The following is a 72089-nucleotide window of genomic DNA, read 5'->3' as shown; positions in this document are numbered from 1 at the left end:
CGTCAAAGGAAATATGCAGACCAATACAGAAAGGATATGGAATTCGAAGAAGGAGATTTAGTGTTACTGAAAGTGTCACCGTGGAAAGAATTATCGAGATTCGGAAAGAAAGGAAATTTGAGTCCTAGATACGTTGGACCCTTTGAAATTTTGAAACGTGTCGGCAAGGTAGCATACGAGTTGGCGTTATCCCCACACATGGAGCACATTCATAATGTTTTTCACGTATCGATGCTTAAGAGATACATTCAGTTGTTTACTTAGGAGATTCTGAGGACAGAATCCTTTTAGGGGGGAGGATGTAATATCAGGGATATGACATGTAATTATTTTTATCAATAAATGATTATTATGTGATTTTTATGTAATTTTGATGAATTATCTGATGACTGGTGTTGATATGTTGATGTTCACATGTGGTAAAGTCTAGGTATGTTAATTTTATTATGTCCAGGATAAAATATAGATAATTAAGGTATTTTTCTAGTAATTTTTGGAGTGTTATATGATTTTATATTGATTTATGAATTTATTAATTATTTTATGAATAATTACAAAACTATTTTATGAAGCCGGAAATCGTCCAACCTCAACCGTTTTTACGTTTTTATAACCCGAAACTCTTCCGAAAAATCCTTCCTAACCTAATCTGGTAATTCCGAACATTTTCCATGTTTTGACTTTTTCGATCCGGATTACGGTTTGACCCGGGCCGCGCAAAATTTTCGATACGATAACCATTTCAATAGCATTATCTTTATACAAAGCGTTTTATAAAAAGCCTCGTCTTTATAGTTATCCAAAACTTTTGATGCTTATCCAAAATAGCATAATTTTTATCCAAAACGTTATCCGATTGGATCATTTTTGCAGTTAGTTAGCAGCTAAGCAACTTATTTATCGATCCAAAACGTACTAATATTCCATAAATATAAATAACCCTTTTCTTATTTCATTTTACTCGTATATTCATAATCAGACGGTAAAATCCAGGAAAATACAGAGAAAACCCTAATTAAACGCCGCGTTCTTCATAATCAAACACACAAACGAAGGCGTTACTGAACTCCAATTCGAGCGTGCTATATATCAAATCGATACTCTCGAAATGTTCTTTCTGAATCAATCAACCATTTTTGTGCAGAAATCAAGGTGATTCTCTTATTTAATTATTTTAATTTGAATTATTTAGTAATTAAAATATGAATTTTTGTTCTTGATGTTGTATGTGTGATTTGATACTAGAATCATGTAGATCTTTTCTTTCTGGTCATTTTGGTATATTATATGACTAATTTGGAGTTCAATAACATGTTCAAAGTGTTATTTGATTCTCGGAATTAAAAATTAGGGTTTATGTGTTTAAATGTTCTTAATTGAAAATAAGGCGTTTCTTTGTTAGGGGTAAATAGATGAAATTGATTACATGGTTATGTAGATCGTGGAAAGACAAATCGATTGGTATATTTGAAATTAACAAACGATTCCTGGAGAGTTCCAATCGAGCCTCGCCGAAAAATTGACTTAGGCGGCGACGTGACTTTCCGGTTAATTTTCCGGCTGATGTACTAATGTTTTGACAGATTGGTTGACATATTCGAGCTCCTGACACTGCAGAGATCATACACTGTTATTCCCGTGTGTTTCTGGTTGGTTTTACGGGTCACCGCAAAAACTCATGGCCGGCGTCCATTGTTTCCCGGCAACAGTGGGGGAAAGACTATAAATTTATAGTTTAGCCCCCAAGCTTTTGCATAACTTGCATTTTTAATACTTCAGTTTTAAAACTATTCAAAAACCGGATTTCTGTTTAATTATTTTCAGAAAATGTATTTTCCTTTTATAATATTTTCAGAAATTGATTTTATTTATTTTTAAAAATTCAAAAATTTATTTATTTAATTTCTGAAAATTATTTTTAATTTCAAAATAAATCTTAATTGTTTAATTAATTAATTTTAGTTGATAATTAATTATTTAATTATTCAGTAAATTTAAATTGTAATTGATTAATTAATTTATTTAGTTATTAATTAATTTTAATTAATTATTTAATTAGATTTAATTATTTATTCTTGATTTAAAAATTTTGATAAATAGTTTTGAGCTTTAAAATATTATTTTAAAATTATTTTCAAAGCTCGATAATTAGTATTAAAATATTTTAAAGTCAGATTCGGGTGTTCGAACTCTATTATTTAATTATAAAATGATTCTGAGTTCCGTTTTAATTCTGAAATATGTTCAAAAATTCGTATTAAGTACCTGGTAAATCATTTTAACCCCGAATCTTCTTTGAAAACTTATTTGGATTAAATATCTTACGTGCTATGTGCTATATGTGATCCGATTGTTGTATAATATGACTGTACGTGCATTGTTTGATTGTTTTTGCTGTAACTTTCAATCTGTACGTCGGATTTGGGTGAAACGAAGGGTAGCTAGAAGGTTGTATCGAATATAATGAGATGAGAAGTAGTGTCGATAAGTATATGTGATGTCTAACAGAGGAAGGGAGATGTAGAATGGGAAAGCAAGTGGTCAGTGAGTGGGAACCAATTGACAAGTGTTAGTAAAGTGAAAGCGAATTGATAAGGCAAGTGTCCCTGAACTTTCTTGTAGTATAATTACAAGTGCTTCTGATCTTTCTTGTAATTTATTACAAATACCTATGAATTCTCTTCATTATGTTGCAATTATTCTAGTTAGTTCTCATTCTATATTGCAACTACTTTGAAGTACTTAACCCTAAACCCTGACTCTTATTGATCTTGAGCCGCAAGCCTGATTTATTGTAAACCACTGATTGTTAAATTCTTGAATACGAAGCACACATATTCGATACAACTCCACAAATACATATCTACCACATACTGATTCTTGATATGAGGTTGCTTAACCTACAAACCTTTATTTCTTGTATAACGGAAGACCATTCCTTATAACCTCTGAACCCTTGGTCTTCTACACTCTGATTATTTCCCTGGATTGAAAGTCAATCTTCCTGTTTACCTTGTTATACCTTCATAGTGTTGTGAATCACCTTATGCTTCAAGATAAATATTTTTTATGATTTGGTTTATTGAATTACATTGTTTATCATGTTATTATTATAGAATTGGATTGTTTTTAAATATGGACCAGATTCGTGGTCGGACCAGATTCGTCATAATAGGCCAATGCGTGCCTTCGATCCAGTATATAGAGCAAAGCTGGGAGCCTTGCTCGGGGTTAGTGCATGACTGATCAGCAGCCTAATCTTGATTTTTTTTTAAAAATGAAAGTGAATATCCAATTCTAATCATTGCTTATCAGGAAACTTGATTCTCTATATCATTTCAATTGATCATTATTTAATCTCAGTGTGGTCATTGTGACTTGCTGAGCTAGTTAGCTCACTCTTGCGAATCTTTTTATGTTCTTTTCCGGTTAAGAAGGAAACCGGTGGCGGCGTGGACCCCCAGTCGAGTGCGCAAGCTAGGTTTTCAGGTTGATGTTGAATAAGCTATCAGAAGATGTACGGCTAGTGTGTGTTAGAAGTTTGTAATAAAGTGTTACTCCAGTTGTAAGATAAATAAATTTGGGATTTGGTATGTTTGTAATAAATAAGATTGTGTCTTGTGGAGATACTTCGAATTGTTACGATCCGTGGATATGGTAAGTAGGTTCTTTGCATATATTGTTATTATATAAACAGATTTATATATGGTGTATGTGTGTGTGTGTATTGTGGACCCCAAACTTCTGACCCGGGTTTGGCTGGGCATGAATACTATTGTCTTTTGGATGGCTATTCGGGTTATAATCAGATTTGCATTGCTCCAGAAGATCAGGAAAAAACTACTTTCACATGTCCATTTGGTACTTTTGCCTTCAGAAGAGTTTCTTTTGGTTTATATGGAGCACCTGCCATATTTCAGAGATGCATGATGGCTATCTTCACTGACATGATTGGTCAAAATGTGGAGGTGTTCATGGATGATTTCTCTGTGTTCGGTGATTCTTTTGACGAGTGCTTGCAAAATCTTGGCGTCGTCCTTAAAAGGTGCAACAGGGCATCATTCTTAGGCACAAGGTCTCTAGTAAGGGTCTCGAGGTGGATAAATCCAAGGTGGGGGTAACTGAAAACCTTCCTCCACCAATTTCTGTTAAGAGATTCCACGGCTTTCTTGGCCATGCGGGTTTCTATCGACATTTCATCAAGGACTTTTCTAAAATCTCTAAACCCTCGTACAATCTTCTAGAGAAAGATGTCCCGTTCAAGTTTGATGACAAGTGCCTAGATGCTTTTGGGAGCTTAAAGAAGAATTTGATAACAACATCAGTCATAATTACACCTAATTGGGATAAACCTTTTGAAATGATGTGCGATGCAAATGACTATGTAGTTGAAACAGTTCTTAGGCGGAGGAAGAACAATATATTTCATGTGGTCTTCTATGCTAGTAAGACCCTCAATCGTGCTCAACTGAACAATACTATTACTGAGAAAGAGCTATTGGCTATAGTCTATGATTTTGAGAAGTTTCAATCTTATTTGCTTGGGACGAAGGTGACAGTTTTCACTGATCACACTGCGATTCGCTATCTTATCTCGAAGAAGGACTTGAAGCCTATATTGATTCGATGGGTTCTTTTACTTCATGAATTTGAGTTAGAGATCAAGGACTTGAAAGGTACTGAGAATCAAGTCGCTAATCATCTCTCTCATTTAGAAGATCCAAGTGCAACTTCACAGGATAAGACATTGATTAATGAGTCTTTTCCCGATGAGCAGTTGTTTAGGGTGCAAGAGGAAGAACCGTGGTTCGAAGACATTGTGAACTACCTTGTGAGTAATATTATGCCTCCAGATTTGTCTTCTGCTCAAAGGAAGAAGTTTCTTCATGAGGTGAAGTGGTACATGTGGGATGAGCCATTCTTGTTTAGGCAAGGAGCTGACCAAATCATCAGGAGATGTATTCCATACAGCGAAATGGGGGGGGGCATCTTGCGAGATTATCATTCGACTGTTTATGGAGGTCACTATGGTGGAGAAAAGACAGCAGCTCGTATCCTTCAAGCATGATTTTTAACCTACATTGTTTAAGGATACACATCAGTTTGTTTTGAAGTGTGATCGATGCCAGCGTGTTGGTAATATGTCCAAGAGGGATGAGATGCCTCTTAATGTGCTTCTCGAGGTTGAAGTCTTTGATGTTTGGGGAATTGACTTCATGGGGCCATTTATCTTATCTTGCAATAATTAGTATATCTTTTGGCGGTTGATTATATCTCGAAATGGGTTGAAGTCAAGGCTTTGCCGACAAATGATGCAAAGGTAGTGCTTAATTTTCTTTATAAGCAGATATTCACAAGATTTGGAACTCCAAGAGTCATAATCAGTGACGAGGAATTGCATTTCTGCAATCACAAGTTCACTGCCATGATGCAAAGATATAATGTGAATCATCGTATTGCTACAGCCTACCATCCTCAGAAAAATGGTCAAGCTGAGGTATCTAACAGCCAGATCAAGCATATTCTAGAGAAAGTTGTATGTCCATCAAGGAAGGATTGGTCTTTGAAGCTGGATGAAGCTGTTTGGGCATATCGAATAGCATATAAGACTCTGCTAGGCATGTCGCCGTTTTAGTTGGTTTATGGTAAGGGTTGTCATTTTCCTGTGGAGCTCGAGCATAAAGCATATTGGACTTTAAAGAAGTTGAACCTTGATATGGATACAGCTGGAAAGAAAAGAATGCTTCAATTGAATGAACTCGATGAGTTTCGGCTTCAAGCGTATGAGAACAACAAAATGTATAAGGAGAAAGTCAAGAGGTGGCATGATAAGGGTCTAGTGCTCAAATCATTTGTGTCGGGGCAACAAGTTCTTTTGTTTAACTCTCGTCTCCGTCTTTTTCCTAGGAAATTGAAGTCAAGGTGTAATATCCCTAATTTTCAGATATTATTATTATTATTTGAAGTTGTTTATGTAATTTTTATGTGAATTTTAGTGAATTATATGATAATTGGAGTTGATGTTTTGGATGTTATATATGATATTCTTTTAGTATACTAATTTTTATATGTCCAGAATAAAATATAGATAATTGTGATATTTTTCTGGTAATTTTTGGGCTATTATGAATTTACAATGATTTATGGATTTATAAATTATTTTCAGAGTAATTATAAAACTATTTTATAAATCCGGGAATCGTCCAACTTCATCTGTTTTTGCATTTTTACAACCCGAAACTCTTCAGAAAAATCCTTCCTAACCTAATTTTATTATTCTGAACATTTTCCGTGTTTTGAATTTTTCAATCTGGAGTACGGTTTGATCCGTACGAGTCCCGACGTAAAATTTTCGATACGATAGTCATTTTAATAGATCTGTAAAACCTGTATTCTCAATAGACGGGATATTTTACATTATTTTCTCATAGGGTGTTTTATAAGAAGCTCAGTTTTGATAATTATTCAAATCTGATATTAAATATATCGATTTATAGTTACTTAGCGGCTAAGTAATCTATTTTCGGATCCGATATGATCCAATAGAATATTTGTTACGTGTTTAAGATGTATTTATATGAATTGATCCATAATTTGGACGCATGTTTATTTGCGTCTTTATCAAGTTAATCATTTTATCTCATTTTAGGTGCATTTGAATGTATTTTATGTGTTTTCGGGATTTTCTGTTAATTTAGGAATCGTTTCGGTTTTTCAAAAATCAATGGATCAGGCCCTAACGGGACGTCAAAGTCCACGAAAATCATATTTTTATTTTTATAAAATTTTGGGACTATCAAATATCCAATATCTTTGCATTTGTGGATTATTCATAATTTTGAGGAATTTTTTATATAAATTTTATATTTATTCGATTAAAAATTATTCTCCATAAATATTATTTTTGGGCCTAATTATTTTAATTAAGAGATAAAACACCCTTAATTGATTTTGGGGTATTTAATTTTCCAAAAATATAAATTTCTGGAATATTATTTTTTATATATATATTTTTCATATAATTACAAAATATTAGAAAAACCAGTTAAGGTGATTTTGGGGGTGAAAATTCGTTCTTGAACTTATCTTGCGATTCCGGGAGATTGAATCATCTGTTTTTGACGTTCTACATATTAAATCGAAGCTCTCATCGAGACCGTTCTTTTGATACTAGATTCATCAACTAAGGTTGAGTATTTCTCAAAAAATGATTTTGTTCATTTTGGACGAATTTGGGTTCAGTATTTCTGATGATTTTTGGTTGTTGTTGATATTATAGTTAGCTTTAACACGATGATTGGAGTCGATATGTGCTATTAAATCATGTGTTGTAGTTCGGGATTGTTTAAGTAGAGTTTTTGGTTTTGTTAGTATCATTTTTTTGATTTTTGGGTTTGTATGATAAGTTGTGAATGATTATGATGATAGGGATAGATTATACATGATTTTAGCTTTGTTTTGATATATAAATTGCAAGATTTGGTGGAGTTTTGAGTGATTTCGAGTTTTGGCCAGAGTTACTCATCGGAGTTCTTGTGATTTGGCCGGAATCATTGTTGTTTTCGTTGTTTGTTGTTGTTGTGTTATTCGAATTGTTGGGTTAAATTGTGACATGAATATGTCAAAACCCATTCGAACTCGTGATGTTTTGAGTACTTAAGAGCTTCGCCAGAGGGTTGCCGGATTCCGGTCAAGTCGCCGGAGAAGATGACCGGAATATGGGCACCATTGTTGTGTTCTTCAAGCATTCATGCTCAAGTACAGTGTTTGATCTGAATTTTTGACTTGGTCAAAGTGAAAAGCGTTTCTGGTGATTTATTCTTAAAATTAAATCAGAAATCTTATTCAATTCCAAAAATTATTTTAAATTCCAAGATAATTATTTTCTTTTATAATTTTCAAAAATCCGAAATTTTATTCATTTATTATTTATTTAAATTGATTAATTATTTTGATAATTAATCAGTTTATTTAGATAATTTGTATTAATCTATTTTAATTCCAAAAATTGTGGAAAAAATCATTTTTAATTCTGATTTTTCCTAAATATTGATTTAAAAATTATTTTTAGCTTTTAAAAATATATTTAAGTATTTAAAAATCAATTAATATCATTATAATTGATTTATTCTTATTTTATTCGTAATAAATAAACCGTTCATCCGTTTAATACGAAACAAATGCGTCTAAACTCAGAAAAATATTTCGCTTTCATTAAAAATACTTTTAAGACCAAATTCTTTTGTTTCGAAAGGTCTCTTGTTTTACGAGTCATTCTGAGTCGATTATTGAGCGATAAGTCATATTTTTGACCCGATTTCAGTTTTAAACGTACCGAGTCAAATGTTTTGATAAGACAAGTCCTTTATTATATGAATTATGTGATACGTGAGTTATGTGCTTACGTGTTATGTGAATTATGTACGGACGTGGGTCAAGAGTCTTGTATTTGACTGTTTCCTTTGTGTGTGGGCTATCATATGGGTAGACGATAGGGTTTTGACGCGCAGTGTAGCGAGTAATTATCGTTTAGACGATTAAAGTTATATCTTTTAATTATAGATGTGGATCGCTCGAGTTGATTAGGACCAGACATGGGGGAGAATGAGATGGAATGGTGTTAGATATATGGCTTCTAGCAATCGCACGAGCAACACATCAGTGAATTGTCAAAAGGAAAGACAGTGATGCCATGAGATGTCAGAATGAGGGATTGTGTTTTTGTGAGTGTGACTAACTGCTAAAAATCCAAAGGCAAGTATCGTTATCATCACTTATTGTTCAAGTGATATTTATTTTGAATCCCATTATGCAAGTATTGCTTTCCCTATTCTCAGTTTAGAATCGATAAATGATTTACATATTGCTGAATTAAATACTTATTATGCAAGTACTCTATGCTATTCTATGTTCAGAAAAATGTTTTGGCTTTTGAGAAAAATGATTTGATTTGGATTGTGTTTTGGCGTTACAGGTTGGTATCAGAGCTGAGGTTATAGTAAACTAGAAACGAGAGAGTGTAGGAGTGTATATAGCTATGTGAGAAGGTTTGAGCTCATATCGAGTTCGTGTTGGACCATCAGATATAGTACCAATGATTAAGTTAAGATAGGGCATATTTAGTTGAGTTGGTTGTGTTAAGCTGGACAAAACTCCTGGCACTTGCAAACTTCTATTGTGGAATCTTTCGAGGCTACTACGATTTGATGATGATGAAGATTATTGATATCCTTAGAACATGAAAAAATGTCTAGAATCGGATGACGAGTCAATAGAAGAGTTCAAATAGAAGATAAGTATTAAGATCTTGGAAATACCTTCTCTTTCTATGAATTCTTTTGACCTATCTCAAAAAGCGGTATTTGTTAGAGGATATATTCCCTAAAACCCGTTTAGTCATTTTATGCCAGAATCTTGTTTTCTAGATTTCTCCAGAAATATCAGCTTTAAAATCAGCCCGAGAGACAGCCTGAGCAGGAGGATTGGAATGCGAAGACCGGTGAGGATTTTGACTTGGATTTGATAGTTGCTACGTTATGTGTGCTAGAGACTCACTGGAAGTTCAAGAAGGGCATGAACGAGTATGCCACTTTCCCTGCCTCGTGCATGAACATGTTTGCACGTGCATGGAATTCTTTTATTTGTGCTAACACCATGACATCTTCTCACATGCATGATGTTACTGTGGAGCGTGCACGGTTATTGTGGGGGATTCTTCAAGGAGATTATGTGGATCTCGGGATGGTGATTTATCGGGGTATATTGAGGTTTCTGCGAGGTAGTACTATGGGTTCTATTCCCTATGCGTCCATTGTAATGAAGTTGTGTGTGGCGGTTGGAGTTCATTGGCCCACGCACGAGCAGCTGTAGCTTCCGAATGCCCCGATTGACAGTTCGACGTTGTTGAGTATGCAGGAGTGGTACGGTGGTAAGCCTGATCTGAAGGGGCTTGGTTATTCTTATGACCACTTGCTAGGTGGACGTCCAGCACCTCAGGGATACGCTGGTGGCACGACTCAGGTGAGCAGAGCAGCTTGGAGAGCTGAGTTGGGTGAGGCCGGTCCTTCACGGTCACAGCAGCAGCAGGAAGCACAAGATAGTGTTGGTTTGGGTTCAGCACAGTATAGGTGCTTGATGAGGAGGATGGATGTGATGCATAACATCCATAGTAGGTTTGCACATGATCTCATCCAGGCGTTGGGGACTGCTTTCAGAGCCACAAGATTTTATATACAGTGGCCAGTATTCAGTGAGGACTCTGTGTACCTGCCTCCAAACACTCCTGACACTCCACCCCTTGAGGATGATGACCCTGATTCCGAGTAGGTATGCCTGATTCCTAATTATTACCTTCACTAGGGATAATGAATATTTTAAGTTTAGAGGTGATAGTTAAGAAACATATGTTTATGTGTGTCCATATAGTTTGCATATTCATGTTAGTATAGTTCATATAGTTGCATATTTGTCATATAGTTTTTTTTGTTTTTTTTATTTTGCATATAGTTTATGCATTTGTATTATAATATGATCCCTTAAGTTTACTTTTCCGACTGATTTGTGATATTGATGCTAGTGTGGTGATGTCGTGTATAGTGATGTTAAGTCATATTGAGTTGAATTGCATGCTAGAGGCAATAAAAATTTCACTAAGACTTATAGGTTGCTTGAGTGCTAGATCATGGTCATGTTTTGTTGTTTTTTGAGGTTTAAACACTTGTTTATATTTAGAATTTAGGATATTCTCTTAATGACAACATAACATGGATATTTAAAAATTGGAGAATTTTTTTTGGATTTCATTGCTAGTTGTTGTGGCTAGGTGTCAAATGGCTAGTAGCCGGCTCATTTTATATGAGTAATCTAGGGTTGAGCGAGATGGAGCGAAACACACTCGTTCAGAAATCATGTGAAAAGAAAAAAAATAAAAAAAAAGAGAAAAAAGATATGTGTTATGAATAATTGATTACGAGTGGGCTATTTAATACTCGAGTTATTAAGTTTTTAGGGGACTTTAGGCCTAGTGACCTAAGGCTTTTATAGTCTGGGATCCACTAACCTAACACTCGCTACATGGGTATTATTGCATAAGTCTTTTATAGACCTCACTCATTGCACGGTCAAATAAGCATATTTGTGATTGTTTATGTGTTGTGAATAAAAGCATGAATCCATATAATGACTCCGATATAAAAATTGAAGTGTTATAAGTCATTTTGAGTTTAGCTTTTATTTTATCTATAACCTTGTGATTGCCTTGATGAGTAGTGAGTCAGGATTATTGATCTAGTTGTGATAGTATATCTTTTAAGCATATGTACACACGCACGTTTCTAGTTTGTAAGTTGATTTGTGGGATTTTATTAATCTTTGTGCGAACAACTGCATTTGTTGAGATGTTGCTTATTAGTTGGTTTAGTTATCCTAAGGGGATCGTTGCATTCATGTAGCTTGCATTCATGCATTTTTATTTCTTGTTCTTTCAGTCTATTTATGCTTGAGGACAAGCATTGGTTAAAGTTTGGGGGTGTATTAAATGGCATTTATGTCCACTTAGAATGCTCTATAAAGACTTGGATTGATGTTTTGTACTCAAGTTATTTGTGTTTTTGATCTATTTTGTAGTGTTTTTGCACTTCAGGCATATATCAGGGATCGAGTTGATTTAGCATTGCTTTGATGTTAAAATGGTGTTAGGAAGGTGTCATGAAGATTGCTCGTGCAAAGCCGTCAAGAACCAGCTGAATAAAAACAAGCAGAAGAATTTTTTCCAGAAGGTCAGCGCGCCAGCGCTATGCTTGCGCACGCCCACGCCATAGAAGCAGAATGTCAGCGCACCCACGCCAGGTCAGGATTCCAGATTCCTGTTTCAATTAGAAGACTATTTTTCTGGACTTTTGGATTAATTGGGTTGCTATATAATGACAACTTAAAGACGTATTTCATAACAGGGCTTAAGGAGAAGACCGCAAGAAGACCTATAGCACAAATTCAACCAAGGCAAAAAAGATCTAGTTTATTCTTGTGATTCTTTGTTTTAAGTTGTAATCTTGGATGCTCATTTCTTGTTTTTTGAACCTAATACTCTTGTTTAATGTACTTTGATTATTATTCATTTTATAAAGACCTAGTTTATTATACCATGTTTTCATCAGAACCCACGGTGATGATGAGTTCAGTTATGGGCTAATCGTTATCGTGGGGTTCTAACGGATTTACTTATGGATTTCAATAATTAATATATTTTGATACCTTAGTGTGTGGTGATTGTATGATGTCCTAGTATTGGTTGTGCTTATTCATCTTATGAGCGTCGTGAACTTATAAGATAGCGTGTTAATCTCTAATGAAGCGACAGTGAATTTAGAGGTTTAGAACTTACCATGCTAGCATAGGTTCATGTAGTTGATATGCATGATTCATAGGTAATTTTAACCATCTTACTTGACTTATGTAATCACGATAGATAACTTGCATATTAAATCATTATGTTGTCAAATTCTATAGACATATAGGGTCTCAATATAATTGATGTCTATTCAGCTTCTATCTATTTTGTGGATGTCTTGTAGTAGGGTATTCGTGCAACGAAAGTTGGCATTTACTAGTTTCATGTTATCTGATTAGTGTCATCACCATTGCATGCTAAGGTTAAGAACAAAAAGAGCTATTGAATAAAGTAGTAATGAAGTTAGAATCCCATATCTGTGTTATATAAGAAAATCAATCTTTTACTCTCTTAGTTAATTGCATATTATTTAATAATCTTAGTTATAAACAAAACCAAATTGTTATCATCTTAGCATTAAATAATAACCATACCATTGTTGCATAAGTACATTGATTGAAATTAACCTAAAAGAGTCTGTGTGGGAATGAACTAGAATTAATTCTATATTTCTTGCGAACGCGTATACTTGCGTGAATATTAGCGCGTGTTTTCATCCTAACATTTGGCCAAAATGGGGCTTTAGTCATGTATTTTTTTAGCAGCCCAAAGGCCTCTTAGCTCTCAACTATCCACTCAGAGTACTTCACCTTCTTCAAGGTTTTGAAAAAGGGCATATATTTGTCTCCAGACTTGGAGATAAACCTCCCTAGAGCCGCAATTCTTCCATTCAGCTTTTGGACGTCCTTTATGGAGTGTGGTGGCTCCAAATCTAGGATGAATTTGATATTATCAGAGTTGACCTTGATTTCTCTTTTCGAGACTATGTGAACCAAAAATTTACTAGACCACACGCCGAAAATGCACTTAGCAGGGTTTAACATTATTTTGCGGTGCCTCAGCACTTCGAATGCCTCTCTGAGGTGATTAATATGATCGGCCTTGGCTAGGCTTTTGACCAACATGTCATCAACATAGACCTCCACGATCTTTCCAATTAGATGGGGGAATATCTAATTCACCAATCTTTGATAAGTGGCTCCTGCATTATTAAGTCCAAATCCATCACAAGATAGCAAAAAACACCAAAGTCAATTATGAATGATACATTGCGAGTGTCATCTTTGTGCATTTTAATAGTAACCATTGAAGCCATCCATGAAATTCAGCATCTCGTGCCCAGCTGTAGGATCGATCAAGGTATTAATCCTAGGTATGGATAGCAGTCCTTTGTACATGCATCATATAGATCAGTAAAGTTGATGCAGATCCTCCATGACATGAATCATTTAGATCAGTAAAGTTGATACACATCCTCCACTTCTCATTAGCTTTTTTGACCATTACGGGGTTAGCCAACCACTCGAGGAATTGCTCTATCTCAATAAATCCAGCTTCTAGGAGCTTTTTGACCTCCTTTTTAATGGCTTCCATCCTATCAGGGGCATAACTTCTTTTCTTCTGCTTGACAACCTTTCGAGTTGGATCGATATTCAACTTGTGAGTTATAAGGTCAGGGTTAATCCCAGGCATGTTAGCTGTTATCCAAGAAAATACATCATTTCTCTCTTGTAAGAACGTAGTCAGTTGGACCTTAAAGGGTTTACCTAAAGATGCTCCGATGTATGTGACCCTATCCGGGTCTAAAGGGTCCAAGGGGATCGATACCAAGTCCTCAACTGGCTTCCCCCAGAATTTTTCATTCTCGAGGACATCCATGTATTATATGGGAGAACCTGCCCCCCAATTCCATCGGGCCTAAGTGCTACAACATAGCAACTTCAGGCCATATTATGATCTCCTCTTTCCTTTTTTATACTATTTACGGTTGGGAACTTAAGCACCATGTGGTAGGTTGAGGACACGACCTTGAACACATGAATTCTCGTTCTTCCAAGAATAGCGTTATAGGTTGAGGCTGCCTTCACAACCTGAAAGTTCAACATTTGCGTGGCCTTTCTTGGCTCTTCCCCAATAGTCATGGGAAGTTGTATTGCTCCATCAACTTGACACTCTACTCCATTGAACCCGTAGATGGGTGCGTTTGAAGGGGCAGTTGAGAGTCTTGTACCTCATCCTCAAAAACGTGTGTCGTGGAACTAAATATCCACGGAGGCTCCAATGTCGAGTATGACTCTCTTGACTAGAAAATTCCTAATTATCGGTATGATAACCAGAGGATCATCTTGAGGAAACTTAAAACCCTCAAGGTCGGGGTCCCTGAATTCAAACGTCATCTCAGTCTCAGCATGCTTAGGTGCGTCTCTGACTATACTCCTCACCTCTCTTGCATAGGCCTTTCGGGAGTTCCTTGTTGTACCAACAGCTGTTGGCCCTCCTGAAATTATGTTGATTAGTGGCCCTCGGGGCTGTGGGTTACAATCTCTGTCGTTGCCCCTTTTATCATCGTCCTTTCGATCATTGTGTCTTTTCTGGCCTCCAACCTTTTTTCCCTTAGTGAAACGCCCGAAATTTCCTCTTCAGATTAGAAATTCGATCTCATCCTTGATTTTTTGCCAATTCGAGGATATTTGTCCTTGGCATCGTACTCTTGATCTATCTTCCACTTGTTGCCCACGAGTTCATTATTCACCACCGTCTTCTTCATGTTTTCCTCTATCTTGATATACTTTCCGGCCCTATCATGGAGCTGTAGCATGCTTTCAGGAGGGCATTTGGCCAAGGACATCTTAAAGAATTCATCTTTAGTTCCTTGATATAAGGCTATCATGGCCATCTTATCATCAAGATCCGGGACCTTCAAAGCCTCCTTTGTGAACGGATTCAGGTAGTCTCTAAGGGACTCCTTTGCTCCTTGCACAATACCCATGAGGGAACCTGAGCTTTTCTCATGCACTATACCACTAATAAATTTCTTGATGAAGGCCTGGTTCAGATCTTTGAAAGATCCAATCGAATTGGAGGGTAGACGGTTATACCATCTTTAAGCCATACCCGACAGGGTTCGAGGGAAGGCCCGACACCTGATAGCATCGCTCACGGGTTACAATAACAGGGCATTAGAGAATGTCCAGACATGATTGGTCGGGTCGCCAGTACCGTCATACGCCTTGATGGTAGGTATCTTAAACTTTTTTGAGATATGGGCGTTCATAATATCTAGAGTGAATGGGGGGTTTGGATTATCAGGATCCCCTGGGGATGCCCTTGGGATTTCAAGCCTTTTCCTTGACGTTGGACCTTCTAGGCCTATAATGGGAGGAAAATCTCTTGGTCTCACTGTTTGTTGAGGTCTCAGTGCTTGGTGCATCTTCATGTCACGCTTCAACCTTTGGATCTCGGCTTCATGAACCCTAATCATCTCATGGATGTCTTGGGGAATCGTCCATTGGGTGTTCCGGGGATGTTGATAATCCCATGGCATCATCACCTTGCTGGGGCATCTCCTCCTCGGGGCGGTCTCCTCTTATGATGAGTCAAAATCTCTAGCAGAGTAAGGCCCAGAGTATTCTCGACCTTCGAGGATGGGGGTCAAGCCACAAATATATTTGGGAGTCTGACCTTGTCCTTCACCTTGATTTGAGAGACCTCTTTCTCCAATCTCAGGGTATAGAGGCATCCCGTAAGGTGGGTTGGTAGTCCCTGGAATCACGATTGTTAAATACTCATATCCAACGGGTTGAGTGTTTATCGTTGCTTGTAGTTTTTGAAGTGGGAGATTCATCCTTTGAAAAGTTGCGGGATTGTTCCCTTGAAGAGTTGGGGGATTCGTCCCTTGGGCGGATCTTTTAATGGGGAATTCATCCCTTGGGTCTGGGCATCAGTAGTTACCGCTGAAACTCCTCCACCAAGTGTGGCGTATGTTGAGTGTGTTGGGATCTTAATGGAGGACGATAGTGTTCTTGTATTTAATGTATGGTTTGTGAGCTTCAAGATTTAATGGTTGTTCTCGCGTTCGTGGACTGGTTTTCCTCACAAGATGCATATGTATCTCTGTGTTGTAGAGAATCAAGCAAAAAATATAGTTCTAGGTTGAGGGGTAGATCCCTTTATATAGAGGTGAGTCTAAGGTTAAACCTGGGTTGGGTGACTTGGTGGACAAGTCTCCAACTTAGATGGAAAAAAGGACTCATGTAAAGCAGCGGATTCTAGATCCTTCTTTGTAGGAGTAAGTGCCCATGTTGAACGTCATGTCTCTAGTCTTCCAGCCGTATTGGGCCTTGTTCGCAAACGGCTTATATTTGTGGATCTTCAGGTCCTGGGTCGTTTTTAATTTGTGAAAGGCCTTGACAGGCCTGGTTTGTATTGGGCTTTAGCCATGAAGTCCAAGCGTAATTAATACGACATTTATTATGTCTTTAGGATATATTTTCTATCCATATCAACATGATTAAATTATTTTAATATAGTTTATAGGGCTGAGCATTAGAACGGTTCGGTCCAAAATCGGACCGTACTGAATAGACTGAAAAGTCGAATTATCATTTTTTCTTGGACCGAACCAGACTTAAGTTGTATTATGGACCAGACCAAACCGAACGAAAATAATTCAGTTTGGTCTGATTTTAAACCGAACGGACTGAAAAAAAATCAAAAAGAAAATCATACTAAAAATTAAATCAAGAATTATAAAATATAAAACATAATTATATTAATGTGATACATAGAGTTCTAAGAGTGTATAAATAATTAAAATTATGATAAAAAAAATTAAGATATATGTAAAATGTATATAATATAAAATTATAGTATTTATGATTTGGTCCGAAACGAAATATTTTTTAAAAGAACTGGACCGAGCCGATCAGGATCGAACAGAACCGAATTAGCACGATTCGGTTTTCGAGTTCAGTTCAATTTTGCTCGGCCATAATAGTTTATGTTTTTCTTAAATAATCTTGATACGAATTTTTAAAAAAATATTGTTATGGATAAAAAACTAAGGTTATTATTTGTTGTATTTATCACTAAGGTTCGGGAGCTCAAGGCCTTTAATGGCTGCTCTCATGTTTCGTAGCTTAACTCTGCCTTTACGAGATGCCTACGTATCTCTGTGAATTAGAGAATCAAGCCAAAAAATGTAGTTCTGATTTGTGGGGTGAGGCCCCTTATATAGATGTTGGTGGTCCTTGAATTGGACTTGGTATAGGAGACTTGGTAGCCAAGTCTCAGAATTAGAATGGACTTTGGAGTCCTAAATAGTAGGAAACTGTTTCCTTATCCTTCTAGGTCCCTTAGAGGCTAATCTGCAAGGATTTATGTCCTTATTGGGACTCTTCTCAATAGCTGATTTTTTCCTTATTAATTAATTACGAAATTAATTAATATTCAGGGTTTTTGGGCCTTCTTTGTTCCATCAGGCCTGATCTGGTCTATCAGGCCTGATCAATGTGTTACCCTTTTGGTCTGAATGTCATACATCTTCTTATTGGGCCTAGCAGCCCAAATCATGTATAATTAATGTAATATTTAATTACACAATCAGGATTTATTTATCCCTATCATTTGCCCCCAACTTTTGGGAAACCGTATAGGATTTTGCAAAAGTTAAGTTTGTTCATTCCCTTTCAGGGTATCGTTTAGCGCAAAGTGTGGAGCGACCTACACGTTTACAACGATACGCCTTGTACACGGCTTCAGGGTCGTTTAAAAATTTCCCTTTTTATTTTCTTACCTTCTCCCTATTCTTAGGAATCGAATCTAACCTTTTAAATTAATTCGGAGACAACGATCAGAGATCCTTAGCAGTTGCTCCTCAAGTGTGAAGCACTCCACCGGTATCCACCAAGAAAACGATGTTAAGGAGGAAGAAGGAGGTGGAGAGAATTGGGTTTTCCAAACTTTTTGGGTTTTCGGGTTTGATGTGGGTTCGAATAAAAATAGGGTCTATAATAGTGTATTTATAGGCAAAATTTTCAGCTGAAATTTTCCCATAAATATTATTATTATTATCCCATTTATTATTCTCATTAATAATTAAAACACCTTTTAATTATTAATCCTTTTTCTAAACACTTTAGAAATAATTCTCTCTCTTGATTTAATTTCCAAAAATTAAATCCTTTAATTAATAATATTAAGAACTTTTCTTAATTAATTTATAATCAATTAAATCTCATTTAATCAATTATTAAATTTGCCAATTAATTATTTATTTCATAAATAAATAATTATTTAGCCATTATTAATTAATTCCTCCACCATTAAATCATTCTCTTTTTATGGTGTGACCCTGTAGGTTCAATATTAAGCCGGTAGTAGAAATAAATAATAATAAAACTATTTTATCATTATTTATATAAATTCTCTAATTTATTAAATATGATTAATTAATTAATCACATTTATTCTACATCGTGAGGGATACTTCTCAGCATATCGCGACTATCCGGATAATATGAATTCACTGCTTAGAATACCAAGAACCTATTCAGTGAATAGTTACCGTACAATAAACTCCTTCTACCCTACAATGTCCCGATTAAATACAAGGCATGGATCTGGTGTCAAGCCTGTCTAATTCAATCACTTGCTTACCATTTACTATGCGTAGTTCTATGCAAATTAGAAACTCCTTTCTAATTTCATTCACTCTGGCCAGAGATTCCTGAACTAGCATAAGTGGATCAGCCTTAAACATTCGCTTCCTTCACTGGAAGGGGTAGATCCTTTATTGATCATACACTATCTTCGTGTACAAATTCCTATATCCAGAAGAGCCCTAATAATTATCCCTGGAGACTAAGAACTAAACCAAAGCATAGTTCAGTGTACACAAGATGACTATGATGACCTCAAGTCTAAGGATACTTGTACAACTATCACTATGTGAACAACTGCTGACACGTGAGTGAACTCCATCAGTTGTTCAGCTGTGCGAGTCATGTTCAGTGAACTTATTCTATAATAAGCACCTACATACTAGCTATAGTGTCACCACACAAATGTCTATGAGAACAGACATCCTTCATAATGAAGCAAGCATAGTATGTACCGATCTTTGCGGATTATTAATTACCAGTTAGTAATCCTATGACCAGGAACTATTTAAGTTTAGAGTTATCATCTTTTTAGGTCTCACTATTATGATCTCATCATAATCCATAAAAAGCTTTACTCTAAACTATGGTATATCTTATTTAAACACTTAAATAGATAGAGCCCGTAATAAAAACAAAACAAGTCTTTTATTAATATCAATGAAATCAAAACAGATTACATAAAGAGTTATTCCTAAATCCTAATACCTGATTGGACTTAGGAATATTCCTTTCAGTTTTAACGGATGTTCTAATTCAAATTGCAGTTGATAGTGACTTGACAGTCACATGGGTTGATTAGATGCAAATGGAATGTGGCAGCCAATTTATATGTTTTAGAGAACAAAGAAGCATTTCCATTTCCATTCTTACTTGAAGAAAATCAAAGATACTTGATGGAGAAATGAAGAAATATGTGATTAGACAAAGACACTTTTTTTTATTAATTTATCTTATTCACTTGTATCTTGGTAATATATAAACTAAGAGTAGCTAGTAGAAAATTAAGAAATCAATAAGAGAAATGGAAAAAGCTGTACCTGAAAAGAATTTCTCTGTTCCCTATAATTCTACTTGTAAGTAGCTGTGTGCAAACCTTGCATCACAGAGTTCTCGATCTTATATATATCTCTGGTGGAAAAGTTCAATCCACCAGAAAGTTTTTAAATACTTGTGTTTAATTACTTTATGTTTGATTACCCCAATATTTTTATTCCGCGCTTTTTCTTAATCAAACACTGTTATATATTTGAGATAGAATATTTCTTGAATTAGAAAAGAACCAGAATTACATTTAACCCCCCCCCTTATGTAATTCTTTGTTAGATTGTTTGGGAATAACAATTGGTATCACAGCAAGCTCTTGAAGTACAAAGAGTTTAAAGATCACAACAACTAACAAGATGAGCAGAAAAGATGTTGGAGTAAAAATTCCAACTCTGGACAAAGACAACTATCACCACTGGAAGGTGAAAATGCACCTGCATCTCCTCTCTCAAGATGAATCATATGTGGATTGCATTGAGAAAAGCCCTCATATTCCTATAAGAGTTGCTACAGGAAATAAGTAGTCTATCCCAAAGCCTAGAGCAGATTGTTCTAATTCATATATTGAGCAAGTTCATAAGGACAAGAAGGCCATGAACATTTTATTTATTGGTGTTGATAGTGACATATTTGACAACATCCTCAATTACAAAACTGCAAAGGATGTCTGGGATACAATTCAAGTTATATGTGATGGAACTGAGCAAGTAAGGGAAAACAAGATGCAACTCTTGATTCATCAGTATGAGCATTTTCATTATGAAGACAGTGAAATATTAACTGACATTTTTAGTAGATTTCAAAAACTGCTAAATGCTCTAAAGCTGCATGGAAGAATCTACCAAACAAAGGATTCTAATCTCAAATTCCTTAGATCTCTACCAAAGTAATGGAAGCCTATGACAGTCTCTCTTAGAAATTCCCAAGATTATAGGGAATTCACCTTGGATAGACTATATGGCATCCTAAAGACCTATGAGCTTGAGATAGAACAGGATGAGCAGCTGGAAAAAGGAAGGAAGAAGGGAGGATCCATTGCATTGATTGCTGAGTAAGAGAGAGAGAGAGAGAGAGAGAGAGAGAGAGAGAGAGAGAGAGAGAGAGAGAGAGAGAGAGAGAGAGAGAGAGAGAGAGAGAGAGAGAGAGAGAGAAAGAGATGAAGGTGGAAGGTGTGGAATCCGCACCAAACCCTAGAGTTTGTGAAGGCAAAGGAAAAGGGCTAGTAGCTGAACATGAAGACCATTTTAGTCAAGATGATATGGATGACATAGATGAACATCTGGCTTTTCTATCCAGAAGGTTTGCCAAGCTCAAATTCATGAAGAATTTTGGAGCATCCAAGCCAAATAGAAACATGGTTGACAAGTCAAAATTCAAATGTTTCAAGTGTGGCTTGAGTGGTCATTTTGTAAGTGAATGCAGAAAGCCTGATTCTGAAAGAAAGAAGTTTGAGCCTGTGGATTACAAGAAGAAATACTTTGAGTTGCTCAAACAGAAGGAACGGGCTTTTCTAACTCAGGAAAATGACTGGGCTACTGATGAATTGGATGAGGATGAGGATACAAGCTATGTTAATCTAGCACTTATGGCCAAATCAAATGAAACAGAGGTCAGTTCATCCAATAATCAGGTAATCACCACTAATCTAGCACATTTATCTAAAGCTGAGTGTAATGATATTATAAATGACATGTCAACAGAATTATATCATCTGCATATTACACTTAAATAACTCACCAAAGAAAACACTAATATTAAAGAGAACAATTTGTTTTTGAGTGAAGGAAACAATGTGTTAGAAACTTAATTTGTTGAGTTTGAGAAACTGAAGATAGAGTGCAAGATTGTAAAAAATGAATTGACTGAATCCTTAAAGAAAGGAGAGATCTTAAGAAAGCAGCTTGAACGAGAACAGGAAGTAATTAAGGCTCGGATATCATCTAGAGATGTTCATGCTCAAATTACTAAAGTTCAAGATATAGAGCCTTTCTGTGAAGAAGCTTGGAAAAAGAGCAAGGAGAAACTGAATTCTAACTTGGAAGAAGGACTTTCAACGGATGTGGATTCGACGGATAATGAAGATTATCCTTCAAACGATAAAAAGAATTATCCATCGAAAGACAAAGAACCACATTCGTCGAGAGAAAGGAAACCAGTTAGCAAAGTCAAGCTAGCTCAGTTAAATGAGAAATATGGATCAGTTTCCAAGAACTTTGTTCCAGGAGAAACAAGTCAAGTGAAAGAAAATAAGAGAGTCAGTGTGGGGCACCTGTCAATAAAGAAGTTGAATGACAGATTGAAAAAGATTGAGGTTAAAGTCGAATCCAAAAGTAATAACAATAGGAATGAAAAAGTAGGAATAAATAAATATAACAACTACACACCTGATAAATATGCACCTAGAAAAATCTGTGTGAAGTATGGTAGTGTTAATCTTTTATCTGTTAATTGCAAACTTGTTTTGCCTGCATCTATGTCTGCACCTCCCTCATTTCTCAACATGCCCATAATGCATATGAATATTATGCCTGCACATAATTTGAATGCACAATTTTCTAATATGCCATTTACACAAAATCCCTACTATGCTGTATTTAGTATGCCTCAAATGCCATTTAGCATGCCCTACTGGAATAACATGTTTGCACAGAATATGCTTTTCCATGTTAACCAGCCTGTGCATGATAATTTTGTTGTGTTGAATGGTTCTAAAGGTTCTACTCAAATGACTAAGGATAAATCTCAGATACCTAAGTCAAATGAGGACAAGCCTAAGAAACCTAAGAAAAAGGCTAACAAGGCAGGGCCCAAGGAAACTTGGGTACCAAAATCAACTTGATTTGGTTTTGATGTGTGCATGGAAATAGAAAGAATCTTTGGTATTTGGATAGTGGTTGCTCAAGGCACATGATTGGAAATTCTACCCTGCTCACTAAATTCAAGGAGAGAGCTGGCCCAAGTATCACTTTTGAAAGTAACAGCAAGGGTTATACTGTGGGATATGGCTTGATTTATAAAGACAATATCATCATTGAGGAAGTTGTCCTAGTGGATGGACTCAAGCATAATATCATCTCGGTATTAATCTTTTTTCTATTCATTAGCTCTCTGCATTCATTTATCACTTTTTCTTGGCACAGTATGATCTTTTTCAATAATTCGGGTTGCATTACAATCTCAAACAACTTTTCAGTACCGGCTCCGTTTGCGTTCACTCCTATTTCCATTTTCTCAAAATCTCTTATCAACTCTCCCAAAGACATTATCATCTTGAGTCTCTCCTTTCTACTAAGGGCATTAGCCACCATGTTGGCTTTCCCTGGATGATAAAGAATCTCATAATCGTAATCCTTAATTAGCTCTAACCACCTCCTCTGGCGCATGTTGAGCTCTTTTTGCGTGAAAATGTACTAGAGCACTTATGGCTTGTGTAAATCTCGCACTTCTCTCCATACAAGTAGTGCCTCCAATCTTTAGGGAAAAACTATTGCCACGAGCCCAAGCTCATGGGTGGGGATATCGAATTTTATATTCCCTTAATTGTCTTGACGCGTACGCGATTACCTTGTTGTGCTGTATAAGAACACCCTAATTCCTTATGTGAATCGTCACTACAAATCACAAAATCTCCTTTTCCATCCGGCAATGCCAACATAGGATCCGTCACCAACCTTTGCTTCAGTTCTTGAAAGTTGTTCTCGCATTTCTTTGTCCATTCGAACTTCTCAGTCTTATGAGTAAGCAGCGTTAAAGGGGCTACTATCTTTACAAACTTGAACGAACCTCCGGTAGTGACCGGCCAATCCTACCTCTGGTAGTTTCCCTAACCATGGTCATCAATTCCTCAGTGGTCCTTTATTCATTCTTGTCAGGATCCTCCACGGGATCCTCCTCAGCAACAATCCCTTCTCGGACAACATCCTCAACCGCTACATCCTCTATATGAACATCATTCGGTCCTGCGTTAGGATGCTCTATCGGATCCACAATCCGATCTCCAATTAGTAATAAAACATCATCGCGCTGTTGCTCCTCAACCTCAGGGTTCGAAGTCCCGCTACCATATACGATAACGAACTACGCTTCTATCACGATATTTATAAGGGTTCCCATAAGGGTTTTAACTGTCAGTACTACGTTAGGTAGTCCGACTATGAACTTGGCAAGAGTCCTTATTATCTTAGTGAACTTATTATTTTAACGTCACATCATCTCTGAGGTTTATAACGCTTAGCTCTGATACCATTTCTGTAACACCCCCAAATCCGGGGTCGGGGATCCGGGTTATCACGAATTCCATTTCCCTTAATAACACCCAATCTTAATAAACAACCAACTACTGCGTACTGTGACCCCACAATAAACACACACACCACAAGTTATAGTCTCAGAGATGAACATCCAAAAATAACACAAGTCATTTTATTCCAAAATTATAAGCCATTACACCTCAAAAGGGTTTCTGAATAAATTTACATTTTCTTTGCCATTATTACAATTCATAAATATACATAAGTCTGGTACATCAAAAGTTGAAATCCTAGCCTATTGGTAGTTCCTACCTCAGCTACAGCGACATCAACGCCTATAGGAAACTGCGGAACGTTTCCTATCCGCTCGCGAATTGGGAGCTTGGTCATGTTCATCTTGGCTATCTGATGTTGTGTGATGAAAGAAGAAAGCAAGGGTGAGCAACAAGCCCACCGAAATAATATGTATAATAATTAACAATATATGAGCATTCTCATAGTACTCATGAAAGTATTGGTCAAGAAGAAATGAACCAAGCTGATATCTTAACGCGACCAAGTCACAAAATATTCAGTATATATATATACATATATACTTTTCAAAATCTTTGAAATCCTCTGCCATGTATAATATACACAGAGTTCCAGATTATAACTGTATAAAAATATCGTTGCAAGGTGATCTTATATATCTAACCTTCTCTCAACATTTTTCTGAAAATCTTTGTCATGCATAAGATAATCATTAACCAGATATAAGTTGAAAATATGAATTACAAGATACCCCAATATACTTATATCTTTTCCAAATACTACTTGAACTACCACCGTTCAAGTTATAACCAGTTTCAAAAGTTCATCACATAGATGAGACTACAAGATAAGACTTGCATAGATTCGATCTTTGAAATATTATTGAATGAAATGAAGTTACGAGATACTTCATTAAGTCCCGATATATATATATATATCCATATATATCTCTCATACATTTCCTGAAAACCTCTGTCATGTAAAGTATGAACAGAGTTGCAATATCCAATGAATTTTGGAAAGAAAAGAATTTTGACATAAACCCGATATCTTGCTGATCAGGCAAAGATACCGATACGTAACCTTTTCTACTGTAGATGGATGAATTCCTCGCCGGTCATCACCCAGGCCGCATTAGGACCTCGCGCTAGACCGTTACCCGGCCACTCATGTATGGATGGACTGTTACCTAGCCTCTTACACCTTCGTAGACCGTACCCCGGCCTGTCGCTTATGCCGACTCAATTAGATGGACTTACTTCCCGAACATTGGGCAAGTAATCAAATTGTTTTCTCAAAATAGCAACCTCGTTGCGAATATAAAATACACCACAGAGCCGGATCCCTAAGATTTTTGAGCGAATATTCAAGTCTCCTTCGAAAGGAAGATCTTAAATCTGGAAACGAGTTTTTGGGATCCGCTCTAACTTTTAAAATCATTTTGAAGACTCGAAAATATTTTTAAGAAAATTTGGAGTAATGCTGATTTAATGAAATAAATCAGTCCCGATATATTAGAAAATATCTGAATATTATTATTTAAATAATATTCTCATAAGGATAATCTTTATAAAAATAATTGAAGTAGAAGTTTTAAAACTCATACTTAAAATGAATATTAAATAACCAAAGATATACTTATACGAAAGTATGATCTTTATTTGAATAATCGAAAATAAGTTTGATTATCGAAACATTATTCTTTAATAAAATAAAGAATATTATTTAGTAAATAAGCGGAGTCATAAGTCCTCGAATGAATATTCAAAATAATATTCATTAAATAGAATAAACAGAGTCGTAAGTCCTCGAATGAATATTCAAAATAATATTCATTAAATAAAATAAACGGAGTCATAAGTCCTCGAATGAATATTCAAAGTAATATTCATTAATAAAAATAAAGTTATCGAATAAACCTTATTCAATTAATAGTTTTGAAAACTATATCTATATATATATATATAAATATATATAATATACTCGGGAACATCGACTCCCGGTTTTAGAAAATGTTCACCTTTGGGTCCCCTATACTAAGGGTATACGCAATTACTGCTTATCTCTAGCATAGGTATTATACAATTATAAGCATTGGAATCAACAGATAGATATCAAGATTACGAAAAAGACATGCATATATACCATATCAGCATGCTCCAATATATCGCAAGATTTGCTAATAACAATCATGCACTTATCACAAGATAATGCATATATATATATATATTTACATCACAACAACAGTATAACGGGTAGAAAACTTGCCTGAGTGCTCCGGGGTAGACTTAAGCTTAGAGTGGGTCTGATAACCTATGAACAACAATATAAGTCGGAATTAAACTCCGGTCGCTTAAGAAACTAGACTTTAACCAATTGAACCCTAACGTTCGCTTATGGTCACTTCTACGCTTAACGAATCACATAAGTTATTCGAGTACCCTCGGCTCCACCATTTTTAATAAATTAACCATTAAGAATTTTAAGGCAGTTCTTTCGTGAGTACTCTACCAACTGCCTAATCCACTTTACATAATTGTTTCATACTCCAATTAGTCATTTAAGGGCCTTAACCAAGGTTTCAAAGTAAGGCGATGGGTAATGGTTCGTTCACGAAACGACGTTACTTAAAACGATCGTTTCTCCTAAACTGTACATCGGATTCAAGCGAACCACATATCAAAACGAAGCTCGCAACATGAACTATCTAATCATTGCGATGGTCAAAACCTATCAGTCAGTTCACGGGTCCTATGTTAAGAACAAAAGCAGTCTAAGATAAATCGGGCATTACGACGGCTATGTTTACGCGATTACCAAGTTTTAAACCACTCCAAACAACCACCATTCAACTCACAACCAACAATACAACCAACCCTCATCCAAACCTTACTACATCAGTCCCCAAACCTCAAGATTTTCCAATTTATACAACTCCACACATGAACTACTAGCTATACTTAAGTTTCATTAACTATAAACAAGATTTCAACATCCAAATCACTTCAAATCCAATCCAAACTCTAAACACACAAGCATCATGCTTCTCATTTACTATAACCATCAAACCATCATAATACTCAAAGTAAAGTTAGGGTTTGGAGGTGTTATACCTTCCTTGGAGTGATTAGAGTAGCTAGGAAGTCTTAGGGAGCCTCCTACAAGCTTGATCTTTCCAAAGAAATCAAGAACACAAAGTTAGGTTTTGAATTTCTAAAAGTCAGATTGAAAGAACTGTCAAAACGAGGGTCTTACCGTACTTATTTGGACGAGACTTGTGAACAAGAGTTGTAGGCCATCTCAATACCTTTCCAAAGAGCTATAGTACATACTATTTGAGTGAGAAATGAAGGAGATACAGCAGTTTTAATGTGCTGGTTCTGTTTTGGCCGAGAGCAATGGAAATGGGGGAGGAAGATGAGAGCTTGTGTTGACTTGAACTTGTGGTGGAAATGAAATGATTTTAGGATATTTACTTGACTAGTTGTTTTGTTTAAATTAGTGGAAAGTGACATAAGCATGGTGATGTCATCAAACTTACATAATCCTTGCCACTTGTCTCATCCTTATGGTGGAAGCATCTTTTTAAGCTTAATCCTTATATTAAGATGTTAACTAAGTGCATTAATCTTGCACTAATTGACCCTCCTCCTTGCCTCTTGCATTACTTAGTCGTTTAATTATTTTACGACTCGTTTATTGTTCATTCTCATTGATCGTTTAAGGGATCATATCTGGGATCTCATTACTTGGGTTCCCCTAAACCTTTCTCAATATTTCATATTCCTTTTATGATCTTCTCTTATAATCCTTGAATTTAAATCCTTTTAATCATGTTACCTTATACTCAATTCTTTCGGTATCTGATGGATTTTTGGGAAAAATCAAAGTGTTCGAATTTGGATTCTGACGATCTTTACATACACTTATATACCATATGGAGTGCTAATAAGATCTCAGAATACCAATAGAAGAACCCCTACATAGTGTGGCATGAAAAGTTTTTTTATTCAGTATAATCAGCAAAATCACTATTCATAAGGGTTACAAAAAGTCCAAAATTTTTGGGGTTATTACAACAGGCCAGGGAAATGATAGGACTCTTCAGGAAAAGACTGGTAGTAGCTCAGGACAGATAAAAGAAGTACGCCGACCAGATCAGAAAGGATAGGGAATATGAGGTAGGAGATTCAGTGCTATTGAAGGTATCTCTGTGGAAAGGAGTAATGAGATTTGGAAAGAAAGGGAAGTTGAGTCCCAGATTCATGGGACCCTTTGAAATTTTGAGGAGAATAGGACCTCTAGCTTACAAGCTCGCTTTGCCCCCTAATCTGCAACAAGTGCACAACGTGTTCCACGAGTCCATGTTAAGGAAGTACCATGCAGATGCATGACACGTAACAGAATACGAGCAGGTAGATTTACAACCAGACCTGACCTACATCGAGCAGCCAGTAAGGATAATGGACCAAAAAGAACAAGTGTTGAGGAACAAGACTGTGAAGCTGGTTAGAATCTATGGAGGAATCAAAATGTCGAGGAATCAACTTGGGAACTTGAAGACGCAAGAAGAAATAGATACCCCCACTTATTTTCTAATTGATTCCGGGACGGAATCCTTGTTAGAGGGGAAGACTGTAATAACTCGAATTTTTGAGACCTTGTAAAACATTTAATGAATAGTAACCCTGATGGACGGGGAAAAACGTTTTAGCCCACACTATGTAGTGCATGAGAAAATGAGTTTCGGAGATAATATTATAATATTACGTACTAAATGAGTGTATGTAAACGCTATTAGTTTTCGAAGAAAATGAACTTTGAAAAATGACCATATCTACGAATCATCGAGGATTACTGGAATCACAATATAATTACGAATTTAAAACCCTGCGGATTTATATCCAAGTATGATAATTCAAAATATAAGGAATAAATACGAAAAGAATTACGTCGTGAACCATTTACGAGGAAGTATTACAAAAATGTTTAAGCGACCGAGCGAACGGGTAAATAATTAAATAAACGTAACGCACTAACTAACCATGGTAAGAAAGTAACCATGGTTACTTTATCAAATAGTGAGCTAGATATAGGATGATCAACCAAGTGGCTTAGCTTGTAATCTACCACAAGCTAGCTAGGTTTGTCTCCAAGATTGGCAACATAAATCAAATACTAGGATATAACTAGAGAATAAAAATCAATATAAGATATCACAAGCTATCACTTGCATCATTCCAAGAAGCAACCAAGAAGCATCACCAAAAACTCTTTCTTTCTCTCCCACTTTTCTCCATTCGGCCTTCATAAAAAAACCAAGGAAATCAAAATCAAAACCTCAAGCTCTAGCCATGGATAAATCCTCCCATTAATTCTCAAGCTTTATAACAACCAAACTAAGGTAAGATAAATCTTTGAGCTCTTTTTATCAAGGTTTGATGGGTTAAATAAAATCAAGAAAGTTGAGAATGAATAGTATGAATAGTAACTCTTCTATGGTTTCTTGATTTCAATGGTTGGTTTAGGTTCCAAAAACCATACTAAGCACTGCCAAGACTTCACCATCATCAAGAACACATCTCAAGCTCTCAATAAAGGTAAAAATCTTTGAACCAACTTTATTTAAGATTTAAGTTCAAGATCCTTTTAGTATGTAGTTGTAAACCTAGTTTTAGTAGTGGTATTGTTGAAATCTTGATGTTTAGCTAAGTAGATTTAAGGTTGATTGTTGTTGCCTCAAGAACATGATGTTCTTGAGAGGAGTTAGTGTGTTGATGATGATATGTTGATTGTTGGTGGTAGTATAAAGATTTAAGGCGTAAACGAAACTCCGATCGTAAACGTAATCTCACTAAAACGAACAAAACATAACTTTAAGTTTCTACAGAAAGACCCGAGGATTTAAGGATCATTATAAGGATCGTTTAGGTGCTTGAATCGCTTGATTTTGATTTACGGATCAAAAGTTATGGTCGTTTTATTAAAGGTGATTTACGCGACAAAAACTGCTACGAATTACGAACTTTGAAAATATAAAGGATCGACTTAAGAATGTTCATAAATCATGAAAATTTTACAGAGAGTGGTATATTGAGTTTCCTAACTTCCATAAAAATATCAAGTGTAAATAATGATTTTTCAATTTTATAAAAATATCGGAGCCGAAACTGCGCGATTAGAAACCGTAGAATCCATAAGCGGTGCTGACGGCGAAAATGAAAATGGACTTAATATACTTGAAAAAGGAAGCGACCATAATGTGAATAAGGACTTAAAGGAATAATAAGGGTAATATAAGTTGAGAGGGTGTGTAATAAGTAGCGCATGAGTGCGGGTCGCCGTAAATTAGATAGGGACCTAATGAAATGAAATGTGTTATGATTATAGATTTCTGAGCGGAACCTAGAGCATCATCCACCTCGAGATACCCAGGCAAGTTTGCGAACCCAACTCCATTTACTGTTGTGTTGTGAAAGGATAGTTTATTTTTTTGCATAAATACCATGATTGCCATGATACGTAGTTATTGAATTTTCGTATAAAGTAGCAATGTTGTACGATAAGTATATATCGTGAAATGTTTTATTCCGCTATAAGCATGACGTATTATAATAAGACCGAGAGTCGATCGGGATTTCAAGATAAAAACTCGGGAATCATTCCGGTGATATTATAGGATGATTACAAGTCCATAGTAGTACGTTTTAAAGGGATCCAACGTCCACTTACAAAATATTAAACACCTCGAACTTTTAGTAAAACGATTTCCAAAGATCGTATTCCCTCAACTATACTTTACCATTTGGACAAGAAATATTTATCTACTATTCATTTATTATGGAGAAGTATTCTCCAGTAAACATTTACTTCGGACTAGAGTAAATATTAAACGTTCATTAAATTATTAAACATAAATTAGTTGAGGAATATTATTTTCATTTAAAAAATAAACTCCTTCGAGGTTTAATTATTTATCAATTATCATTTAATTATTTGATATTTATAAAAAGGGTTTATTTATGATTTAAAAATCATAGAACCTGATTTAAAATACTCTCGGATATTCGAGAATTATTCGAATAATTTCAGATCGTCGGAGAATATTATCTCGACTTATTTTAATATTTTGAATATAGTTTCAAGGAGAAACTCCCCCCCTATTTAATTATATGTTGACAACAGTCAACTCACATCCTTAATACTTCCCCCGAAAATTTCGGAAGTACGTATATATATATATATATATATATATATATATATATATATATATATATATATATATATATATATATATATATATATATATATATACCCTAATGAGATAAGTTGTTTCTATCAACAAGCAAAACGCTTGGGGAACTCCGATGTGGTTCGAGTTCTCAAGATATGATAGAATTTTGTTAAAGGACAAGGGATGTGTGGCGCCCTCCAAACCCAGGTCAGAAGTTTGGGGTCCACACACCTTATTTATAACCTGTTAATAACAATAATAAAGATAATGATAATATGCAGTGATCCTACTTACCAACCACCACGAACCGCAACAGGTTAAAGTATGCACACAAGCCAAACACACTATTATATTACAAGCGTTTAAATCCCAACTATTCCAAACTCAAAACTGAGTATTAAACATTATTACAACTTTTACAAACTTAATTATTCCAAAAGAAGCCTACTTCCTTTATCTGTTGTACCGATTCAAGTCCAAGTATTTTGCGTTCTCCTACTTCGTCCCAATGCACTGGAGATCTGCATTTGCGTCCATAAAGGGCTTCATAGGGTGGCATCCCAATGCTGGCATGATAACTGTTGTTATAAGCAAATTCTACCAGAGGTAAATATTCGTCCCAACTTCCTTTAAAATCAATAGCACAAACACGCAACATGTCCTCGATTGTCTAGATCGTTCTTTCACTTTGGCCATCCGTCTGGGGGTGATAGGCCGTACTCATATTCAATCTTGTTCCCAAACATTCTTGAAAACTCTTCCAAAATCTTGAATTAAACCTTGGATCTCGATCAGATACAATAGACACTGGAACTCCATGACGAACTATGATTTCCTTCAGGTACATATGGACTAACTTGTCGAGCGAAAATCTTTCATTTATAGGCGGAAAATGAGCTGACTTGGTAAGTCTATCCACTATAACCCAAATGGAATCATGATTAGCCCTTGTCCTTGGTAATCCAACTATGAAATCCATGGTAATATGTTCCCACTTCCACTCTGGAATCTCCAATGGCTGTAACAATCCACTTGGTCTCTGATGCTCTGCTTTAACTCTTTGACAGGTATAACATTTGCTAACCCATTCCGTAATTTCCCTCTTCATATCTGGCCACCAATAATTCTCTTTTAAATCTATGTACATCTTGGTACTTCCTGGATGGATGAAATATCTTGAACTATGTGCCTCTTTTAAAATTTCATTCTTTAACTCCGTCACCGGTGGAATCCAAATTCTAGATGAAAACCTCAGAATACCTTGATCATCCTTTTGTGTGCATAATTCTTCACCTACCAAACGATTTATATCCTGATCCATTACATCTTCCTGACCTTTCTTTATTTTCTCCAATAACTCCGGTTGGAAAGTCGTACTGTACACTTTCACTTCCTCAGGCTTGCAAATTCTAATCTCCAATTCCAATTTCTGAAATTCCTTATATATCTCTTCAGGTACTGATAACTCATTTAATCTTTCCTTCCGACTTAACGCGTCTGCTACAATGTTCGCTTTACCGGGATGATAATTAATCGAGCAGTCGTAATCCTTGATCAATTCTAACCATCTCCTTTACCTCATATTAAGTTCCTTCCGTGTGAATATGTACTTTAAGCTTTTGTGATCCATGAAAATCTCGCACTTTTCTCCATACAGATAATGTCTCCAAATCTTCAAAGCGAAAACTATGGCTGCTAGCTCCAAATCATGAGTAGGATACTTTTGTTCGTGTGGTTTCAATTGCCTTGACGCATACGCAATCACCTTTTCGTGCTGCATTAAAACACATCCTGGTCCTTTGTGAGAAGCATCGCTATAAATTACGAAATTCCCTTGATCGTCTGGAAGTGACAAAATAGGTGTCGTGATTAATCTTTGCTTCAATTCCTGAAAACTTCCTTCGCACTTGTCATTCCGTATAAACTTTTCATTCTTTCATGTAAGCTTTGTCAGTGGTGTTGCAATCCTTGAGAAATTCTGGACGAATCAACGATAATATCCCGCCAATCCCAAGAAACTTCTTACCTCAGTGGGTGTTCTCGGTCTCTCCCAATTCGTAATTGCTTCAATCTTTGCCGGGTCCACTTTGATCCCTTCGTTACTGACTATGTGTCCTAAGAACTGAACCTCCTGTAACCAAAATTCACACTTCGAGAATTTAGCATATAACTTCTTTTTCCTTAAAATCTCCAAAGCCGTTCTCACATGTTCCGCATGATCCTCTTCCATTTTTGAATAAATTAAAATATCATCTATAAACACAATAACGAACTTGTCCAAATATTCCTTAAAAATTCTATTCATCAGGTCGGGGCATTGGTCAATCCAAAAGACATCACTAGAAATTCGTAATGTCCATACCTTGTTCTAAAAGTTGTCTTTGGTATATCTTCTGGCTTGATCTTCAGCTGATGATATCCCGATCTTAAATCAATTTTGGAGAAGTACTTGGCTCCCTTCAATTGGTCAAACAAATCGTCAATTCTAGTTAACGGATACTTGTTCTTGATTGTAAGCTTATTGAGTTCTCTATAGTCGATGCACAGTCTCATGCTTCCATCTTTCTTCTTGACAAATAATACTGGGGCTCCCCACGGGGATACGCTGGGTCTGATTACTCCTTTCTCTAACAACTCCTGCAATTGCTTTGCTAGCTCTTTCATCTCAATAGGCGCCATTCTGTACGGGGCCTTGGATACTGGTTCTGTTCCAGGTGTTAAGTCGATCACAAATTCAATTTCTCTATCTGGAGGAAGTCCGGGTAACTCATCGGGAAACACATCTGGAAATTCATTTACTACTGGAATATCTTCAAGTTTTGTTGGCTCTTGATTTCTGTCGATCACATATGCTACGAAATGCTCGTATCCTTGCCGTAATAACTTCTTGGCTTGAATCATTGTTAAGAACTTCTTTACTTGCTTCTGACCCTTGAACGTTACTATTCTTTCGTCTGGTGTCTTCACCATTACCTTCTTATCTCGACAATCTATCTGGGCATCGTGCTTAGATAACCAATCCATTCCTAATATAACGTCAAACTCCCCTAACTTAAATGGTATCAAATCTACGCAAAACTTACTACCAGAAATCTCAATCTCATAATTCCCACAAACTTGATTAACAGATACACGTTCTTGATTTGCTAATTCCACAGTCATTATTTCATTTAAACACTCAACTGGACAATTTAACTTTCTAACAAAATCTGGTGAAACAAACGATCGGGTTGCTCCCGAATCTATTAACACTTTGGCACATAAAGAATTCACATTAAGCGTACCTGCCATGACATCCGTATCCTGGATAGCATCCTTCACAGACATATCAAAAACTCTAGCCCTTGGAGTCTCATTCACTGTTGGCGTAGATCCCATAATCCTTAATGCATTACTGACTGGGGCTGGTGTCTTGCAATCCCTGGCTATATGTCCTGGTTTCCCACATTTAAAGCACGTAAATCCAATGGCTGGAACCTTCACTGCTGGATTCCAGATAGGCTGATCCTTATTTGTTGGTTCTCTTACTGGCTGATTTCGGCACTCCCTCGAATAGTGCCCTTTCTGATTGCATTTGAAATAAACTATATTCAACTTATTACAAACTCCCACATGCTTCTTTCCACATACTTGACAATCTGGAAAAGTTAATCTCAATTGATTCGGCTGATTCGCTTGCCCTGGCCTCCGTCGCTTGCATTTTGTCTCCTGAAATTAAAATTCCTCCCTGGCTGAAACTTGGCCTTCTTAAAATTTGGAAACTTCCCTGGTTGTGACTGGCCCTCATTCCCTTCAAATTTCCTTTTCTTGCTTTCCTTTTCCTTCTGGAACATCTCATTCTCTGTCTCTGCAATCATAGCCTTCTGTACCACTCCTGCATAGGTATCCAATTCAAAAATGGCTACATTCCCTCTGATCCATGGTTTCAAACCCTGCTGGAATCTTTTAGCCTTCTTCCTGTTAGTATCCATATACGACGGCACATACCTTGACAATTCCTCAAACTTACTCTCATAATCTGTTACCGACATGTTCCCTTGCTTTAATTCTAAAAACTTCAGCTCCATTTGATCTTGGACAAACTGAGGAAAATACTTTTTTAAAAACAATTCCTTAAACCTCTCCCAATTAATAACATATGTACCTTCCAATGTCTTCACCATCTCCCACCAATAGGTGGCCTCATTCTTCAGATAATAACTTGCAAACTCAACCTTCTGTTCTTCCTTTACTTTTACTAAGGCAAATGCCTTCTCTATTTCCTTTAACCAAACATTTACTTCAATCGGCTCTAGGGAACCCTTGAATTCTGGTGGGTTTACTGCCTGAAAAGTTTTGAAAGTTACTTGGGGATTGGTCTGTCTTTGTTGTTGTTGTGCCAGGTGAATTGTTTGTTGGGCCAAGATTTGAAGGATCTGGGCTATTGCTGGGTCCATGGGTCCTGGGTTCACATTTAGATTTGTATCATCTTGGTTGTTATTGTTGTTGGTTTCTTCATTCTGGGTATTGGTGCGGGTATTTCTTCTAGGAGGCATTTTTCTGTAAAGAATCAAACAACTTATTTAGCTTTTTAACCAAATTCTTTGTAGAAAAGAAAAGTTTTATAAAACAAAAATATCTTCTTTTTGAAAACAGTTATAACTAAGTAAATTGCATGCTTCTTTACAGAATATAAACAGTTATGAAAAACAGGGTACATGGTATCACAGGGGTATAACTGGTGCAATAAATAAGGTAAGGTAAAACATGTGCAATAAAGTAAATGACAGTGCTGGAAAGGAAAAAGGTACTGATATATAGATCAAAAGTTTTAGGTAGCACAAGCGTAAAGAGGCTTCAGAAGTAAAAGCAAAAGGGTAAAACAACCTACTCACTAGTCAGCATAGCTAGTCTATAAATACAACTCAAAAGTTTACTGATACACACCACACACTACTGTACATACTACATAACCATCACAATACTGCTCAGCATCTCCATCTCTAAATCTCTGGCTCATGGCAAGTCTGGACCTCCAATCTCCTCAAGCTCCTTTAGAACCCACTTAGCCCACTCCACTAGGAAATTAGGAGTGATGTCCTCATTTGTAGCCTCAACAATCCTCACAGCAGCTGCTCTACGAAATGCCTGGAGCCTCTCTCTAAGTCGCCTCTCACCACTCCCAACCTCTCTGGTACGCATGATATGCAATAACTCCTGGATCTGACCCTGTAGGAATCGCTGCTCCATAAGGCAAGCCTCAAACTGATGATATGGGACAGGATAGGAAGAGAACTAGAAAGGTACTCCTGTAACTGAATGACTAGTAAAACCTGAATCAGCAGGTGGGGGTCCTCTGACAGGTGGCCTCATGCCTGGAGGTGGAATAGCCTGCAGTGGTACGGGCTGTAACACAGGTGGAGGTAGTATAGCCAACACTGGTGGAACAACAGAACGTGGATCCGAAGACGGCGCTCCAATTGAAGGCTCTGAGTGATCAGCTGATATGGGAATGAAAGAGTCGGCCATTGCTGCTATCTGAATTCACATCGCGATATAAGAATCTCGAACCATAACGCGAATTATACTAATACATGTTATACCGAAGCACTCAACCTCTCAACGTCTTATCATCCTATTCCTTACTTCTAATCCTAAACCTCTACCCATTTCCGTCAATCTAGGCTTGTGTCAGTGACTTATAACCTGTGGCTCTGATACCAAACTTGTGGCGCCCTCCAAACCCGGGTCCGAAGTTTGGGGTCCACACACCTTATTTATAACCTGTTAATAACAATAATAAAGATAATGATAATATGCAGTGATCCTACTTACCAACCACCACGGACCGCAATAGGTTAAAGTATGCACACAAGCCAAACACACTATTATATTACAAGCGTTTAAATCCCAACTATTCCAAACGCAAAACTAAGTATTAAACATTATTACAACTTTTACAAACTTAATTATTCCAAAAGAAGCCTACAAGCTCAGCTCAATCAACCTGAACCCCTAGCTCTCGCGCTGGACTGGGGATCCTCTGTACCAACTGGTTCCTTTTTAACTGGAAAAGAACAGAAACAATATCGCACAAATGAGCTAACTAGCTCAGCAAGTCACAATGACAAAACTGAGAATAATGATCATCAGGTGAACATGGTTATGATATCAAGTGAACAATGGATTATGATTTAGAATTGGATATTATATTTTCATGTTAAAATCCAAGGTTAGGCTGCTGATCAGTCACGCACTAACCCCGAGCAAAGCACACAGCACTGCTCTAACTACTGGATCCAAGGCACACATTGGCCTAACTTGACCATTATATGGTCTGACCACGAATCTGGTCTACAATTTTATAAAAACAATTCAATTCAAACATAATAACAGAATAAACAATAATAAACAATAACCAGAATCATTAACAACATTTGATGTTCCATAATGAAATGGTTTTAATCTGTATAAGGATCAAAAGAGTATATTCAAAGTTTGGATGCTAGGTAATGAAAGAATTGGATAATAATGAATCAATGTTTCAGGGTTTCAAGGATTTGGTCTTTTAAAGCATAAAATACAATGGTTTGAGTATGTAGGTAACTCGATTCAGTGTATAGTATTTAGTTTGTATGTATTTGTGGAGTAGTATCGTATATTTGAGGTCCGTGTTTGGGAATACAACAATCAACGTTCTAGAAAGAATCAGGCTACGGCTCAAGATCAATAACTGGAATCAAAGTTTAGGGTTCAGTGCTTCAAAGCACTTGCAATATAAAATAGGAATATCAATCACGACAATATCTCGAGAAAGTTCAGAACACTTGCCTGGTATTAGCTTACTACACTGTACTCGCTTCCAATCTCAACCGTCTTACTCCTCAACTACATGTTTCCCTTTCCTACGCCTTGCCTCTTCTGCTCACATATCATAAGCATCTATCAATATTTAACGCATAGGATTCTATTAATCACATACTTCTATCTACCATTCGTTTCACCCAAATCCGATTATCGGATTGAAAGTTACGCAATAAACAGTAAACATTGAATATATAAACCGACAGTCAACCAACATATAATACGTCACATAATCAATGACATATTATTTATAAAGACATTTCGGGTCATAAATAGGTTTTCTGGTATTTAAAATGGTTTTTAAAATATTTTTCAGAATTAAAATGGGTCGTTGGATCAATTTCGGGGTAACAAACAGGGTTCGGTTGGCCAATTCTGGCTCCAAAACAAATTTATAATAATTATCGAGCCTTGGAAATAATTTAGAATAATATTTTAAAGCTCGAACCTATTTTTCGGAATTTTTAAATCATTCTTAAATAATTAAATCTAATTTAATAATTAATTAAAATCAATTAATAATTAATTAAATCAATTAATCAATTAATTTTCGAATTAATTGACCAATTAATCAATTAAAAATTAACTGAAATTAATTAACTAATTAATTCAGATTTATTTTTGAATTGAAATAATTTTCGGAATTAAAATAATAATTTTTGGAATTTTTAGAAATTAAAATCGAATTTTTATAATAAAAATAAATAGGAAATATGATTTTTAAACATTTTTAAAACAGGAATCCTTAATTTGCAAAGTCTGGAAACTTCAGGAACCAAACTGCATCGTCCCCAAAAGTTCAGGTATCAAACTGTAATTTTACACTCCCGTCGCCGGAAAATGCAGGGGTTGCCGGAGAACACGATTCCGGCCTCCTCACCTTACCACAAGCTCCAGATCACATCTACAAACTACCAGGAACACAATTATGCAATCAAAACAACCTAACAATCTTTGAGTTGGCCGGAATTTGGCCGTGAAGTTTGCCAGTTTCCGGCGAACTTCGAAAATATTCAAAACACAACTCTTTTCTCTATAGACCTCGTTGATTCATGAAACTTATACGACTGGATTGCAAATTTCACAGAGAACACAATCCACTATACCACAATATCTATCTATTCCAGAATAAGAAACCCCCAAATTTCAATTAAGAACATTCATACGGGTTATAAATCCTAATTTTAAAATTCGAAAATCAAACTCAAATTTGAACATGTTATCGAACTTCAAATCAGACGTATAATATATCAAAATCATCAGGAAAACAAGCTCTATAACATGCAATCATCAAATCATACAAACAATCATCCGAACAAAAAATCATATTTTTAATAAAATTAATCCGAAAATAAATAAAAATATAGAAAATAAACCTTGATTTCTGCAGTAAAACGAAGCTCAGAATCTGATAGAACACTTTAAATCCTTTGGATTAAGTACTCGAGCTTTGAAAACAGAAATCGGTAGCGCCTTCGTTTTACTGTTTGATTCTTAGAACAGTTTATGAAATTAGGGTTTTTCTCTGAAAATTATAAAATTAACTATTTGCAAATGATTTTGATACGAAATAAAATAAGGGAAAAAGGCTATTTATAATTACGGAAAATTAGTAACCCGTTGGATCATTCGGGATATAAAACGGTACGTTTATTTATAAAAACTGATCCAAACGGTATCGGTTTTCGGGATAATTATCCAAACCAGTACAATTTGTACTGCGGTCTTGGTCTCAGCGCCTGGTTACACGTACTACGAGGTGATAATTGGGATAGTTTAATAAAAAGCTCCCGTTTATCGAAAATACGGGTTTTATTGATTTACCGAAACGAACATTGTATCGCAAATGTTGCGCCGGGACCCGCGCAGAACAAACCGTACGCCGGATCGAAAAAGTCGAAACATGGAATATGCTCGGAATAATACAATTAGGTTAGGAAGGAGTTCTCGTAAGAGTTTCGGGTTCCAAAAACGTAACAACGGATGACGTTGGTTGGTTCCCGTTTTTACAAAATAGATTTTAAATACTCAAAAAAAAGATTTTATAAATTTCATATGATCCTTATAAATCCCCAAATCAACATAAAAATAATTAGGAAGATATGACAATTATCTATATTTTATTTTGGACATATAAAAATTAAAATACTCAATTAATATTATTTTTAAATATTCAAACACAGATAACACTTAACAATTAATTCACATAATGGATACTGAACACATATATTAATCATTTATTAATAACATAATTACACGATATATCCCGGATATTACAGGATGGGTAGACTCTAGTACTATGTGTGCTAGATGGACTATCAAAGGTACCGCATGCGAAGGTACTCTATGTTCTCAGGAACCTGTGAAGTATGTGTATACCCAAAAATGGGACACGTAGCCCGAATACGGCAAGGGTGATAACCGAGATACGAAGGTGTCGTCCTTCTACTAGTAGAAAAGGTTAATATTATCGTATTACAACTGATCATCGTATGCGGTGGCTCCAACGACTGTCATATTCTTCCAATTGGAATTGTGATGCAATACCGTAACCCAAGCCTAGGTGTTGGGTTTACTATTAAGGTATTTGCAGGTTAATAAAATTCACTAAAGGATTGTTTTCGTAGAAGGTGTGTATCACCAAGGGAAACTATTTTCGAATAAAACGTAATCATCATATATGATGTTTTACGTAAGTTTATCATACAATCATTTTCATACTGTACATTATTATGCTGGGCATTATAGCTCACACTTGTTTTCTTAAATTGACACAACACAACAGTGAATCAAGATGCCTACCATGAGAACCACATCCCGGAAACGAGTAGGAAATGGCCAGTTGTTCCGTAGATTGTTTGGTGTTGTACTGCAGGTAGCCCCAATAAGCTGGATTGGTTTTCAGTTGTTTTTAGTTCGGCTTATTTATAAGTATGACTTATGTAAGGTAATAAATAAGAAACGTATATTTGGCCGACGGACTAGCCTTACTTAAAGGTTATTCCCCGGTAAGACTTAATTACTTTTGGGTTGTAATAATTATCACTTTGTGGTTTGATCTACTCTAGTAATGAATGGTTCGTTTCCAAGACAATAACATGTAAGTGTGTGTGTGATAAGTGTGGGGTCGTAAAGTGTGAGTATTTACATATTGTGATGTGAGGTATGTGGTTTATAGTGGTTTAGATGGCGTGGCCTCCGAGATTCGTGACCCCGGATTTTGGGGTGCCACAGTTATGAAGGTCGGGATTTTAATAATGATGTGTTGATCTCTTAAAAGGTCATTGAACTCTTAAATAACAGGGCACTTATCCCATACTCTAAAGCTTTAAGAAAGTAGCCATTGATCTGGAAGAGTAAGTTTTCGAAGGCTGTTATGTGAAAGACATCATCAATGAAGCTGTCAAGGGCATCCTGACACATTTTATGAAACAATTCAGTTGCAACGAAAAGCCTAACAATACGAGAGGCTTAATCATTCAAGAAATCAGGTTCCAACTCAGAGAGGGGTAGAACAGGTCCCACAATTCAGGAACGAATGAAGGCTTAATAGAGGTGTAAAAAGTAGTCATGTAGTAAAGCAATATAAGAAGAGTTGGAATGGAACAAAGTAAAATAAAATTTAAAGCAAAATAAAAGTCAAGATCCAGTTGTGATGTTTAAAGCTCACTAATATTTATGTCCGAGTCTCAATCTCCTTTCATATTTTAAGTTTTTAGATAGTCATTTGAGTAAATTTATTTTAAGTTCTTCTTAGTTATAATATTAGTTTCCGGTTAATTTTATCATATATTGAACTCCCATGCATAACCTCTTTATCAATTAAAATTCAGATAACAGGAAAACGAAGATAAATTGATTTTACTTTTTATAATTCTTACATTTATTTTATTAGAATATTGTATACGATTTATTTAAAAATTATGTCCAACACAACTTTAAACTAATTGTTTATTTAACGTGATATGACATGTATAAATTTATGTAATATTTTGTGAGAAGAAATATATTTTTCGTTTCCGAGTAACGTTTTAACAAATAATTTGTGTGTTAGATATCAACGACTACAATAATACACATCATACCAAAATTAATTAAAATTTAAAAAAATGCAACCTCACTAACTAACCGAATATGAATAAATTTGTAATCGATACTTGAATGTACAAATGTGTATAAATCAAAATGAGAAGTTCTAAAATTGATGTTATCAAAAATTAAAATAAAACAATCATTCTTTTAAAGAAAGTATGAAAAAATGTATAAAAAATAATTAATAGTAAAGACATGGATACCCTAATTATATATTTATATATCGGGTATTTTTTCGTAAAAGGTGAATGATCTACTTTTTGCACCTTGATTATTCTTCGAGCTTAACACACATTTTAGAGAAAAATCAAATTCAAGATCGTGCATTACACTATACTTTTACATTTATTATATCTGAATATAGTATACGATTTAGTTAAAAGTTTCGTCTTACACAACCTTAGATCATTATGTTAGATAAATTGTTACTTAAGATAGATATTACATTTATTTTGTTAGAATGTTGTATACGATTTGTTTAAAAATTTTATCAGACACAATTTTAAATAAATTGATCATGTAATATGTTATGACATATGTTAATTTATGTAATCTGCTCTAAAGAAAAAGTGGGACTCGAATATTGGAACTCAAATAATAGTACACATTGTAATATTTTGATATGAATTTTTTTAAAATATACAAAATAAAAATATTAATTTGAAATTTAGTTAAAAATTATATCACATTAGAATCCCACAAATAAATGATAAATTTAAATATGAATCGTCATACTTTTAAGATGGGCCTAATGTAATTAAAAAAATTGGCCCAAATATGATACTAGTATTTTTAATAATATTATATGGCCCAACAAACATATAATTAATAGTAATCCAATCCTATAACTACAACCAATTATGGATTGACCAGGAATTTGGAATATTTTGTTCAAGATATTTTAAATAAATATTTAATATAAAACAATATCTTATAAAATAAAATAAAATCACAGAGAGATATGTAATTTTGAAATGATTAAATATGACTTTTTCATTCGTTTCCTTTATTTTATATGTATAAATTCATAATATTTAAAGTAAAAATAAAATGAATGAGCTGTTAAGCATATCTTATTATTATCTCCAACTAATATGGCCAGGACAAAAAATAATAAAAGGAATAAAAGATTCATAATCACAGCCGTTTCTGAGAAAAATCGTAAAAAAAGGGAAAAAAAACCCTGATTTCATCGTAATACAATTAGGCCTATAAAAAGGATTTATCCAAACATATTATTTTATGCTTCTCCATTTTGACATAGGCACAAAAACAATTCACCGATCTATATTGTTTTTCTGGTAATATAACTCATATAATAGTAGTAATTTTTATATATCTCGAATTATTATCACAAACAATTTCAATTGTTTTTGATAATCTTCAATTTTCAAGTACTTGTTTTTGAATTAATTTCTGATTTCTATCTCGTTTTTGTTGGTTTTTAATTTCATGTTGTTCGATTTTCTAGGGTTTTTCTGAGATTTTTATTATTATTTTTATGTATTTTTCAGGGTTTAAGCAATTGCAATTAAGATGTCATCGTTTCTCGAGAATGCCGCCGCTGCTAAGATTGAAGCTTCTCCGGCTCAGAACTCCGTGAATGTCGCTTACGGTTCAGCCAACGACGGCGCGAGTGGTGTGCACGCGCCGCCGCCGGTGGTGCAGACTCCGCCTCCCAAGGAGTCTGTGCAGGCCCCGGTGCCGGTGTCGGTGTTTAAGCCGGAGAGCGTGGTGGTTCCTGCTCCGGCGGCGGCGATGACGGCGGCGGAGGTGGTGAAGCAGTTTGCGGCGTCGGATGCGCAGAGCAATGGCAACGGCGAGGGGAGTAACGGATTGGCGGTGAAGCGGAAGCGTGGTAGGCCGAGGAAGTACATTCCGGGGAGTGATGGCTCTTTTGTGATTGCTTCGCCTGTTTCTGCGATTGCACCGCAATCAAAAACTCCTGATGGCTCCGTAGGTGGTGGCGGTGAGGTGGCGCTTTCTGGTTTGAGTTCGGGGAAACGTGGCAGAGGAAGGCCGGCCGGTTCTCGCGGAAGGTCCAGTGCTTCTCCGGATCTTCCTTTCACTATTGCTCCTACTGTTTCAGGTACAATTATACATACTGGAGTCTGTTTTGTGATTCTATTTAGTGTTGTGATGTGTTTATCAGTAAAGTTTCTGTTTTTAAGTTGCGAAAAGCGTGATTAGTGTAAAGTTTCCGTCTTTCGATGTATAATTTTGTGTAGGAGCATATCTTGCATGTATATGAGTAAAGATTCCATGTTTTCCCTAATATGTCCGCTGTGTATATGTATGCTTGGTGTGGATGACGTAGACTGTTATTTTATTTGGTAGTATTCTGTGTGTTAACTTGTTTATGCATAAATGATAAAAGCAGTAAAGATTCTGTCAGTGTTCATGTTATTTTCAATTGTTTTGTGTTATAGATCCAAGGTGGATTGTGGCTTTATTAAATTGGTTTGATCTTCACTTCTAAAAAACTGGTTTAATCTTTCTAGTAGTTGGATTATTAAATTTAGATAACCGTTGGGTGTATTATTAATCCAGGATAAAGAAAAAAGCTTGTGAACTTCGGTGATGGTAATATTAGTTATGGAATATGAGATCTACGAGTGATGACCTTATCTATCGATGGAATAGATTATCCGAATTTGACAATACCTGTTTGTAGTTTTGAGTCGCATGTCTGCCTTTGACGGACATTACTATAGATCCTGCGGATTTAGTTATGCAGCCTAATGTGTACTGTGTTTCATGTGTCTTAACCTGACATATGATAGATTCTCTTTCCTGTGATTTGATTGGATGCGATTACAATTCTGCGATTTAATTTCTTTTTTATATGAAATGCTTTGAGCTAATGTACTATAAGTTTCATTCTGTAGTGCAATATTTTTCTTTTGCCGGATGTGGGTCCATTACTGCGGCTTAATAATATCTGGAGTGTTAAAATTTACTTCCCTATGAATCTATAAAGTTGTATTTTTTTTTGAGATTAAAAGTATGTTGGATGGAATAAGTGTGTTTTAATTTGGTGTTAATTCAAGGAATTTGCAAAGTATAGTTTTCTTGATAAAGGTTTCATCTTATTTAATGACCAAATTATTATTGAACATTCAAATTTTCCTACTATACACCAAGTTATGCAAATTACAAACTTAGCAATATCAAACACACAAAAAATATAAGAATGCATTGTGTAAAGTCTTTACAGCAAATAAGTTGGAGCACAACTTGATATTCATCTTCTTTACTGTAGTGTAGATATTCCCGGTGTTTCTTATATTCTAATACAATACTGTGGTGCAGGCCTACCTGGGGTTGGATTCACGCCACATGTCGTCCAAGTGCAGCCCGGAATGGTAATCTTTAATACCACCTTCTATTTTCCTTTTGTTGTCAAGTCTTACCCTTATCTGGTTTATGTGGGTTTATTGGAAACTTGTGTTATTACTCAATGTTCTTTTGTAAATCTGGATGTATTTAAATGTTCTGCTTTGTGCCTGCCTGAACTATGTGTATGCCACGTCTTACCATTTTTTTCGGATTTACTGTTTGTTTAAGATTGTTACCAACAGCAATCAAACCTTAGAATATGTAATCAACAAAGTAGAAGCATTTAAACTGCTCGGTGACTTGTGTTTTTGTTCGTGGTGATTCCTTAAATACCCTTATCTTGTTTCTATGAATCGGTAAAAACAAATTCCCTTCTGTTGCCTTCACCTCTTAAACTTTCTTTTACTCTCCTTGAGTCATTGCTGCTACTTCTTTGTAAAGATTCGTACGATCCTTCAATGTAATGTCTAGGAGTCTAGATTTTTGTTGTTCAAGTGTACTCTGGCATGACTTGTTTGAAGGTCAACACGATATAACATATTTGGATGTTGTTTGATGTGGATTATGACATGATGCATGTGCCTGTTAATATTAGCTAAACATAAACGATTAATATTTTTTTAATTTAATGGCGAAGTCTCTGGTTAGACAGATTTATATACATTTAAATATTGGTCCACAAGTTTTTCTCAACACCTTTCTGCTTTAAATGCCAAACTTCCCTTTTCCATCCTCTGATTTCTTATTTTATTGGCGTTTTTTCGATTAATTGTGAATTTATATTTTGAAATTTACTGTGTGCCATAATGTAATGGATACTTGCGAGATTGTTGAAATTCCATAAACCTGCAACATCTAAGGAAAATAATAGGTAGAGATCCTCGTAAATCTGATTTGAACCTAGGTGATTTGAACCATATGTTTCATTGACAATGCTCAAGTCCCTGCTTACATTTTTTTTTGTTGATCATTTGTTTGGTTTATGTGGTGCATATTTTACTCGTTAATGAATAAATAGTGAAGCTGTGGGACTGTGCGGATCCCTCTAATTGCTAACTGGACTTGCTAATAAGAGGATATGATACTATGTGTGTATTAAGCTACAGAGAAACCATTTTTATATAGTGTTTTCAATTATAATTATTTCGTGAATTCAGCTTTATAATTTTTAAATATGTAATTCTCTATTAAATATTATAATTTTCATTCTCAGGACGTGTTCGCAAGATTAATGTCCTTTTCTCAAGTCAATTCCCAAGCTGTATGTGTTCTATCTGCAAATGGCACTATAGGCAGCGTAACTCTTCAACAGTCCTCATCATGCGGTGGAACTGTTTCTTATGAGGTTTGTGTTAGGCTTCAAGATCTACTAAATGTATTATATTCCGTCTCTTTGCATCTTGTTAAGAGTACAGTCCATCATCATGAGGATGCCTTTAAAAATTTAAATTTTACTCTTTTTATGACTTTTTGACTAAAGGGTCCACTAACACTCAAACTCTTCACATACTTTTTGAAGGTGTAGTAGTATCTGCTTATAACAATATATTACTTGCTCATTACAAATCATATGAAATACAGAGTCATAAGCAGAGAGGGTATATTATGATAACAGCTTTGATATGTTTTACTAAGTTTTTAAAATTGCTATTTGTCAAAAATCCAAGCTTGTTTATTAGTTGTATGGACTATGGAGGAGGCTGTATAACTGATATTGGGCATTCTTTTACTTTTAAGTTTCCTGTGTAGTAAATGACTTAAATGTAAATGCTAGACTGTGAAAACGATGGTCCAGCCTCTGAGTTGAAGTTTAAATGAACTGCATGTCTTTTATTAGTAATTAAGCTTTAACATTTAAATTTCAGTAGATTTAAATGCTTTAGTTATTTTTATATTAAAATATAGTATAATAAACATAACCAGACCTACCCCCCACTTGGAAGTGCCTGATCTGGGAAGCGGTAATACATACTGTTATATATATATATATAGGGGGCTACTACAATAGAAACCAATTTAGAATATAAACTAGAAACCAAATAATTTTTTTTAAAAAACTAATTCGAAATATAACACATATGGTATGCAAATCGATCGTTGAGAGATGTAGAAAAATATAGTGAAATCGGATTTTAAAAAAAACTTACGGTTTGACGGGAAAAATCAAATTAAAAACGGAGGGGAAAAGCTGAAATTGGGTGTGAGAGGGTGCAGAGTAGTTGGGTGGGGGTGATTTAGGGGGACCATTAGATTAGGTAGATCTAATGACTTAGATTGGTTCCTAGTTTCTATTTTAATTTTAGTTTGTATTTGATCATCCCCTATATATATATATTATATATATATATCATGAAATAATTGTTTGTTGTTTCGTACACCCTAGAGGTATTGATTACATAACCAGATGCTAATACATGCTTTCTACAGGGGCGTTTTCAGATTTTGTCTATCTCTGGTTCGTTTCTTCTCTCAGAATCTGGTGGCCAGCGCAGCAGAACAGGTGGGCTTAGTGTGTCACTAGCTGGACCTGATGGTACTGTTTTAGGTGGCGGTGTGGCGGGGCTACTGATTGCAGCTTCCCCTGTTCAGGTTTGTTTTCTGAAATATTATAATATTTAAACTGAGTAAAGTTTGCAATCATTGCTTGCCAAACTTGGAGTATAGTGCAAGCCTTTGCTTGCTACCGATTTGCATATATCCTTACAGGAACAATATCATGATGTAGATACTGCATTGTTATTATATATGTTAGTTGCAGCTTTCACGCTTTACTACTAGTTCATTTTTGTTTCAGCAACTATATTTGATGCTCGATATGTGTTTTATAAATCAACACATACCAAATGGCAATGTAGACACAGGTCTTTTTATCTTATATCTCTCGGTATAAGTTACATGTATTTTATAGGCTATAGCGCATCTAACTTTATATAGCGATTTGAAGAATAAGTTCATTAGTTCATCTTTGATGCAAAAGATAGCTCTAAAATGTACTATATGTTACAGTCCGTGTACCCCTTATTCCGATGACATTTTTATTAGTTAGTGGCTCCTGGTATTTGCTTCTAAATTTTGGTCCCAAAATGTACCTTAAGCTTGAAAGCTTGTTAGTGCTTGCTATGTCAGCCGTTAATTTTTTTTTTCACGTGATGCCTAACTGATTGCTTTTTGGTTATTCTTGGAATCTAATCACCAAATTGTTGCATATTAAGCACCCTTAGCTAAGTTTGAATTATGGGATTAACATCTGACTACAACTTTTTGACCGTTACTATAATGACTTGAGGATCGGAAGTATTCTGATAAAATTAGTTTCATCATATATATCAAATTTGCTGTATTGTTGTGGAAAGACCTACTTTGAATGCTCCTTCTCAAACCTTTTGTGCTAATGCGTAGTACTTTACTTTCTTGTATTGTAGGTAGTTGTGGGCACATTCATGGCAGCAAATCCACAAGCAACAAGACCAGGGTATAATGATACCGCTCCAAAGCATGTTTCAACAGTGGGAGGAAGCCCTCCATCTCGTGCTACCTTGAGTGAATTACCTGGTGGCCCTGTTATCCCTTTCAACAACAATGCTGGAGGTTGCAATAATAACAACCAGCAGACCGCTCCAAACGTACCCTGGAGTTAGGGTAGTCAACTTGACCGAATCGTAGGCAGACTGAACTAGTCCAGGAGTGTTTAAGACAGGAGTTTTGCCAAGCATCACCACCTTGGCAAAGTTATAGCAATTTCGTTTTATGTTTTTTCTTTTCTAGCAAGACCAAAAGTTATGATTAAACATTACAGCATTGATGGATTCTCCATTTTAGGTCAGTGAGTTGGTTTTAATATCGACCATGTGATGTAGACGATTATGAAGTTTAGAAACTTGTCTCTACACCGTGAATGGCTAGTAGAATCAGAAACATGTTTTTCCCCTGATGCATGTGTTATCTTTTATCATCCTGTTAGGATGAAAATTGCAGTTTTGGTTTTTAAGTTGTTTAATATTTTCTGGGTACATAATTGTTATATATTGTCTAGGAAGTGGCAATAATTGCCTAACTGAATGGTAATTTGGCAAGTTAACTGCTTGTCCCTGCAGGAATTTGGAGTTAATGATATGAGGGCACATCTATATGCAAGGAGTGAGGCTCCTGAACTGGAAGCCTTTACAGTGGGCTTGTGCAGTTAAAACAAATCTGCACATCCGTGTTCCTTGTAATCTTTGTACAATCTTGTCAGGTTCTGCCACTTTGAGAATGTGGTCATTGTCAAAGTTACCTTGACCTCTGACAAGATGTGTGCTGTTTCGTCGGGTTTATTTATCTTTATTATTTCTTTAATTATATTTGTCATATAAACAAAACAAATATGCTACCACTCAAATGGGAAACGGTTCATCATCAGCGGAGCTGCGTAAAAGTTGACCCACTGGGGGAGATGCGTAGAAGTTGACCGGAAGACCTGGAAGAACGGTAATATATAAGACTACTTTATTTCTATTTTATTTTAGAAATTTATTTTGTTTCTTAAAAATACATTATTATCTTGTCATACAAATACAAAGAAAAAGACATGTAATGCCACAGTCTTTGTGCTTATGTTATGTCTCAGCGCGTATCCAAATATTTGAAATGCCGTTACCAGGTTCTTTCCCTCCTAAATAAACCATGTCTTGAGCTCACTCAACTCCATCGAATTCATTCCCATCTCGTCATTTCCGGCTTCATTTCCGACCCTTTTGCTGCCGGAAAACTCATTTCTCACTTGGTTTCTTTCGATCACTCCCACGCCTACGCTGTCTTTCATCGCTTACCCCATAAGTCTACTTACTTGTGGAACACTATTATCCGATCATTTGTCGAAAATAAAGACTCTGAGAATGCCCTATCTGTTTACAATGTGATGTTGAGTTGCGGGTTTTTTCCGAATAATTACACATTTTCGTTTGTTATTAGAGGTTGTATCGATACTGCGAATGTTGGGTTTGGTTTGTTATGTCATGCCCAGGTTATTAAATTAGGGTGGGAGTGTTATGATTTTGTGCAAAATGGGTTGATTCATTTTTATGTTAATTGTGGTTTGATGCGGTGTGCTCGAATGTTGTTTGATGTTAGTTTGAATCGCGATGTTGTGACTTGGACTGCGGTGCTTAATGGGTATGTAAAGTGTGGAGATATTGTGAGTGCTAAGGAACTGTTTGATGAAATGCCGGAGAGAAATGTTATTTCGTGGAGTGTGATGATTAATGGGTATGTCAAAGTTGGGTGTTTTAAGGAGGCGTTGGAGATTTTTAATGAGATGCAAAGAAGCAGGGTGAGGCCAAATCATGCGGGGATTGTTGGGGCTCTCTCTGCTTGTGGTTCTCTTGGTGCTTTGGATCAGGGTAAATGGATTCATGCTTTTGTGGATAGAAGTAAAATGGAGTTGGACACGGTGCTGGGGACAGCATTGATTGATATGTACGCCAAGTGTGGCTCTGTTGAAGTAGCTTGTCGTGTTTTTGAGGAGATGCCGAATAGGGATGTGTATGCTTTTACTTCTCTGATTTCAGGACTATCTAATCATGGAGATAGCGTAATGGCAGTGGAGTTGTTAAAGAGGATGGGTGATGTAGGGATCAAACCTAATGAAGTAACATTTATATGTATTCTAAGTGCGTGCGCTCGAGTTGGATTAGTGGATGAAGGACTAAGAGTATTTGAAAGCATGAATGATATATATGGTATCAAGCCAGGGGTAGAGCACTATGGTTGCTTGGTAGATCTCTTAGGTAGAGCGGGATTGCTTGAACAAGCAAAGAAAGTGGTAAGGGATATGCCTATGGAGCCTGATATTTATGTATTGGGTGCATTACTGAATGCTTGTAGGGTTCATGGTGATGCTGATCTTGGTAATGAGATGGTTGAGGGATTGGTCAACCGTAGTCTTGATCACAGTGGAGTTCATGTTCTTCTTTCGAATATTTATGCATCTGCTAACCAATGGGATCACGTGGAAAGAATAAGGAAGGTAATGGTAGAGAAAGAAGTGAAAAAGGTGCCTGGCTGTAGCTTGATTGAGATTGATGGCGGCGTTGTGGAATTTATTGCTGGCAACAGATGTCATCCGCTAATAAAGGAGATCGAATTGTTGTGGGTGCAGAGTGACATGCACTTGAAGTCTCTTTCGTTGGACACTGATGTACTTTTGATTTGATCTCAAAGATCTGATAGATGTGAAAGGACTAAAAATCTGGAAGAGGTGAACATGGCGATACAAACATGGTAATCGTCAATGCTTTCGTAGTTATTATCTTTAATCATGAAGTCTTGAATACTATGCTGACATACAAGTGAAATTCGTAGCAAGTGTTCAACTACTTTTCTTACATGTAAGATAGACAGGGAAAAATATTAGTCAATTGCAGTCTAACTGAACTGAAGTGTTGATGTCAATCAATAGAGACATTACATACCAAAAAACGAGTCATTATGGGTCATATTTGAATTGATTGGATCAATTTCAGATTTTTTTCTATAAATCGTGTTATGAATCCCAGGTGTGTTGTGAATCAGGTCGAGTTTGAGTTGTGTTTTGAGTCGTGTCTGTTATTACTGCCCCTACTTCACATACAGCTTCAAGCAGCTCACTAACTTCTATTATGATATTTAAGTGGTTCCATTATTTGAAAGACTAGTAGCAGATATGTAATTGCTGTTTGTCATTTCAAAGGCTAGTAGCAAAAATGTGATTGATGTTTATCATTTTTGGACAAATAATATGATAACTGTTTTCTTGTCTTTCGAAGGAATTACAAGGGCATGTTGAGTCTAATATGAAAATAGTGTTATTACTTTTCATGTTTTCTAACAAAGAGTCCATGATCTTCCCCGGTTTGGTTTCGATTGGCAGGTTGTGATTCAGGGCTCAAAGATCTTTCTGAACAGAACAAGTTTCTCTGTTGTTCCAGTTGCGTAGATTAGTTGCACTATGGGATTTGCACTAATTTTACATTGAATTTTATAATGTTTGATGTCAAAATTATTTTTAAAATTATTATCTCAGTAAAAGATAATAATTTTGGGAAAAATTTAGATAAAAATCTAGGAGATATGGGGACCCTTTTTTAAGTAAAGCTGCTCACAACATATCGGATCTTATTCATCAGTTAATTTCGGGGTCGTTAAGCGTTATTCCCATTCCCGATTTTTCAGCTCATCCCGATACAAGAACGGAGATTATTTTGCTTCATGGTCCCCAGTCGGGGATCCTAGCAAGAAATCAGGATTTTTTTAAACCATAGTTTAATATTCTACAATGTATTTTGTTATAAAAGTAATTTGATAAATAAGAGTATCTAATATATATGCTTTAAATTTTATATCGTATTTTACATTAAAATTCAAATTAACATGTATTTCACACTTGTAATAAAAATAAAATCATCATATTCAAATTAGATTAATGAAATGGATTAAATAATTAATTTAATATACATATAAATGTACATTATTTTTTTATTAAATATGGGAAACGAAGATGGGGCGAGGATATCGTACGCCCTGAACCCCGTTTTTTTAACATAATTCCCTGTTTTCCGTCGCGAACTACAAAGTTTTTCGAATCTCGGATATGAACCGGGAAGGGAAATATCAATCCTGATTTTTATTTAAAAGATTTTGTTCGGGAAAGTACTCATCCCTAATTTCAATTTAGATTATTTTGTTGGACTTCCATTTCTTTTAATTCAATTATTAACTTATAGTTTACAATATATTTTTTCATAAATAAGTATCTGTTAATGATTTTTTAATCTTTTACCAATGGATTGAAAAAGATATTAATTTAACTCACTCCTAAATAATGAACCATTATTCAATTACATTACATATTACTCGCATAGAATTATTATGATTTATTAATTCTTCTTTATATTAGGTATTACTAAATCTACAACAATTTAATGTATATGAAATTTAAATTGATATCATATGTTGACATCTGAAAGATTATTAATGCATTATCATATCTTCTCTTCTATATATAATAAGAGAATAAGGGGATAATGGGATAAAAGACTAAACTACCCCTATTTTTAATTTTTATATAAAAGATGTGCTTTGTGAGAATCGAACTCGGGATATTTAATTCACATATACAACCTCATACCACTACATTATAATGTCACATGTGCTTTTTATCAGACAAATAATATGTAAGTGTGACATTTTACATTTAGTAAATTTAAATTACAAGTTCGGCGAGAATATTTTACCAATAATGTGAATTTTTTTAATATCTTATGTTAATATAAATTAATGTGTTTGAGGTGTTTATAAGATCAAATCAATTGATTATTTATATTAAAATTACCAAGTTCACTGGTAGCGCATTATTATTTTTGGGACTTATCCCAATTTTAAAAATATTCGAAATTTGATATGAGATCTCACGAGATTTTTTAAAAATATTCGAAATTTGATATGAGATCTCACGAGATTTTTTAAAACTATGATGATATATTAAATCGATTTATTTTTTATTTTTCACTTTAAATAAACTAACTTTTAAAAAAGAATTCTTCTAGATAAATAATATTCATTGATCAAGATAATATTTACAAATATTTTGAATTATTCAAATAAAAGTTATATCCATAGTATATTGTAACATTTGATTCAATGTATTTTATACTATTTAAAGAAAAAAATATATATATATATTATTCAATAATCTGAATGAATTAACCAGTTCAACTGATATTTTTTAAATTTTTATCAAATTGAAAAATATTTAATTTTAGGAGAATAGTATACAATGTTATCAAATTATTATATGAAGAAATATTAGAGTAGTAATGAAAGGAACTTAAAAACGGTTTAAATAACGATATAATTATAATTTTTCATTCGAATCCTTAAAAAAATTATGAATATCAATCATAAGTCTTTATAATATTTAATTTATTTTTATGTTACAACCATGATTGATACTCAGTTGCGTAAAAACTAGATATAGATTGTTTGTTAGTGATAATATGAATACCATATATAAATTATTACAATTGTAGTTTAGTAAGAGAGAATGGGTAAGAAATATTTTTGAGAAAGGAGTGGAAAAGAGAGAGAGAAATGGGTTTTTGCTAGAAAGGCTATGTCAATTTAGATCTCGAAGTTGTAAGTATGTGTATGTATCGAGAAGTCTGGGTATTTATAGTAAAAGTAAATGACTTGTCGAGAACTCAAAAATAGACGTTTGGAGTTTGTCTATCGAGAAGTCATTTTACGAAAAGAAGTACATATCGAGAAGTCATTTTAAATTACTCTGTTAGAGAACTCAAAATTGACTTATCGAGATGTCAAATAAATACTCAGTTTGTCCAAAAAGGTGGACTGAACTAATTCTAACTTTTATCTGAATAAATTCAAAAAAAAATTAGAATAAATTTTCAAAAGTATTTTACTGAAATAATTTATTAATTCAAATTATCTCAGTTCTGAGTTATTGATAAGTCAAAAATTGTACTTGTAGAGAACTCTGTAAATAAACACTACTAGAGATCTCTACAAGGACTTATCGATAAGTCATTTTTAAACCTTTCGAGAAGTCACTCGAGAAGTCAGTAAATTGACTTATCGAGGACTCACTCAAGAAGTCCTAAAATAATTTGTCGAGAAGTCAATTTATTCTTATCGAGAACTCAGTTCTCTATATACTTTTGGTTTATGTAATTCTGCCTTGTGTTAATTTTACATATTAAGAATGTAAATTAACAACTGAGCAGTTTACCTAAAATTTGAAAAATTCCAAGCTGAATTTGAATTTGAAATACAAATATGCAGAGATTTCTGAAATATTTATAACTCATATTTCAGTTAACTTCCAATAAAATCAAATTACTATTGATTTACTGGAGATTAATCTGCTGCAAAACATTAGCTGAGTTCTTACCTTAGGATGAAGAATTAAGCAATCCAATTTCACATATAAGTCTAGTGAAGGTTGCTTCATCCAAAGGTTTAGTAAAAATGTCAGCTAATTGTTTTTCTGTTGGTACGAAAATGAGATTTAGCTATATCAAGATAAGAAAAATTTACAGCTTCCACTGGTACTCTAATGATTCTCTTTCTCCCCCTGAGGTTGTGCAATCAAACTCAGGTGTATGACATGAGCTTCCATTTTCATGATTCTCTTGTTGAGTAGTTTCTTCATTTTCTTATTCTGACAGACTTCACAAACTTCAACTTGAGCAAGCTCCATCTTAGGCATGTCTCTTACCAACTCCTTGGTGTAGAAGCAACAAACACTATTCTTATTTATTGAGTCAAAATCTTCAACAAACAAGCTTCCTTTCCTTGCTCCTTTCAGAGCAACTTCACCAGTTGTCCTGCTGATAATCAGTGCATTCTTCTTTGTTGAGTAAGACTTAAAGCCTTTGTTTACAAATTTGCTAAATCTGAGAAGATTTACTTCGATACCATCTACCAGTGCTACATCATTAAGGACAACATTTTCAGAAACAATCTTGCAATATCCCATTGTGAATTCTTTGTTGTTGTTTCCAAAGGTCACCAAAGGGCCAACTTTCTTCTCAAACTGTGATAGCAGGGCCTTATCACCTGTCATATGCTTGGAACATCTACTATCTATGATCCAGATGACTCTCTACATTATGCCCTACACACAATGAGTCTTAAGTGTGTTTGGAAACCCAAGCAGTGTTGGGTAGTTTCTTCTTAGTAACTTGTTCAGCAGATGTAGAATGAGTTGTTTTAGAAGAGATAGAATTCAGTGACTATTGTGCACGTTTTCCTTCTGATGTGGACTTATTTCTTATTTCTTTAAGGTCCACTCTCAGTTTGTGGAAACTCTTCATTACTTTCAAGTTGCAAGGAATGCAATCAAACTTGTCACAGAATGAATAGGGATTATTTGAATTTGCTTCATTGTATTTGCAAGTTCCTTCAGTTGGCTTGCTAACAACCTTTTTACAAAGGTGAGTTAGATGATTTGTAGAGCCACATTTTTCACACTTCTTTCTAGGAGCATTTACAACATAAGCAAAATTATTACTTTTGTTTATCCCTATTTTCCCATTTCTATTTCTCCTTTTCTTTTTTGCATCTTCAGTTTTGGTTTCTTTAACAGGAGTCTTGGGACTTTGTTTGTTCATGAGCTTCTCTTCAGTATTGGAAGACTGAACTGATTCTTCAGTTTTCTTCTCTTTATCTTCATCAGCAATTTCTTGCTTGATAATCAATTATTCTTCATTGAAGTTGACTTCACATGCTTTGAATATGGGTGCATTAACCTCTTTCAAAATGGTTGGAGCATTCTCAGTTTTCTTTGTTTTCCCTTTGTCACCTACTGTCTTCTTTTTGTCATTCATGGAATCATAGTCAAGCCTAATAACAAAATTTGCATATGGCTTATTCTTCTCATGATAATGTCCGGCCAGTTCAGATGCATTCCTCAAAAATTTCATCTTCACTTTATTATTTTCCAGCTTCTCCCTGAGCACTGCTTCAATTTTATTTACACACTTGAGTTTGTTTTTTAGATAAGCATTTTCTCGTTTTAAAGCTTCAAGCTCCACCAACAACAATTCAGTTTCTTACTTCTCACTTTCAAGCTTCTCATTTATCTTTGTTAATCTGCTAACTTCTTCATTAGCAGCAACCATGCTTGTGTGAATGTGAAGCATTTCTGTGCTCATCTTTTTAACAGTTTCCTTGTATTGATTCATATTTAAATCAATAATGGTAAGATTTGGTGTATGTGATTTAGATGAGGATGATTCTCCTTGCTCTAGGGTCATGAGTGCATAATTTCCAAATTCTTTATCTTCATCATTTTCAGAGTCATCCCAACTTTTACCCTCTGCAATATAAGTTTTACTTTGCTGTTTTCTTAGAAGAGCTTCATACTTTGCTTCAAGTTCAAGATAAGCCTTGTCTTTCTTTGCTTTCTTGGGTTTCCTGCATTCTGTAGCAAAGTGGCCTTGTTCATCACAATTGAAGCATCTTACATTAGATCTATCAACAGATCCAGTTTTGTAGCCATTCTTGCTGTCAGAATTGTACTTCCCTTTTTCCTTCCATCTGTTGTCTTTGTTGAAGGATTGTTCTTTATTCTTGAAGTATCTTGGCTTCTTTACTCTAATATTAGAGAATTTCCTAGCTAAATAGGTCATTGACTGATCTAGCTCATCCAGTTCTCCAAGAGTATAGAACTCATCATTTTCCAATTCCAGAATGACTTGCTCCTGTGAAACATTTGTTCTTTGCTCACTTGTAGTGAGATGTGTTCATGCAGAGATTAAACTTGCAGAAAAATAAAGAACACAGATCTTCAAAACTCACTTAATTTTATATTAAAATTAGGATTGTTTTGCTACAAAATTTCCAGGCTCTTTGTTAATAAAGAGCTTAGCTTCTACTTGAGAATGTTACAAGAAATTTGATCTAAATTGTTACCATTGACTAAAGCACCAGTGTTAACTTTATAACTTATTTAACTGTTGGTTTACACAGTGGATAATAAAATATGCTATTAGCTTTTCTAAACTGTCACTTGTCATTTCTATTTATAGAAAAGTAGATCTTCCATTTCTGGCGTAGCATATCTTTAGCATCCCCTGTTCACTTTAATCTTCCTCTGTCAGTTAATCTTTGCCATTGATCTTGCACATTCTTCAAGCTGCTTTTTGTAGACTTGTCAATCCAGCTGTTGGATTGTTTGTTGATTGTTTATCTTGGATATTCAACTAATCTGCAATTTTGTACTTTGAGATTGTACGTCGAGATCTCCAGTTTAGGTTTATAAAACACTTGACATCTCGATAAGTATATTGACTTATCGAGCTCTCCAGTATTCTATGCTTAGTTTAGCTTGTAGAGGTCTTCAGTTCTCTATAAGAGATTTTAGGCTTGTCGAGATCTCTAGTCTTCACATCTTCAATTTGACTTATCGATAACTCTTAGTTCTCTAGTGGCTTCTGGACTTGTCGATATCTCTAAGTTCTTTAGTCAAATTCACCTTGTCGATATCTCAGAGTTCTCTAGTAAATTTGACTTATCGATATCTTTGAGTTCTCTAGTGGAACTTGACTTATCGATAACTCAGAGTTCTCTACTAAATGTAGACTTGTCGATAACTCTGAGTTCTCTAGTGAAGGAATGACTTGTCGATATCTCCAATCTTCAGTTCTTCAATTTGGCTTGTCGATATCTTCTTGAGTTCTCTAGTAGCTATCCTGACTTCTCGATAAGTCATTATGGAGTTCTCGAATGACTTCTCTATAACATTAAATCTGTGACTTGTAGAGATCTTGACTTAGAGTATTTTTCTCCAAATAGATTTATTCAACTCCAAGATTCTTCAAAATTCTTCTGAAGCATGATCTTCTTGATCTTCTTCCAGATAGAATCCTTAGACTTGATACTGTTTCAGGAAAAAGACTCCAGTCTGTTCCTTTGCATTTTTACAGACTTTAAGTGTTACAAGTACAAAATACAAATTAAGATAACAATACAACTTACTTAGGGTTGACAAGATGTCTTAGTCTTGTTAAAGTACAGGCATGTCTTTTACAACATCTTCATATCCACCTCATTTTCAAAGGGGATAAGACCTTTAATTCTCTTTCGCGGTTCTTGATTTTGAGATAGGTTGGCTAAAATGTCGTTAATTTTGTACTCATATTGCCTCTTCCTGATGTCAATGAATCTTTCTTTGAGTGACTCAATATCCTTACCAATATCATAAAGAGTTTTTTCTTTCTTACAAATGCAGCTGCAGCTGCAGCTGCAGCTCTGCATATGATCCAAAACACCTTGTTTTGGGGATGCATGTTCTTCTTGGTTGGTGCTAAATCTTTCCAGGATAACTACAACTTCATTTGTAATATCTTTGACGATGTCGATCCATAGCCGAATATGACCCATTTGTTGTTTTGTTTCTAGAACTCTTAAAGAAACTTGCAGGAAGCTTAAGTTATTTTTGAACCATATTACAACATCATTTACTCCAATCCTTTTGTTAACTTCTTGAATAAGAAAGAAATCAAACTTGCCAATTGCATAGGATACAATTGCATCATCCATTTTTCTTTATCAAGTTAAAAAAAATTGGTGTGGCTTTCTGATTTTGATAGAGAGTTTCACTATATTTGTATTTCAGTGAGGTGGCTAAACTGAAGGCCTTTTTGATTCAGATAATTTAGTTAAACATATGTAATATATATGTACTTAACAGCAAATTGTACCGGTTGTTAGCTTTATTTCATAAACTCAACGAGAGCTTTATTTTGGACAACTCTAAGTGCCCATTTGGGAATCTTATAACTTGTGACTTAAAATAAAGGGTAAAACGCATTTTATGTGCGTGCACTTTAGATGTTAGACCACTTGAGATACTGCATTTCATAATCTAGCACATGTTATACCGTTTTTAATAATTACTTAAACTTTGTGTACCTCCGTGAGTTATCCCTAACTCCGTTAACTTCTTGAGGGGTAAATCAGTTTTTTCATTTTTCTTTTTATAGTTTAATTACATATGAGTAAAAAGCACATCTCGTAACTTTACTAATTACTCTAGAAGCTCTTCCCTCTTCATTACCCTCTTCATCTTCCTGCCCATTATTGCCACAGGGACTATCAGAATTCTGTCGGCATGGTCTGGTTTTGAAGAGCTGCAGAGGACGTAGATGTGTACTTGCATGACGAGGGTCCTTTTTATGGAGGGAGTTTTCGGCCTTCACTTCGTGTGCGTGTGTATCGTCTAAATTAGGGTCAATGCTTGTGGTGTTAAATAGTTACATAGACTTTTAATTAGATTATGTGTTTATCTTCAGTTTAATGTCTATTATAAGAAATACATGTAAAGTTATATTGTTTTGATTTTAGGGTTTCAATATTGATTTGGTTAATTGGCTTCACTGTGGACCCTTTGTGTTTAATGTTGTCTAGTAAAAGGCAATTGTTTAAAGTAAATCTTGTATTATTATGATAGTGATGTGTCTATTGTGTTTCATGTGCATAAAATTAGATTTAAAGTCACATTATTTTAATGTCCCTTTATTTTATGCAAAAGATTCAGGCCTTTTTAGTATAAAGTATCACCATGGTGGGGAATTTAGAGTGAACCCGACTGAATATGTGGGTGGGACTGTAGATTATTTCGACCTATGTGATGTTGACACAATGAGTTTGACTGAGTTAATTTCAATGGCTAAAGAGACTGGTGAGTTAAGTTTTGTAAGCTTCTTCTACAAATGGCCTAAAACTGACATGAATAGGGGTTTGCATTCAATTAAAAATGATGCAGATGTGGTTGAAATGTGTGAGTTATTGCCATCATATAGGCTTATACATGTTTATTCTATAACAATGAAGGTTGTATATGTTGTTGGTGCTGATGGGGATCCAACACAAGAGTATGCACCATCTCATGATCCAAACATTGAGTATGTGGATGGTGAGCATGTGCAAGACAATTTGAACATTTCTTTAGGAGATGTGGATGATGTAGAGTATAGTGATGGTGATCTTGATGAGGAATATAATCCTGCAACAGATACGGATGTGATGTCTGACTGTAGTTTTTACTCAGATTCTTCCAATGTGGATAACACTGATGATGAAGTTTGTGATCACAAGTCTGAGAGAACTAGAAAGAGGGAATCTAGGGCACATGCCAAGGCAAAGTAGAAGGCACGGGGTAAAAGCAAAATTGGGGTGGATAAAGTGGTTCAAGAAAAAGTTCCAAGTAGGCCATTGATTGATAATATCAAAGATGAAGTTAGTGTAGATTAAGAAGATGGACAGAATGGAAGTGACTATTCTACTCACTATGCCTCAAGTGATGTAGGAAATAATGGCCTCAAATTCAACAAATGAAGATGAAATCTCTTATCCAGTTTTCAATGAGAGGACAAATATGCATGATCCAAAGTTTCATTTGGGCATGTTGTTCTCAACAACAAAGGTTTTCAGGGCTACAGTCAAGAAGCAGACTATAAAGGATATGAGACCAATCAAAAGGTGCAGAAATTATGGAATCAGAGTTAGATTTATCTGTGAGAAACCTTGTGAATGGAATATATATGCTAGTAAAATGCAGAGGACAAATTCATACCAGATAAAAGTATACAATCCAAATCACACATGCCAGACCACATTCCATCAAAAACAGATCAATTCTAGATGGATTGCAGAATAGTATAAGGATGATATAAGGATTAACCCTACATGGCCTTTGCAGTCATTCTTGTAGAAGGTTGTTAATGCATGGCACTGTCATGTGAGTATACATGCTATTGGTAGGGCAAAGAGAAAAGTATTGGAGAAGATTAGGGGAAAGCATGTAGATCAATATGCCAAGTTATGGGACTATGGAAATAAATTATTGAAGGTAATGCCAGGGAGTACCATTCAATTGATGATTGAAGACTAAGAAATGTCTGATGGTAGAAAGCGGTTTAAGAGATTTTATATTTGCCTTGCTCCACTGAAAAATGGTTTCAAAAATGGGTGTAGACCCTTGCCAGGGCTTGATGGGTGTCACCTTAAATGCCCTTATGGTGGTCTGCAATGGGTATTGATGCTAATAATGGTACCCATTGGCCTAGACAGTTGTTGAGGCAAAGAATAGTGACAGTTGGAACTAGTTCCTACAGCTTATAAATGATGATCTAAGGATTCGGAATAGTGGTGCCTTCACATTTGTATCAAACAGGCAAAAGGTGCATTCAATTTCTTTGCAAATATCATTCCCTTGTATGTACTATAAACCTTTATATCTAACAACTGGTTATTTATAGGTCTTGAGAAATGCACTAGAAGCAGTGGTCCCAAATGCAGAACATAGGTTCTATGTGATGCACTTGTACAAAAATATGTGGAAGGACCACAAATGCATAGGAGTAAGGATGATGTTGTGGTTGGTAGCTAGGGCCACTATTGACTACACTTTTAACAAACACATGGAGGAGATGAAAAAGGTAAAACTTGACTCTATGAGTGTTTTTAATATATAAACAGTGTTTTTAATAGTACCATGATAGTAACATTGTATATACAGCTGTCCAAGAAGTGTTTTGATTGGTGAAGTGAGAAGCCTAGATCACAGTGGTCTAGGAGTGCTTTTAGACCTTTTTGCAAATTATACATGTTTATAAACAACCACTCAGAGGTGTTCAATAATAGCATGAGGAGGTATATAGATTTGCCAATAATTTATATATTCAAATACATACATGTTGATGTATGAGAAAAATTCAGATGAGGATGGATAAAATGCAAAATAGTTATGCATTGAACCCCATTTGCCCTAATATTATGAGGAGGCTTAACAAGTAAGTTGCTAATTTATCTCTTTATTGTGGTTATTTTGCTAATTTATACTGCATGTACACACTTGCTTACTAGACACGTTTACATTTTATTGACAATTAACTTTATTTTTAGAGCAATAGAGAAAAGTAGAGGTTTTCATGTTGTTTGGAGTGGAGGAGCAAGGTACCTGGTCACAATGTCATCTGGTGGATATGAGATAGTTGTTGATCTAGATGCTCATACATGTGCTTGCAAGAAGTCGGAGTTGTCTGGAATCCCATGTTACCATGATTGTGCTTGCATTGCTTGGAGTAAGAAACCCTTTGAACCATTCATCAATCAGTCATACCACAAGGATATGTTTTTGTCATGTTATCAGCATATTGTGGAACCTATATGTGGAGAAGAAGAGTGGGAGGCAACAAATTATCTCAAGCCTTTACCTCCACAAGTTAAGCCTCGGGTAGGCAGACCTAAGAAAAAAAAGAAACAACATAAATGATGTGGTTGCTACAGATCCAACAAGACTGAAAAGGAAAAATACAAAGGTCAAATGCAGCTATTGTACTGAGTACAACCACAATGCAAGAACTTTCCCAGCTAGGGTAAGAGTGTTTAACTTTTTAATGCTTATGCACTTTACTAATTAGTGATAGTCATGAAGTGGAGATTGATGCTCATAATTATTCTTGCAGATGGCCAATAGAGCAAATGGCTATGAAAAGCAGTTCAAGATGAGGACTAATATACCAGAGAAGAAGTCACCAACTGTTGGTGCCAATGAGAGTGCCATTGGTGGAGATGGTGCATCAAATGGATGAGTTGATGTTGGCAAAACTAAAAGAAGTACAAAAGGACAATCCAAGGCTAGTGAAGGTGCCACAAAGAGTGCAACTGAAGGAGGATCAGGAGGAGGGCAAGCAACAATCAATGAGAACAATTAAGCAAAAAGGAGGGCAATGCAAGCTCGGCTCACGAAACAACTTATAGTTTTTACCAGATCTTTAATAGTTCTGATAGCTTGCAATACTAACTCGGACTAGTATTTTATGTTCTTATGCACAACTGCATCAATATAATCAAAGACTAACTATTATGTAATGATATATGAACAATAGTTTATAAAAAATCAGTAATAACCGTTGTTGGATAACTTTAATTAAAACGAAACGAACTTGTACAAGTTTATAAATTCACCTGAATTGATTTCGAACTTAGGCATCATGCTTTTATCAGTTACTGCTCCATCATTATATACTAAATATATTGCACCTTCATTTGATAGAATGCTCTGTTTGTGTATTTTTTTTCTGTGTTTAACTCCTTGTGATCAAGAACTATAAAAAACAATAATAAGAAAACTAATAAAAAACATGTTGTCTTAAAATCAGCAAGAAAATTTTAATAAATTACTTCAAAAAATTACAATCGTGTTCCATGGCATGTTCCATGACCGATGATGTATATAATCAATATCGTGCATTAGATGTATTCAGCTAATAAGGAAAATTTTTATTGATAGACAAAGTAATCACTTATGATAATTTAATTGATACATTAATAATGAAAATAGTAAAGGTTTAAATTAATCAAATCTAATTAATTTTTCTATAAAAGTTAATGAATTTTCAGCTATACATATTTATTTTGTATCTATATGTATTCAAAATAGTATAAATATATGCATTTTACAATTAAATCTTGACCACTGGATGAAAATAAAATCAATGGTGATAAGTCAACGTCTCTCCGTCCCTCTCTAACACCCTGTCTCTCTTAAACCTCCTCCTATATATATAGTTAATTTAAGATAATGAAGTAGTAATAAATATACGTAATAATGAGTCATATTAATTAATACATGCTTAAGTTAGATGCAAGTAATACATGCATATTAAACAAAATAATTATTAACATAAAATTATGAGGGGTTATTTAGTAATTTTAATGGGAATAAATTATCTCATCCAACCCCCTAATTGCTCTATTATATATGTAATAGATTGGTGATTACATCGAGTCAGATTTACAGTCAATGACCTACTTGAAACATTTGCCTCCGACGAGTGACCTACTTGATATTTAATTCTTAAATTAATTCAAAATTTTAATATTTTTTGTCAAAAAAATTTTAAGTTTTTAAGAACTATGTTGGTATAAATTTTTAAATTAGTAACCAAATTGAGTCAAACCTGAAAATAATAACTTAAATAATATATGGGCTACTCTAATAAAAATAATTTTAAAATAGAAACTAGAAACCAAATATTTTTTTTAAAAAACTACTTCGAAATATAACACATATGGTATGTAAATCGATCGTTGAGAGATGGATAAAAATATAGTGAAGTCGAATTTTAAAAAAAACTTACCGTTTGATGAGAAAAATCAAATTAAAAATGAAAGGAAAATGTTGAGATTTTGTGTGGGAGGGTGCAGACTAGGTGGGTGTTGTGCTTTATCTATTGACTTAGATTAGTTTCTATTTTATATTATAAGTTTAGTTTCTATTTGATCATTTTCCGTATAAATATTGAAAAATCCAAGTTGGTTGTTGGCTGGTCTTAAATAAAGGCGAAGTAAAAAAGGCTAGTCTCGAATTAAAGGAAATTGTTCAAATAGAAATAACCCTTAAAATGAAAACTAGAAAATAACTTTTAAAATATTCATTATACTTTATTTATTTTTAAAAAATTACATCATGCCCCTTTATTTACACAATAACTTCACTAATTTACATTTTAGCCCTACATAAGCACTAACCCCACTGCCACATCATCACCACTTCAGCAATGAGACTTACTGTCATGTCATTGTCGGAAAATCACCACGGGAATGTAAAAATCACCACCAAAAAATGAAAATCATCACTGAAAAAATAAAATCACCAGATAAGGCTACTACCACAACCACCAACGGAATCACCAGATCCGTCTACATCCAGCTACCACAATCACCAACGCAGATTCGACTACTACTAACATAACCACTAACAGAACCACTAAAATTATAAAAATAATAACTGTAAAATCAACTAAATGGAATACTGCCTCTACCCCGCAGATCGGGTCACCTTCTCCGTTCATTATCTCTGATAATAAATATTATAACAAAATCACCAAATTTAATTACGAAACACAACAATTAATTCACCGTTATCACCATCGATACAACCACCACCATTACACAAAACCCGAATTATAAAAAATTCACCAACTACAAACAAAATCACTGCAAAATGAACATAAATCTATAACCTTCGACTTGAATCTTGAATTATAATAGTTCGACCACTTCAATTTCGACATCGGCGACGGGGCACCAGGGTTGGACGGCGAGTGGGTGGTGCGGATGTATAGGCAGATATATGTAGAGGGTGATGAAGATGGGTGATGGATTTTGTGTGTGTATAGGTTGTATGTATATTAGAGAGAGGGGGAGATAGAGAGAAAGGAAGAAATGATAGATCTGGTGGTGGAGGTGAAAGGAATATGTCCTAAGTCCAATCATGTATTAGGATTTAGGAATAACTTCCTGTGTAATCTGTTTTGATTTCATTGATATTAATAAAAGACTTGTTTTGTTTTTATTACGGGCTTTATCTATTTAAGTGTTTAAATAAGATATATCATAGTTTAGAGTAAAGCTTTTTATGGATTATGATGAGATCATAATAGTGAGACCTAAAAGATGATAACTCTAAACTTAAATAGTTCCTGATCGTAGGATTACTAATTGGTAATTAATAATCCGCAGAAATCGGTACATACTATGTTTGCTTCATTATGAAGGATGTCTGTTCTCATAGACATTTGTGTGGTGACACTATAGCTAGTATGTAGGTGCTTATTATAGAATAAGTTCACTGAACATGACTTGCCCAGCTGAACAACTGATGGAGTTCACTCACGTGTCGGCAGTTGTTCACATAGTGATAGTTGTACAAGTATCCTTAGACTCGAGGTCATCATAGTCATCTTGTGTACACTGAACTATGCTTTGGTTTAGTTCTTAGTCCCCAGGGACAATTATTAGGGCTCTACTGGGTATAGGAATTTGTACACGACAATAGTGTATGATCAATAAAGGATCTACCCCTTCCAGTGAAGGAAGCGAATGTTCAGGGCTGATCCACTTATGCTAGTTCAGGAATCTCTGGCCAGAGTGAATGAAATTAGAAAGGAGTTTTTAATTTGCATAGAACTAAGCATAATAAATGGTAAGCAAGTGATTAAATTAGATAGGCTTGACACAAGATCCATGCCTTGTATTTAATCAGGATATTGTAGGGTAGAAAGAGTTTATTGTACGGTAACTATTCACTGAATAGGTTCTTGGTATTCTAAGCAGTGAATTCGTATTATCAGGATAGTCGTGATATGCTGAGAAGTATCCCTCACGATATTAATTAATCATATTTAATAAATTAGAGAATTTATATAAATAATGATAAAATAGTTTTATTATTATTTATTTCTACTACCGGCTTTATATTGAACCTACAGGGTCACACCATAAAAAGAGAATGATTTAATGGTGGAGGAATTAATTAATAATGGCTGATAATTATTTATTTATGAAATAAATAATTAATTGGCAAATTTAATAATTGATTAAATGAGATTTAATTGATTATAAATTAATTAAGAAAAGTTCTTAATATTATTAATTAAGAATTTAATTTTTGGAAATTAAATCAAGAGAGAGAATTATTTCTAAAGTGTTTAGAAAAAGGATTAATAATTAAAAGGTGTTTTAATTATTAATGAGAATAATAAATGGGTTAATAATAATAATATTTTATGGGAAAATTTCAGCTGAAAATTTTGCCTATAAATATACTATTATAAACCCTATTTTTATTCTAACCCCAATTTTTAGAAAAACCTAATTCTCTCCACCTCCTCCTCCTCCTTAACGTCGTTTTCTTGGTGGATACCGGTGAAGTGCTTCACGTTTGAGGAGCAGCTGCTAAGGATCTCCGATCGTTGCTTTTGGATCGCATATTAAAGGTTAGTAATCGATCCTTATGTTTTTACCACGATTTATATGCTTTTATTTGGATTTTATATGTGTAAAAGTGTTTTACCATACCTCCGCTGCGATCAAAATCCAACAGGTGGGGTGGCGCATTAGTGCGGATATGACGGGATGATGTAGGGGGTTGGTGGGGTTAGTGGGAAGGTAGGAGTGGGTGTGTTGGGTGTATATTTCACTACGACGACTTTAAGAAGATGATGGCGGCGGAATGACATGATATGGGGCTGTATCGCGGAGGCAGTTGGAGAAGGAGGCGTAGGTTGGGGTTTTTGGTGGAGATGAGAGAGAGGGAGAGAGGGGGGACGAGATGGAGAGAGAGAGAGAGAGAGAGAGAGAGAGAGAGAGAGAGAGAGATCTTGGGCTTACCAGCGGCGGTGCGGCGGCAGCGGGAATGGATCTGGTGGTGTTAAGGCGGGGTTGGAAGAAATGGGGGGTTGTGGATGCAGGTGTGGGCATGGGGTGTGTATATGTGTTTACAATATTTAAGTATTGAAATTGTATTAATTACAAAATGCCATCAATTTATAGTTTTCATTATAAGGAGATTTATAGTAGAATAATATTGTATATATGTATATATAATTATATACTAGTTTAAAACCCGTGCGATGCACGAATCACAATTGAAATAATTAAGTTAGGATAATTAGGTAATTTCACCAAGTACCGACCGACCGACTACCAAATTTTTAATGTTTTGTCTATTATAAGATAGTATAGATCGATAGTATAGATATAGGAATATAATATAAGTGTCCTATTTTAAATATAATAGAATTGATAGGCGATTAATTTTAGATGTCTTGTTTCAAATATAATATTAAGTGTCATAATATAAGTGTCCTATTTTAAATATAATAGAATTGATAGGCGAGTAATTTTGGCGAGTAATTTTAGGTGTCTTGTTTTAAATATAATATTAAGTGTCCTATTTTAAATATGATAGAACGATCAACAACCAACGACCAAACTTTTAATGTTTCGTCTTTAATATAATACTCCCTCCGTCCCAATTTATCTGTCTTGTTTGACTTTTTACGGTCAAATTGACTCAACTTTGACCGAAAATTTCACATGGTATAATACCGAAAATACTTATAAAATTTATATCATTAGAAAGTATGTTTAATCTACTTTTATATGTATATTTTAATTTTTAAAAATAATGAAAGAATGAGTTTTTATTTACGGTCAAAGTTAAGTCAATTTGACCATCAAAAGTGAAACAAGCGAGATAAATTGGAACAGAGGGAGTAGTATAATATAGATACATAAATTATAGACGTGGATAAGATATTAAAAAAAGAAAAAAGGAAATTCAATGATTTAAGTATTAAGCTTTGTGGAAACTCGAAAAGTTGAAGTAGCGAAGAAAATGCAAAGCGGGACCCATATGAGTACGTCGTAGACCCAAAAGCTTGAATTTCCATCTACGATTGAAAAACTGAACAAAAGCAAAGGGCCGAAGAAGATGGAGAGAGGGGGGATGATGGGAATACTAAGCAACAAAATAACAAAGCAAGACTTAAAGCCTGGGGATCACATCTACTCTTGGAGGCGCGCTTATATCTACGCTCATCACGGTTTTTTTATTTTTCCCCCTTTCTTTTAATTCTTCAATTTTTGTTTAAATTAATACTATCATTATTATTTTCGTCAGATTGTCTACATGGCTTGTTGATTTTAGGTCAGAAATTGAGTACTGAATTGAACTCATCTAGGGTAGTTTTAGGATTGCTATTCGTTGTTATATTATTACATACAGGCAACAAGAGTGTCTACATCTTCTTTTTTCTCGTGATGGATCACTGGCATTGTTACGTCAGATTAAATGTTCATTCTGTATTGATAATTTCATATCCAGTTTATAAAGTCGATATATTGTCAATTGGATTAATTATCACAACTGATGTAGTATTTGAACCATTGGACCTTCTGTTTTAAATTTAGAAATGTGTTGGATTACCTTTACAAGGCACTTGATTCGATTATTTTCGTGTGCATCGAGAACATTTTATTCTTTTCAAAATATATAAAGTTTTTAGTAATAATAATTATATGACCTAATGCTGAATTATGCGTACTATGTTGCTCGTTTTGCCTTTTTTCTTAAGGTTATAACTAGTTATAGTTTCAAACTTATTTGTCAGTAATAATAAATATTAAAAGTAAGCATACATGTTGAATTTTTTAATTATATTCTATTCTATTTTTAATTTTTTCTTTTTTTGTAAAGAGTAGATCTAGTTTGTAGTATGCACTGCACATTAATATTTTTCTTTTAAAGGAATCCGTCTCATCTAGATTACTTAATAGAAATGCCAAACATATACGAAAGAATTATATATTCAGTTTGATGTGTTTTTAGTTTATGTTTTTTATGCTGGAAATTTACACCACTATGTAAAAGCCTTTTTCTTCTAGGATTGTTCTAGATTTGGATTGGATATTTTAGGTTAATGGTTCCTGCCTTTTATTATTGATCTTTTGTGTGACGAGGTGCTTATATATTCTTTTTGAAATAGATAACTAAAAAACTAATTAGAATTAAGTGTTAAAATTCTAAAGTCTTGTATTGAGTTTTCTTTTAAATGATTGATCAAAGCTGGTGAAGACCAGCAATAAGTTGTTATAGGGATTTCTAACAAATCAAAATATGTATGGAACTGATATAATAGTTTGATTAAAACCGAATTAGAAAAATTTATACCTATCAAATTTAGCTTCACAGCTAGTAACAAAAAGTACTCGTAAATTATTTTTCCCTATGCAAAAATTAATGATAATAGTTAGTTGGTTAAACCTTAGAGAACATAGTAGTAGTTTCTTTTCACTGTTCATTACATTGTTGTAACATCTTACTGCATACGAATTAATTGCCAAAGAGATCTCCATATTTGTTTTTATCACATCTTCTGTTCTGTCTAAAATAGTTATGTAATATTTTAATCTTCAAAATCCCTGACTACTATCTTGAGCACAACTTGCTAACTTGTCTCTCATTGGTACCAGGGATATATATTGGTGATGGAAAGGTTATCCATTTTACTCGAGGTGCAGGTCAGGAAATTGGCACTGGAACTTTTTTAGACTCCATTTTTAGCTCATCTTCTCCTGATTCTTCGGATACTCCATGCCCTATATGTGGCAATCAAGGGAGTGCTAATGGTGTCATATCATCATGCATTGATTGTTTTCTTTCTGGTGGTGAACTGCATGTATTTTTATATAATGTGTCACCGCTTATCTTTCTTGCCCAAGCTCGAGGAGGCACCTGCACACTTGCAAAGTCTGATCCTTCTGAGGATGTGCTTTACCGTGCTAAGTACCTTCTTGAAAATGGTTTTGGATTTTATAATCTTTTTAAGAACAACTGTGAAGATTTTGCTATTTATTGCAAGACGGGATTGCTCTTGTTTACCAGTGTGAATGTAGGTCGTGGTGGGCAGACAGCATCCTTTTTAGCTGCTACCACTGCTGTTGCTTCTTCGCCACTTCGCTTCCTCACTACCAGCTTTGGTGGCCTGACTGCTGTTGGATTGGGGTCTTATTGTGTTAGCCGATTGGTCTCAGATATTGGAGTACGGCGAGATGTAATAAAAATTCCAGTGGAGAGACTTCTTTCTCGCTCTATCACTGATGAGGCTGAAGGAACAACACTAGCTGCCATGCCCAACTAGACTGTTCAGAGGTCAAAAATTGATTATTAAGTTTGTCGACTTTATGTATGCTTGTCTTTAAAAAAAGAAATTCAAATATTTTCATGTATTTCATTTGCTTGTGACATGCTGAATGTTTAGCATGACATCTGGTTTTATCTGCAAAACTTGTTCGTTCTACTTTGGTGAGCAGATGTGTATGTATTTATTCGCCTCATTTGTTATATGCTCTGTACTTTTATTTGTTTGAAAATATCGTAATTTGTCAACGTAATGACTAGTAATGTTTTAGGTGTTTTTTATTTATGGTCGTACACATTTAGCCTTTAGGAATGATATAAACACAGTTATA

The 72089-nt window shown here is 34.9% G+C and overlaps 3 protein-coding genes across 4 annotated transcripts; all 3 read left to right on the top strand.

Moving 5' to 3' along the window:
* The first annotated feature begins 43539 nt into the window (after positions 1–43539).
* On the top strand, positions 43540–49656 carry LOC141712230 (AT-hook motif nuclear-localized protein 10-like). 2 transcript variants are annotated; one of them, XM_074515081.1, is made up of 6 exons: positions 43540–43687; positions 43901–44475; positions 45699–45751; positions 46939–47070; positions 48153–48314; positions 49148–49656. In XM_074515081.1, the coding sequence occupies exons 2-6, from the start codon at positions 43923–43925 to the stop codon at positions 49361–49363; spliced, it is 1116 nt and encodes a 371-aa protein (XP_074371182.1). In that variant the 5' UTR covers positions 43540–43687; positions 43901–43922; the 3' UTR covers positions 49364–49656. The 2 variants fall into 2 exon arrangements, with proteins under 2 accessions (XP_074371182.1, XP_074371183.1); XM_074515082.1 differs by lacking the exon at positions 43540–43687 and adding an exon at positions 43716–43780.
* Positions 49657–50034: 378 nt separating this feature from the next.
* LOC141712229 (pentatricopeptide repeat-containing protein At5g66520-like) lies at positions 50035–52448 on the top strand. The gene has a single exon (XM_074515080.1). The coding sequence runs from the start codon at positions 50323–50325 to the stop codon at positions 51913–51915; it is 1593 nt and encodes a 530-aa protein (XP_074371181.1). The 5' UTR covers positions 50035–50322; the 3' UTR covers positions 51916–52448.
* Positions 52449–69415: 16967 nt separating this feature from the next.
* LOC141712228 (protein LEAD-SENSITIVE 1) lies at positions 69416–71961 on the top strand. Its single transcript, XM_074515079.1, has 2 exons — positions 69416–69661; positions 71091–71961. Exons 1-2 carry the CDS (start codon positions 69550–69552, stop codon positions 71756–71758), a joined length of 780 nt encoding a protein of 259 aa, XP_074371180.1. The 5' UTR covers positions 69416–69549; the 3' UTR covers positions 71759–71961.
* Positions 71962–72089: the final 128 nt, after the last annotated feature.

Source organism: Apium graveolens, chromosome 3 (assembly GCF_009905375.1).
Source record: "Apium graveolens cultivar Ventura chromosome 3, ASM990537v1, whole genome shotgun sequence".
NCBI classification, from domain to species: Eukaryota; Viridiplantae; Streptophyta; class Magnoliopsida; order Apiales; family Apiaceae; genus Apium; species Apium graveolens.
Note: the sequence above shows the minus strand (reverse complement) of the source record. Positions and strands in the feature narration are given on the sequence as shown.

Excerpts from the sequence above, each read along its gene's own strand:
- LOC141712229 (XM_074515080.1), top strand. The coding sequence starts at position 50,323 with ATGTCTCAGCGCGTATCCAAATATTTGAAATGCCGTTACCAGGTTCTT.
- LOC141712228 (XM_074515079.1), top strand. The coding sequence starts at position 69,550 with ATGGAGAGAGGGGGGATGATGGGAATACTAAGCAACAAAATAACAAAG. Across the intron at positions 69,662-71,090 it reads TTATATCTACGCTCATCACG|GGATATATATTGGTGATGGA; the intron begins GTTTTTTTATTT and ends CATTGGTACCAG.
- LOC141712230 (XM_074515081.1), top strand. The coding sequence starts at position 43,923 with ATGTCATCGTTTCTCGAGAATGCCGCCGCTGCTAAGATTGAAGCTTCT. Across the intron at positions 47,071-48,152 it reads GTGGAACTGTTTCTTATGAG|GGGCGTTTTCAGATTTTGTC; the intron begins GTTTGTGTTAGG and ends TGCTTTCTACAG. Across the intron at positions 48,315-49,147 it reads TTGCAGCTTCCCCTGTTCAG|GTAGTTGTGGGCACATTCAT; the intron begins GTTTGTTTTCTG and ends CTTGTATTGTAG.